At 38.0% G+C, this 72089-nt stretch overlaps 2 protein-coding genes across 6 annotated transcripts; one reads left to right on the plus strand and one right to left on the minus strand.

The window, feature by feature from the left end:
- Positions 1–3635: 3635 nt before the first annotated feature.
- On the plus strand, positions 3636–16780 carry PDK1 (pyruvate dehydrogenase kinase 1). Its single transcript, XM_059853115.1, has 11 exons — positions 3636–3860; positions 7025–7166; positions 8621–8692; positions 9256–9440; positions 9732–9821; positions 10107–10184; positions 10774–10850; positions 11599–11697; positions 12631–12741; positions 13921–14034; positions 14162–16780. Exons 1-11 carry the CDS (start codon positions 3743–3745, stop codon positions 14300–14302), a joined length of 1227 nt encoding a protein of 408 aa, XP_059709098.1. The 5' UTR covers positions 3636–3742; the 3' UTR covers positions 14303–16780.
- A 534-nt stretch (positions 16781–17314) lies between these two features.
- LOC132330571 (neurabin-1-like) lies at positions 17315–58915 on the minus strand. 5 transcript variants are annotated; one of them, XM_059853107.1, is made up of 19 exons: positions 58892–58915; positions 56272–58122; positions 44377–44509; positions 43882–44002; positions 43262–43366; positions 42961–43081; positions 42396–42542; positions 40611–40664; positions 38553–38782; positions 36395–36491; positions 36098–36287; positions 35148–35299; positions 34012–34345; positions 31634–31718; positions 30983–31054; positions 30336–30531; positions 25886–26002; positions 20163–20351; positions 17315–18864 (listed from the first exon to the last, which is right to left on the minus strand). In XM_059853107.1, the coding sequence occupies exons 2-19, from the start codon at positions 57865–57867 to the stop codon at positions 18697–18699; spliced, it is 4107 nt and encodes a 1368-aa protein (XP_059709090.1). In that variant the 5' UTR covers positions 57868–58122; positions 58892–58915; the 3' UTR covers positions 17315–18696. The 5 variants fall into 5 exon arrangements, with proteins under 5 accessions (XP_059709090.1, XP_059709089.1, XP_059709093.1 ...); XM_059853106.1 differs by lacking the exon at positions 58892–58915 and adding an exon at positions 58644–58773; XM_059853110.1 differs by lacking the exon at positions 58892–58915 and adding an exon at positions 58710–58745.
- Positions 58916–72089: the final 13174 nt, after the last annotated feature.

Raw genomic sequence — 72089 nt, forward strand, 5'->3', positions numbered from 1 at the left:
GCATTTAAAGAATTATCCACCACTCTTTTATCCACATTTATTTCTGTGACTGCTCATCCTGCACAACTTTTTCTGAGAAAAGTGCTCTCTCTATACGTGACTGTGTATGGTCCTTACAGTGCACAATGATTTATTTAACCTCTGGCAGCCTTCGCCACATCTCGTGCCTGGGGACTGCTGTCCAAAGATAAGTTTAGGCAGAAGGCCAGTTTTTAAGGCATGTCTGTAAAGCTGAAACACCAAACAACACCACAGAAATATATACATATAAAAGGTGAAGCCAATCCAGAGCCATCATAAGAAATTGCAACAGTTTACAAAGACTCCATGTGCTGCTTGTAGGCACTGCTTTAAACTAGCGCTGGCTCACAGCTGAGAGGCCATCATAAAATGGTTTTGAGCACAGCAATTCTCAAGTACAAGTTCCAAACTATTACAAACTTGAGCAGCATGAGCTACTCCTTGGTGTTCCAGGAGTGGCCTACAAGCAGCAATGAGCAAAACCTGCTGACAGGCTGTATTTGTAGAAGTCTTGCAGAGACAGACAAGCTGTTTGCCCAATTAGCCACCACTCCCTGGCCAGAGCAGAACAAGCCATTCAGTTTGCAGCATAAAGATTAAGGTGTAGTTGGATTACAAACCAGATGAAAAAAGCAGTCTAATCCTGCTTCATTCTCACATACTATTGGTACAGTTCAGGAAACTGCTTCTGGAGCCTGATTGAATCAAATGTTTTCTGTATTTCAATGCAACATTAACCAGAAATAACACAACCTTAAATGGGGGGAATCCAACAAAGCAGGGATTAATTGTGATTGCTGGATCAGAACTGCTCTAGTGGATGCCATAGGATATCCGCCCCCACTATCATGTCATAGACAAGTCACAGGTACCAGGATTGTTTACAGGAAACCAAACAATATTGAAAAGTTGATTTAATAAATTTATGGAGTGAATACTAATATCCACAATAGAAAAAGCAAACGTATGCAGGGCATCATCCACTGTTGATATTGTTGTTCTTTCTTTTCAGGAATGGCACTGGGAATGATCACAGAACATCTCTGGAGATCAGGCTAGCCATCAAAAGATTGCTTATCCTTCTTACAGGAGCAACCACTGCCAGCATGAACCAAATTTGATTCACACATCAGCAAGTTCCCACAGGCTGGAGACCCTCACTTCTTCATTTTAATCAATATGGTAACTATAGCACATTCCATACTATATATGTTTCTTCACTGTGGGTAAAATCTACTGTTAACAGTAATTATAAGGGAAGGTCATGAGGGCACCTTGCCCACTGAAATGCAAAAGGTAAATTGGAATAATGCTTCTTATTGAACAGTATTTCAGTATGGTGTAGTGTGGAGAATAACTTTATGGATGGCACTGTAGAAGAGGCCTTCCTGATACATATTATTAACATTTAACAAAACCATAATAATTAGGCAACCAAAATTTCTCTCCAATTGCAATTGGAACATAGCATTAACCTGTATATAGGCAGAGAAGCAAGAGGCGACCACACTGTCACTCTGTGGAGCACCTGAACTGACTTCAGACATGGGGGAACTGTGATGGTGCATTCCATCCCACACCTCCTCAGGCCTGCTCTAGGATTTCAGGAGTTACCTCCCTCGGCTGCAGTGCTAATGAAACTGCACCATTGTTACTGGACTTTTCTCCCCCAGAATTTCCACTACTTTAAAACTTGGCTAGGATGGAAATATATTTTTGACTAAAGCCAAGCATCTTCTGACCCAATAAAGAGCAGTACCAAGAGAGGCCCTTTGAACTCTCCCACACCCCAGCAGGCTGTGACCAGCACCTCTCCAGGTGGGACACCACCTGGAGCTCATGAACCCTCAAGCCTGCCATACAGGAAAGACCATCCCCCTACAGCCCTCGAGGAGCAACTCCTGCCTGCTGAGAAATGTAAATGGATTTGATGCATTCCACTGAACTCAAGGGGAACTTTCCTAGTAACTGCATGCAGGTATAGATGTACACACCTCTGTGCCTGAGTGTGAATTATGGCCTATGCAGTAACTAACAGAGTGAATCTTGCCTTCAAACTCTGCTAGGGCACGAGGTTAAACTCGTATCAAATACTAAATTATTAAATCAGATATGTTTACCAAAACAAAGGTACAATTACTGAAAAATTCATATTATTTGAAAGTAGCTAAGTGCTTGCTTGGCATAAATAGCTAGAATTGTTATAGCAAGCTGAGTTATATGGCTTAATTGCTTTAGTCAAAGATGGATCACAGTGAAACCTGGAACTAACAGCCTAAACATTATTAATAGTTAGAATAGACAAAACTGTAATTTAAATATTACTCAAAAATAAATAGCTGGAGCAACCACATTATAATATGGACTACAGAACTGACTGAAATTACCACAGAAACAGACCTAAGAGGATGTGAAGATGACCACCTGGCAAACACTTGGTAACAAAACAGCAAAGCAATGAAAGTCAAGAAGGGCCCAGACTCTATTATGCTATTGATCCACACTGTTGTGTGCAGAGTTTAGACTGTAATAATAATTGCCCAGGAGTTTCTTCGTCTGGGGGGTCCCTCTTTTGAGGCACCTAGCTCAAGCTACCAGGTATCAAAATTTATCTGTGCTGATAAATCTATCTGATGGAGATGAGAGCCTAGTGTCAAAGATGTGTTCAACATCTATACTGCAGTAAGTTTATCAGAAATACTTATAATCACTATTGATGGCCTTTTTTTTGTTAGTATTCTAGCTATTTCTACCAGAACAGGATAATAAACCAATCAATACACAGTTTGGTACCTCACATGTTGCATTTTAACAGGCAGTAAAGTGATTCACTGTGACACACAGCCCAAGTGCTTTTCTACCAATAGACACATACTGTGCTCCCTGCTGACCGATCAGGAGTGCATCTGTAAAGTCAGAAGCCCTATTCTTCCTCTGTGATTTTTGTTTGATTATATTTTTTCTTGTAACCGAAAGGAACCCCAGCCCACCCCGCAGCTGGGCAGACACAGGTGCCATAGCGAGAAGACACACAGCTGTTTAAGCCCGGCCGATGGCCCCGAGTGAGGCTCTGCCCCCCCGCCGGCCCTTCAGTGAGTTTCTACAGTTCCCGTTCCGGCCCGCGGCTCACCCACACCAGGAGCCGAGTCCCCGCCGCCCGCCACGGCTCCATCCCAGGGCGAGGGGGAGCCCCCGGTGCGCTGAGCCCACATGGCCGAGCCCCCGGGCACCGCAATGCCAAGCGAGAGCCGCTGGTGCACGGGCATCTCTCGGCCTCGCCGCGGCCCCGGCGGTCGCGGTCCCGGCCCCCACACCCACAGCCCTCACGGCTCCCCGCCTGTGGGCAGGACGCACCCGCAGCCCTTCGCCGGGCTGGCGGCGGCACCGGCACCCGTAACGTCGCGTACCTGTGCGTGGTCGGGCTCCTCCACGGAACGAGCGTCGCCTCCTCCCGTCGGGCCCTCAAGGCGCCGGGGACAGCTGCGCGTCCGCCTGAAGCGCCGCCGCACAGCTCGGGGCACCCCCGCCCCGCTCCCTCAGAGCCGCCCTCTCCTCCGCCCCGCGCCGCGGCGGGCCGGGCCGGGCGGAGACACCCACCTCCCTCGGGCACCTCCTCCCGGCGGCGCGACGGAGGCGGCCGCGGCCTGGGCAGGGGCCGGGGGAGCGGCGCGGCGGGAAATGGCGGCCGGGCCGGGCTGAGCTGAGGGGACGGACCGGCACCATGAGGCTGCTGCGCGCCCTTCTGCGCGGCGCTGCCCCGGGCAACATCCCGCAGCAGGTGGACTTCTACTCACGCTTCTCCCCCTCGCCGCTCTCCATGAAGCAATTTCTGGACTTCGGTGAGTCCCCGGCGAGCCGCCCTCGACCGCTGCCCCTCCTCCCACAGGTGCCTGTGAGGAGCGGGACGGCCACGACCCCTCACGCCGTCAGCGCTGCCCAGCTGTTGCTTATCTGTTAATGCTGTGCTTTATGGCAGAAAAGGGCTCTGCTTCCTTCTGGGACAAGGGAGCCCAGTTGGCTCATTCCCGGAGACCGCGACTAGGGCAAGGTTGAAACATAGCTGAAAACTCCAGTTTTTGGCACCACCGGGCTAGTTGGGTGTTTTCCTGCAGAACCCGCAGTGTTGGGGAGAGGATGGGAACAGCTGTGACAACTGGTAGCGTTAGAGCAGTGACTCAAACAGGTGAGACTGGTTAAGCCTTTTGCTGAGCAGCATGCAGCCTTTTAAAGGCATCTTCCAAACACGTGAAGCGTTTAGCCTCAGCTGGCACCGAGGGGCTGGAACAGTCATCAGTGCTCAGTCACTTAGCCTGTGCCCTACAGAAACAGCCTAGCCAAATGTTGCCGTTTTAAAAGGTGTGGGTGAAAAAGAACAGGATGCAGACTGGAGCCATCCTGGAGGGTTTGGAATCTAGTCTTGAAACTGAGTAAATCAGTAACAAGATACTCAATCTTACACTCAGTGCCAAAACCACTTCTAATGCTTCCAGGTTTGACTGTCAGCTCGGAAACAAAAGGGATCACAGGAATTGTTCTATTCTGCTTCAAAGCAAAGACCACATAGAGAAGGGTTGTGTAAGTCACACTGAGACACCTTTTCAAAGCCTGAGGTTGGAGCCATTCTACAGTATGTTTTGTTTCTGTACCCAAGGCACTTTGGTGTGCATACATGTTTACGTGTTATATATTTAACTAGTTAATAGTTTCATGGCTTTTTGTAGCTTTGCAAGTAAAACCTAAGTGGGAACTAATCCTAGAACCCCAAACTGTGTATAAGCAGGAAGACTTACAAAGAAGATTTTCTCACAATTATCTGCTATCACTTCATCCATCTAGTCAGCGTTTCACTTGTGGCAGTGAAATATATCTGACATTTAAAACTCCAGATTCCTGCAGGAACTCCACCATATGTTCTGTTGCTGCTTTACTTTTAAGCAAAGAAGCTTGCAATTCAGAGTTTGCTTTGACCTGTATTATTTTACCACTACTGATAAAATGCTTACCATAAAATCAATATTTATTTTCAAGTCACACTATTTTCTTGTGTCAAAAGATAGGCTACTTTTTTGATCTTAGTACCTGAACATAAGGTAAAAAATAATCTTGAAACTTCTACAATATTTTTTTCCTCTCTTTTGCTTAAGGATTTAATCCTTACAGATTTAATCTTTACAGATCCTTTACAGAGAGTAAAAACTAAAGATGGAAATAAAAAAGACTGCAAGACAGAGACAGTATTTCTCTGTAAGACATTCTGTAGCCATTATAATCATTATAATGGTGTTTTCATTAAGGATATTTTTTTCTCCTTTTGAAAGAGAGAACAGTCAAAGAGGAAATAATAAAATCTGGTAAAGCTAACTTGAAATATTCTGTAAGCAAATTCAAGTCTGGTCTTGGCTTATAAGACCACAGTATTTTCTGTAGGAGTTTTACCCATTCTTTGCCTAGATACAGACTGTAGCTGCACATGGGAAGAGTCATTTGCCAGTTCAATTTGCCTGCTCTATACTGCCTTCCATATTTGACCCAAGATTGCAAAGATAAGGCCTTCAGATACAAAAGCTATTTTGTGAAATGTAATTTTTTTGAGTATATGAGGCATTTAACGATTGTATTTACAGTTTAATACCTCCAATCTGATTTGTTCTTGGAATTTTACCCAAGAAAAGGGAAAGGCCAGTAACAGTCATGCCTGTGCAATCTGACTAGGGAGAAGAATGAAAGGTTTCTTAGGCAGAGGTCATATGTAGACAGTGCATAATGCTGGTAAGTGCCATTGTGGAGGAATTTCTTGTAAATTATTCACTTTTTTTATTAACTGACATTCTTTCATCAGTGTAGTTTATTATGTGTCTGAGTTTGCATGCTTTAAAGTAAACTGCTCTATTTCAATGTGGTGAAGATTTTTCATGTTTAAGGCAGTCCCAGCTTCCTTTTTTCTTTCCTCATCCCTTCCTTTAATCTTCTTCCTCAATTTGCCAAATGGAAGAAGTGAACTGAGCAGTAATCCAGGAGTTAATTTGTAGGAGATACATGTTGTGAAACACCAGACCTGAAGTATACACTTCACTGCAGCAGATGGGCAGGTTAGGAAGTTCAGCTGCTGTTCATGTGACAGTCTTTAAGTCTAGAAAGAAGTCTGGCTGGGAATGAAGTACAGCATTTCTTAGTCTCTTCCCCACGCTGCACCCTCTTTTCTCACCTAAGAAAACAAGCTCTGTGGGAGTGCAGGCAGGTCTTGATTTTAATAACCACATTTAATTGCCGCCCCCACAGATGACACTTGTTCTTACAAAAGGACAGGTTGGTTATCAAAAGAGGCAGTATTTTCACTTCTAGCTTTTAAAAATGTAAAAATTTAAATGTATTAGTATCCTAATGGCTAAACAGAGTAGCTGTCCTAGTTTCATTTCTTTCTCACTATTCATGTGAATTCGTTCACCTGACTTCTGTTCCTGTAAGACTGAATTTAAACTATAACAGATTTAGTTGAAAATGAGATTTCTATTACTGAATTTATATTCTGAAAGTGTTCGAGGATGGGTTATGATAATTCACTAAGATCAGTGATGAAAAGCAGGGTGTATGGGACTATGATACTTTCTCAAGCATCCTTCTCATAAATAGATTCTTGTTCTGGTTTTATTTGCTTCTCTGACATGCTCAGAATGACATTGTTTGATCAGTGCTGGTTAGAGTTTGCTGCAAATAAAATGAACAATATACTTGGATAGAAGCCTTATTTCAAGTTGAACAGTATAGGTCTGTAACTGTTGCATTAGCTTCTGTTCATATTTTGAAGATTCTCATTACTGCAACAGGAAGGTTTCAGTATGCCATAAATTTTGAAATACAAGTGGGCTGCTGCCATGAAAGAAACACTGGCTTACCAGCCTGGTGGAGTCTGCTTTGAAATCAAGGTATAGGCCTCTTATGCAAGAAATTTTGTGCAGTTCTCTGCCATAGTATTGACTTCATTCTGATGTCATTTTGGTCTTAGGATCTGAAAATGCTTGTGAAAAGACTTCATTTATGTTTCTGCGACAAGAGTTGCCTGTGAGATTGGCAAACATAATGAAGGAAATCAGCTTGCTTCCAGACAACCTCCTAAGAACACCTTCAGTTCAGCTGGTGCAGAGCTGGTAAGAACAGTGACATTCCATCCCTTGAAGGGTGACCTCCTGCATATACACAGGTTGGAGGAAGTCACTTTCTTCTACTGAAAGGACATTCATAGGTTTGTTATGTGAACATCATGTATTAATACTGAGATGCTAAATATACCAGTGTGATCAGAAACTAAACTTACAGATGTGGGGAAAAAAGCATTTAGGAGCAATTAGAGAACCACAAGGGAATTAAAAAATCATTAAGTATTTCACACACTCATGTATGAGGAATCAATTTTTTTTTAAAACAAAAATCCATCAGAATGGTGTTTAATAGGGAACTTACCTAGTGAAGAAACTAGTTGAAGAAAACAGAAGGAAACTAAGGCACAAAATGTTTGCAAAACATGCAGAAACCATTTACAGGACAGGTTATTGCAGACTGAGAGTAAAGGTATAGAAAATATGAAGAAAAAGCAATAGGAAATTCCCAAAGCCAAAACATAAAACAACAGAGAGAACGTGAAGGTATTAAAGTAAAAAAGACATTATTTGAAAAGTAAAGTTTGCTTCCAAGTAAGGAACTTAGGCATAAACTTTTTAAAGATGAAAGCCAAACAAAGAGATTGCTTGGCAACTGCTAAAGGCACAAGGATTTCTGTAAAGGCTTTTAAAGTCATCTGCCAAAATCTGCCAGGAAGTGGGATTGACTAGATGACTGAATATGAAAAGAGCTATCAATGAAGATAGCTTAATGAATTCTTACTGAAACACAAATGCTTACCTTCTCATGATAAAAGATGACACTGATCAAATGGGAAATTAATTCCATTTGGGCAAATGCAAAGTAGAACATAGGGAAGAACCTCCTCTCCTGTGTGCTTGCTTCCTTACAATGGGAAGAGAAATGTTGATGCTACTGGGAATATTTTTCTGCATATGTCAGTTGATGGCAAGAAGGAAAATAGTATTAGGAACTAAATAACCAATGGGTAGGAATATAATTGTACCGCTGTGTTAGCCCATTATTCCCCTGAATTGCATGCAGCTCCATCCTGAACAGAAAAGACCAAGAGGGATAATCAAAGGGTTGGAACAATTTCTACGTGAGGAGAAACCAAATAGAATTCTTCAGCTTGGAAAATACGTATCTAAGGAAAGGAATGGCAGAAATACTTTAATAATGCACAAATGGAAAGATTTTTCTACTAACAGGAACATGCAGGGGCTGCAAATAAGTGATCACCTACTGGGTTTAAAACACAAAGATGATATTTTATGCATTCTTATTAAATTGTTGAATGCATTGCTCTGGAAATTTTGGAAGAAAACATCATAAATGGATTCAAAGGAGTCTAACAAAATTCACAGGGACACAGGTAGAATGATTTGGAAACACGCAACATTGGAAGACCACAAATTGCTAAGCAGAGAGATCTGGGGAGGCATATTAGAATTGATCTTTATCCTCTTTGTTTCATTGAAAGGTACGTCCAAAGTCTTCAGGAGATCCTTGACTTTAAGGACAAAAGCTCAGAAGATTCAGGGGCTATTCAAAGGTAAGGCTTTGCTGTCACGTATATCTTGTTAATATTGTATTGGAGAACTGGCAAAAAAGCAATAGCTGAAAAAAAAATTCCTATCTCAAATCTTTACAGAAGAATTGCAGCAATGTCATCCCCTGTCCCTAAAAGGAGGGTACATTAAAACAGGAAATTAAGCACGTCAGCATAATGTCATTCTGTAGAATACTCTGGTCTGTGCTGGCTGACCAGAAGTGCCATTTGACAGGCATGGGTTGTTCTGCATGAAAACAGTTGGCAGAGTTTTCTCTTTCTCTTGGCAGATATCAAGATCATTCTATCTTGATATCTTTATTTAAAATATTGATTCTTGGCAATCAAGATAATAAATAAATAATAATTTTATAAACAGTCAAAATAGTGGATTACTGATTGTTTCAATGCTAGTCACCTGAAACGTGCTGTAAAGACTGACTTGCCTTCTTCCTGCAGTAGGCAGAGGTGATATTTTTGTAAGTCTTCATTTTTGTAGACAGGCACTGTTTGCTGGAGGATTAAATTCCCTTGAAAGTGAAATAGTAACGAAGTATTCGTTTTAGTTTTACAGATACTGTGATAAAAATCCGGAATCGCCACAATGATGTAATTCCTACGATGGCTCAAGGAGTCATAGAATACAAGGAAAGCTTTGGCATTGATCCAGTGACCTCACAGAACGTGCAGTATTTTTTAGACCGCTTCTACATGAGTCGCATTTCAATCAGAATGCTCCTTAATCAACACTGTAGGTGTCGAAAGGAGGGGAAGTGATATCTGTACCATGTCAACTGTATTTTCCTTTAATATTTAAGTGCTTAATATGTACAAAGGTGCCACTTAGAAGTATACTATTTGCCTTGCCATTTATAACTCATTCTTCATACGATTCTTAAAATATTTATTAATAGTAGGCTTTTCAGTATGGTGAGGATTGAAATTATAGATTGCCTATACATTTTTATTTAGCAAAATGGAAGACACAGACTAAAATGATAAAGTTACGCTGGATATTAAATGATGTTTTCTTTTTTGGCAGCTTTACTGTTTGGTGGGAAAATTAATCCAGCTCATCCAAAACATATTGGAAGCATTGATCCTAACTGCAACGTTGTTGAGGTCATTAGAGGTAAATTCAGATTATAAGAATCCTGAAAACTTACACGAGTGTCTATACTAAGAGTAAATACACATCCTGATATGCATATATTGTTTCGTTCTTGCCTACCAGGAACAGAAGTTTTATTTGTCATGAAATACAATTTTGTTTCTTTTCCCTATAAATGCAGTTTTTCTGAAAAGTACAAATCTCACTGACAGTGCACAGTACTTTCAAAATTTTTTTTATCAGATCCTAAAGGAGAAAAAAAAAAGTGGGATGGGGAAATGTAACTTCCTGTGTTTTTTATTATAGATGGCTATGAAAATGCTAAGAGACTTTGTGATTTATATTACATGAGCTCTCCAGAACTTATCCTTGAAGAGTTGAATTGTAAGTGAATGTGGACAAGGCATGCTCTTGGACATCATGTTGACTTCTAAATGTTCTGCTTTTCACATAGTTCATGTGTTTTCTATATCTACTGGGTTTTTTTTAAATCTGGCAGAATGCTTTCCCCATTCCTCCCTTTAATCAGAAAACTGACATGAGTAGAAGTTTTTGATTCTACAGCTGTTGATATAATAAATTTTAGCAGGCTCCTTCCCTCACTAAGATTTCATGTTTCTCCACCTGACATTATTGCATCTCACCCTCTCTGCATTTCTTGTGACATGTCAAAGATTTATACAAGACTTTCTGTTCCATCTTTGCGATACCTATGAGGAGGTTATTTGAAAGCAACTGTGATATGCCCTAGTCAGTGATCCCATCGTGGGTTTTAAGATTAATTTCTAAAGCAGCAAGCAAAATTTGAAAATCTTGATTATGACTTTTGATTAACATACAGTTTTTCAAAAGATTTCTGTTCAAATTTTCCTTCTTTAAATTTAACAATACAAATTCACATTTTGAATTACTGTGGGAATGAATAAAAGACATCTCATTTGCTATTTAGTTATTTAGACTCTCTTCTCTCCAGCTAAATCACCAGGACAGCCTATGCAAGTGGTGTACGTGCCATCACATCTCTATCACATGGTTTTTGAACTTTTCAAGGTCTGTGCACTTACCATTAATGACACAATTCTTTCATACATCTTTGTTTACTGAGATTGTATTGCTTTGACTTTTCAAACTGATTCTAGATCACGGTGTGTTTTTGCAAGTGCAAACTTCTTGCCATTTGACTGCAGCTACACAGCTACCCTGTACTATTAGAGAAACAATAACTGCATAGAAAATGAACAGCTTTGGAAGATGTATCTCTAACACAGCCACTGAATACCTTCTGAATAGACAGCTTAAATGTTAAAATGTATGAAGACATTAGTTAATAAAGCAAGTAAGATATCCCATAAATTGTGTATTTTCAAATACACATATCCCATAAAGATATCCCATAAATTGTGTATTTTCGAATCTGGTAAAATGCGTAACACGTCCTACAGACCTTTTCTCTGGCAGTTTAGTCCTAGACTTTTCTTGGACTTTGGGTCATATTGCATGTACTATGTCCATTATAAACAATTCTAGAACACAAATTAAACAATTCTAGAACACAATTCTAGAACACACACATTAAACTATTCTTGTTTTCTTTAGAAAAAATTAAACATTTGAAGTCTCAGTATTCTAATAAACAAAATATATACTGATACTGAATAAACTAGGAATATAAAAACCCCCTTCTAAACCAATATACATTTGTTCTGATTCTTTAATACATGACAAAAATAACTACTAAATGATATTTTAAGTTAATATACAAAGTGAACAGGATTTAAGTTGTACTTGGAAATTACAGAATGCAATGAGAGCCACCATGGAGCATAATGCTGATCGATGCATTTATCCTGCAATCCATGTACACATCACGTTGGGAAATGAGGATTTAACTGTGAAGGTACTCTTTTTTTTTTTTTACTATTCTGAAAGTTATTTTGATTAGGGTTTTCTTTTCCTGTCATGAGCAGCATATTAGTAACTTGAGCTGGTGATCTGGTTCCATCCATAGATTGTATGTGATGATGTATGTAAGTAAAAAAACCCTTATGGGATTTCACATACTGCCTCATGAAGAGGCTGGTCACACTGAGGGCTCTGCAACAGCATCCTGTATTTGCCTGTGTCTTGCCTAGCTTAGAAGCAGCTATGGCTGAAAATGAAGTAGCACCTTTACACAATTGTTACACCAACATTTTCTAAGTGACAATGACAGAGCTATACAGGTGTGAAACAACTGAAGAAAGGGAAATATATATTGTATATTCCATACAAAACAAACCTCCTGAAGTACAGTTTGCAACTTGTTCTTTTTTCTGTACAATATCCATCTTTGATTTCAAAGATCAGCTGCAAGCACTGCATTTTTCATGGGTCTAACTAAACTGTAGTAAAACAACTCCTTTGACTTACTCCTTTAAGTAATAGGTTTTAGTAAATTATATTTAAATGGCAGTATTTTTGAGGAATAAAGATAAAATACACAGAGAACCTAGCATTTGCTAAAAGGTACAGATAGTGACTTCAGACAAAAGTGTGTGATAAACAAGGTAAAAGCAATGCACAATTCAAGCAGAATTTCCTTTTCTCCAAGAGATTATGAATGCTTCTTATGGCAGTATTTTATTTAATGGTTTGGATAAAGGATGTAAGGGAAAGATTCATCTCTCTTTGGTCATTGTTGAAGGTGAGAATTAAAAAAAATCTGTAACTTACTAGGGATACCTTCAAATAATACTTTACCATAATTTTTTCTGGCTTATTGTTTGAGAGAAGCTGTCTTTTATAAAAATGTATTCAGGGATATAAAGCTAAATGCTCCTTCTTGTTCCAGATGAGTGACCGTGGTGGTGGTGTTCCTATGAGGAAAATTGACAGACTGTTCAATTATATGTATTCAACAGCACCACGTCCTCGTGTTGAGACATCACGAGCTACACCTTTGGTATGCAAGACTTTTATACCATGGTATCCTGGATAGGTCTAATTGTCACAAAAACCACTTAGCTAAAGCTATGAAATGCTGATTTTAGAAATATTACATTGAGTAATATTTGAATTTTACTTAATTCAAGCTTAATTAAAGTATTTTTCAAAAAATAACTGAAAGACGGTATAAAATACCAAAATTATTTAAAGTTGTTCAAGATTCTCTTTTTCTCTACTAAATCTAAAGATCAGCCACCTCAAGCAGAATATGTAGCTATGCTGCACATACTGCAGTGAGAGCAGGATTCAGAATTATATTTGTAGCCACTGAAAGAAAGGAAGAATAATTATAGCAGTGACTTTAGATTAAGGCCATAGTTCATTTGTATTGCGTAGTCAATTGTACTTATCCCCAGCAAGGATGAAGATACACAGATGTGAGAGGGCATATGGAGGATCCACTTTAGACTCATGTGAATGTAATAAATGCACAAGAAATAAAGCCTAAGCTCTCAGAAATTAGAATCTCTGAACAGCTTTCCTGTATTTATTCTCCCACATTGCATCATTTAAAAATATATGTAGTTCTGCATGTAGATGACTCTGCAACTTACTAAACATGAGATCTTTACAGAGGAGTGTTGTGTATGCTCACTGAGAGATTACCTCTAAAATGTAAACAAAAATGAGTATTTAAACAAAAAAATCACACTTAACACTTCAGGGCTCTGTCCCACTACCGCAGCCAGGGCTTGGTAGAATTTCAGTATAAGCTGCAAAGTCACAGACGTTGTGTTTTGAACCTTTTTTATGTATATGATGATGATGATGTGTATTTGACATAAGAACTCTGAGTACTTAAGATTAGTAGCTCCATGAGCATGATGCAGACACACAGCAGAGTTTTCTCCAATGGCACCTCCTCAAAAAGCTACCATAATGCAAGAAGTGTTACCTACCAGCCCTGCCTGACAAAGGAATCAAAACAGTTTTCTCATAATCACAATCATTCATGCATTCTTCTGGTTTTGGGGTATGTAATACCCCAAGCTTGGGGGAGGGCATAATAGTTAACACCTGAATTCCTGTTACTGTCAAACATCATGCTTAGTTTGTCTATTTTGCCTATTAAGTTTAAACAGAAAATGCCACTGATTAATGCAATTAATGGAAGTATATGTTTTCTCCTGATCAGGCTGGATTTGGTTATGGCTTACCCATATCACGTCTGTATGCACAGTACTTCCAAGGAGACCTGAAACTGTATTCCTTAGAAGGCTATGGTACAGATGCAGTTATTTACATCAAGGTATGATGTAACACTCTAATTTTACATTTATCAGCAGCTCTAATCTGAACTGCTAATGGAGCTCCTTGTTGTGTTATGGCAACTTCAATTAAAAAGAATCATCAGCTAGAGCCTTTTCTCCTTACAGGCCTTATCAACAGAATCAATTGAAAGACTCCCTGTATACAACAAAGCAGCCTGGAAACATTATAAAGCAAACCATGAAGCCGATGATTGGTGTGTGCCAAGCAGTGAGCCAAAGGACATGACCACTTTTCGGAGTATGTAGCTTTTTCCTCAGCAGCTCCTATGTAGGTTTGTCTGTAAAGGGAATTTAGAAGACCTGATTTATGATTTTGAGCCACTTCCGATATGTAAAAGTAATTTTAAATTTGAGTGTAACGAGGCTTTTCTGAAATTAAAAAACCAACAGCCACCAAAACCCCCAAACATGCACTTATAAAAAAATGTCATACTTCATTTGTTTCACTTTCTATTTATGACTGCTTTCAGAGCTAAGTCAAAGGAACAATAATTTGGTTTTTATACGGATCAATGCCACAGCTATCACATATGGTATTAATTTGTATTATTAAAAACAATTTTATTAGAAAAGCTATTAAAAAATCTCCCTGGAACATTCTTCCATTATACAATTCGACAGATTAATGAAAAAACTCGTGTAAGAAATATCGAGCTCATTGCTATACATTTGCAAGTGTATGGCACTTTCTTTTATCCTAAGCATGCTGAAGCTTAATTTTGCAAAGTTAGATATGTTGCCTATATACACTGCCTACATCAAGGTGATATTTTCAGCTGTATAAATCACACCTCTGTAGGGTTAAAAATTTTTAAAAAGTGTTTTTAACTGCTACTACTGGTATAACGTATCTCAGGTATGTGGCATCAGTTCTATTTCTTTGGTTGTAATGTGAATATATAATAGATGTGGAAAACTTACCTTGCCCTGATCATTGTGAATTAAAAAATAGCATTGGCTTGTGTACAGTAGAGAAATGTTAGTTGTGCATTTGCCTGTATTTCTATAGGTCATACCAAAACACAGTATGAACATTCTAGCCTTTGTAAGATCTCAGACTTGGGTATGTCAGATACAGCTGTAAATGAAACTATTTTAATAAACAGATTCTTAAAATTTGTCTGTAATAGGGCATCTCTATTACTTTGACAGTATAAACTGCCTTCTCAGGAGTAAGTAAGAATAAGTGGAATTAACGGTTTTTGAAAATACCTTTGCATTTGTGATACGCTTCTGGCCTCGTTTTTGTAGTTAACTGGAAGTCACACTATAACATAAACATGATAACTAGAATATGTTAATCAAAGACAAATCAGACAGGGGAAGATAGAGAGAGGAACAAATCTTACATTTCAGATACAGAGTCCTTCCAATTAGGAATTCAACTTAATGCCTACTGTATGAGCTTTCTTCAAATCATAGACATCTGTGTTGCACCTCGATCCCTGTCATTCCTGAGCATTTTTGGAGTGATGCAGTTAAAGCCATTGGGAACCAATTCTTTTCTCAGTTAATTAAACTGCTTGTAATTCTGTGGGTTTTGTTCTGCAGCAGACATGCATAATCCACCTCAGAAACAATAAGCCTAGCTTTTGCTAGTTTACTATCTCTGTGCAGAGCAGAAGGTGAGATACCACAAGTGAAGGGGATAGGTAGGATGTTGGAAATTGAAGTCATGCTACTCTAGTTGTAGCTGAGCAAGATTCCCCTGTTACCTCCCTAGCCAAGTTCTGCAAAACAAAATGGTTTCATAACCTGTTTAAGCTAATGTAGATAATTTAATAGAAGTGCATTAGACTGGGCTGTATACAGTTAAACTGACAGTCTGAGGGAGGATTATTGTGTCTTAATTGTGTTAGATCAGTAGGGTTACCTATTCCACTCAAGCTTCTGGGCACCTTGAGGCCCCTGTACTTCCTTACAAGGATGAGGGTTGATAACTGGCACACCTTTCAATCTGCAGGGCGACAAGTGAGGAGAACTGAGAGCTGTTCTCTTCTTTGCCCCTGCAACAGGATGTGAGAAATGCCACATAGTGTAAAATGGGGCTTGTACAAATGTTGGAAGGGAGACACTTGCAGCTATTGCTTTGCTATTGCTAAACTACAGCTGAAAGTTACAGCAAGGGCTTTTAAAAAATCAGGTGTGAAGCTGAGCATTCTAGCCTTTACATCTTTTAACTAACTCAGCTGATTTTATTAACATCAGACAACTACAAGTGGTATTTCTGAAGAAAAGCTAACAGTTTGTTTTCTACAAAGTCTATTAAGTATTTTACATATTACTGTAATAAAGTCTCTTTCATGATCTCAGCTAACTACCAACAGAATCCTGATTACCAGAGCAACTTGCTGTATAATATTTGTAGTTATCTCTTCGCCTGCAACCCCAAAGGATTGTGGTGAAAACACAAATGCACTGTGGTTTGATTTACAATATTTAATCATAGTTAAAAATTTGATCTTTGATAACTTTCGCTTTTAATAGAAGTGCACAAGACAACTTTTGTGTTTGGTATTTTCATTACTATACTGAAGTCATTGCGAGCACATTGGTTAAGTTGAAGTGAATCACTACAGAAAAGTAGTACACTATCAAAATGCTGAGATTAATAGTTTTGTATGCAAATTAGCTCAGTCTTGCACTGTAAAGTTAATCTTGGTTTGTGTTAATTTTTTGAAAGAATTGCTGCATTTATTCATTAAAACTATTGTGAAAATGAAACTTTGTTGGGTGACTGTGTAGCTTGGTACTGAGCTCGTTCAGTGCATCCAGCCCTCTCATTCAGCATTGCCAGATGTTAAATGCTGTGGGCTGTGATAATCAGTGTTCTCGTGCTCACGTGCCAGAGGACTTTATCATCCCTGCCGTGGCCCCTCCTTACCTGTAACAGCTCTGCACATAGGGAAACCTCTGAAACCATCATTTCCACTAGTCCCCTTCAGGAGAAAACTCTTCCCAGGGTGCAACAGTATGCTTAAAGAAAAATGGTAATATGGGGTTCTAGCAATATTCTGTGTTCTAGCTGGGAAAACACTCAACATTCTTGACTGAATTAATTAAATGGTGGTTTTACGTGGGAGATTCTGAGCATTTGTTGATTCCATACTTCTAATTCCTAATTCCTTTCTCTTTCATCAGTAGAGCAGCATTCCTCTTTGGTTCAAGGTCTGGAAGTTTGGCATACAACTCAAAGCTACTGTAAACAAAGTAAATAAGTTAAATCTTGACAAAAGAATGCATAAAACTGAAATATAATCACTTTTAAAAAGTATTTATTACCAAGATTTTCAAACCTTATTTTGGAAATGCTTAGTGTGCAGAAGCATTTCCACACAGTCCTTTTGCTGAAATTCTTAAGACATTTATACAAAAAAAAAAAAAAAAAAAAAGTGAAACACCAACAGTGAAGTTCATTCATTTAATTAAAATGAAAAACAGTCCATAGATTTAAAGGAGAACTTGGTCCACATAAACGAACTATGTAAATTTTGTTCTAGTCCATTCTAGGGTGGAACTGATATTTAATCTAGTCTATGTTTCTGGAATAATCTAAATTAGGAAGTGCTCTTGTAGTATGTCTAGAAAATAGTATGTAAATATACAAAACACCAAGTCATGTTCTAAGCTATTTCAAGAATCAAATCCTCCTTTAAAGAGAAATAATCTGTAGTCTACAACTGAACATTTAAATACAAGGCAGAAACCCAGGGCGTCAGTGATAATTTTTCCTACAATTCTTCCCTCAGTATTTTAAGTCTGAAAAACAGTATTGTTTAAAATTAGCAAATATATAAATTTGGTCCGCAAAAAATCTTGTCGCATGTAGAAAAGAGAAATACATGTATTGCAAATTGATCTTATTCATAGCATAAATCTATAAAACTATGTATTATTAGGAAAAATAGGTTAAAAAGGATCTTATTTATAGGCTTAAACCTTGTCCCAACACCCTACGGGTAGTGTACAGAAAACTTACTATAATGCTTAGGATATGTAGTTTGTGAAAACTACTTGGTATTTCTTGTTATTTTCTCAGTAAATTGCAACACATAGAATTCAAAAATTATGTGCTACTAAAGTGAACTCTGAATGAAGTTCTGGAAGTAAAAGAATTAAAATAATCCTAAATTTGAAATACATGCTTTCTTTTTAAATTAATTTGACATTACCATTTCTTAAACTTAATTTTAACTATACATCTTTAGTGGCAACAGATAAACAGACTGTCACAGACTGAATTTGTTGGCAGGATTTTTCTATTGTCCCTCTATCACCTTCAACTCTATCAAATGCTAGTTGACTAATACTGGAATGATTTTTAATACAGTATTCTACTTTTCACAAACATCAATTTAATGAAAAGGGCATATGACACCTTAGAAGCAGAAATATTACTTAAGGCAGAAAGTTAAATTATTGTCCATTAGTACAGGCAGAGTCAACTAGAAATAAAAATACTGAAAACATTATTTCATTTTATTGGGCTGTAATGGGGAGGGACCACAATTAAAAAGTAAAAAACCACCTACCACGTTGAACTGTTGCACTTTCCCTCCTCCCTCAATTGTACAATTATATACAAATCTGCTGAACTTCCTCAAGATTAGGCAAGTCTGCACTAAAATAAAATGGTCATTTTAGCAGCTTGATTCAAGAGTGGCCACAACTCTGCCAGTCTTGCGAACTTCTTTCTCCTTCTTTTGAACCTTTTCCTTCTGCTTTTCCAGTTTTTCCTGTGTTTTTCTAATATCCTTAATTTTTTTCTTTATTGTTGATCGGTCATTTTGACTGGAAACTCCCAAAGCCTTTGGAGGAGGAAAACAAAACAAAAACTCATCAGTAATTTTTTTCAACAGCACTGTTAACAGTGCTTGTGCATTAACAATATAAGAAAGTGTTATTTTTCGACAAGATAGTCTGTTTATTTGAAAAATAAAGATTTAGGGCCACAAAAACACTGCAAATAATCATCTGGGTAACAAGGTAGGTAAGAAAACCAAGGCTAGCTCTTCAGTTGTGAAATAACAATTTTGCATTGCAAGCCACAAACACGTAAACCCCTGAGAATTCCCAGAAAATAACATAATTGGTATTAGTGTCTAGATATTTTTCTAGCTCTTTTTATACACGAGGAATTTTTACTCGGTAATAACTCTTTAATTTGAAGGATTTTAAGGTGCCATATTAAGAAGCGGCTCAGGAAGTGGACGGCACACTTCCACTTGCGAGCGGCAGGTGGCAGCAGGCGATTCCGTCAGCCCGAGCGGCACCAGGCGCGCCCGAGGCTCCACAGCTGGAGACAGTCATTGACAGGCCAGTCACTGGTACTTTCTCTGTGCCCACGAAATTTTATAAAATACAGGACATTTAGTGTTGCATGTCTATTTAAAATGCAGGCATATTTTGGAGACTGAAGTTAGAACACCTTTTTTCCCCCCTAAGCCCCTCATAATTTGCCTTACGCCAGAGCAGACCAATGAACCTCTTCTAGCTGCACATCTTGCCTGTCCATAATGTAGTCTCACAATCTAACAAGAAAGAAAAACTGCAGGAATTTACCAGAACTATAAGGGATATATATATACTACAGCTTCCAGGTGCAAAATGGCAAGAAAAGGCTCAAAAGATTCAGAATATGCATTTTCAGCAGGAGTAAAAACTTGAAACATTTAAAATGTCACCAGATAGGATTTCAGCCTTCCCATTTGAAGAGGAAATGTTGAAGAAACGGATTTCTAAAACTGGATCCTGCAATTCTATTTCAATTGGCCAGAACTTGTTTTGGTATGACCTTAGCTGAGATTGGTGACAGCTGTATCAAGACTCCTTGGACAACTATGCTTCCTTTCATTTCCTCAAGGAAGAAATATTTGTTATTTTTCTGGCTAAAAACAGCCTTTAATTCTACAATCAATTACTAATTACCACCTAACTATACAGTCTCCAAGTATTTCAAAAGCAACTCAAAATAAAATAACAATAGCAAATAACTATCCCTTAAAAAGCCATAGAACCAGGAAATCGGACTTTGCAGGTTATAAATGTGTCTAAATAAACAGTGAAACCTATGCAGTTACAAATCAATCCCAGGATGTACACACACCTTCAACTTCTCACTGTCGAGCTGCATCAACTGCTGTCCATCTACATTCATAGCTGTGAACTCTGTGATGTACTGCTCCATGTTCATTCCCATTAACCAGTGGCATACTTGTTGGGTGGTCCATTCAGAAATAGGTCTACTGTGCCATTGATTTTGCTTTCCTGTTGTTGTAAATTCATCATCCAATGCCTAACCAATTGAGAAAAGTCACCATAAGCAACATTTTACTTGACTGTATGCTGAATTTCAGTTGTCAGTTGAGTTTGATTAACAAAGTGCATTTTTACACATGCTCTACTCCAAAAGTAAAGTTCTTGAGATCAGTTTGCCTAATTTACTATAAACAAGACACTTCAACATATAACACAAAGTCAGAAACAGAGAACATAAATGGTAAATTGGACCTATCCAAACAATGAATACACTTCCTCAGTTAGTTGGTTAAGGTAGCTCTATCTTACACAGCACGAAGAATTATCAAGCACTTCAACTCTATTTATTGTTAAGTGATGGAAATCCAGAATAAAAACAATTCTAGTAGCCAGTAAATCTGGTGAGTGTTCTAGGTACAGTTTTATTATATTTTGTACATTTGTCAAGAGAAGACTATTTGTTCTTTGAACTAATGCTATGACGTTGACATTTTATAAGGACTGCCCAAATAGAAGATGACCATTTCAGAAACAGAGCAGCTTGTAGACTTCCACTGAAAAGACACTTTGCCAACAGAGCTTTTGAGGAACCCTGCTTCAATTTCATTTTGCTTCTGAGGGGAAAAGGTACTGCTGTTTGTCCTGAAGCACTGTTACTTCATCACAAAAGAAAAGCTACACAACAGAGCTCAGTGTCTGCAGAGAAGAAATTCCAGTGTGGTACTAACAACAATCCACTGAAGTTACTATTAACTATCCAGAATCATCTCTCACCAGCTCATGACTGAGTACAGGCTGCATTAGACTTGCAGACTTCTCATCCAAGATATTTGCAAACAGCAGAAAATATGCTCCCCTTTTCCAGCAAGTCTTATACACATTTGTAAACAGAATACATGGAAAAAAGGAGTTTTCTAGTTACAGATTTGAGAGATGACCATGTTAAGTCACAGGTGAACAACTACAGCTGCCAGCCAAAGGGATCTCATAAAATCCAGCTTATTTAATGGAATATTTGGGAGAGTTGATTGATGTTACAAAATGATTGTGGTGATTACAAGTCAAAGACAGTGAGATGTAGGGCTGTCACATGATCTGATCATACAACACAATGGATCTGAGCATGCAATGTGGAAGACACATATGAGGGGAAACACAGAATTTTCAAATTTCCAATGCAGTGAAGGACTCTACACGTAATTAAAAATGGTTTTGCTTTCCCTGCTCTGTGAAAAAAGGGACAGTGGCTACATTAAGAGGCAATGCATAAAAAGAGGAATGGGTTTGTAGAGCTAAACAGTTTGTAGTGAGGTCTGAAAATCCACACTATAAGCATTTCAAAGGATTTTCACTTCCAAATAGCCTGAGTCTGATCACAGACTCAATGGCCACTAGCAGCTGGAATGTAGCAGGACCACTGTTGGAGCACATCTGATTTGATTTCTGAGATAAATCAAAGTAAGGCAAGTGGGAACAATCAGAATATTTATTTCAACAATGAACCCCTTACCCAAATCAAAATGCTTATGTAGATGTAACAAGTGTGAACGCATCCGCCTTACTGATGTGCAGAAGGAGAGGAGCAATTTGCATAAAATAACAGCAAAGGGCTCTAGAAGAGGATTGGCTTGAAGCTCTATACAGCATCTGTATCAAGACAACTGAGTTTTCTATCCAAGTTATCAAGCTTGAGATGCTTCGTACAGAGAAGATTAGTTGGATAAATTACCAGGGGATTTTAAAAATGCACATTTGTTTTAAATAATTTTACATAACAGTACTCCCCAACCTGATATTGCGATAAAAAAATATATTGGCAGCTTTGTCTCATACTAACAAGTGTTCACGAATAGCACATAAAAAAGGGGAAACACTTTGCATTTTAAGTTGGACCTGTATGTCAGGTGTGGTCTAACAGCCACAAGAAATACTAAAATATATTGCTGTCACATACATATTTTTTAATATATCTATGTACTTTTATCATTTGAGGTGGGGGTGTGTATCTATCTATATATCTCCTTTACATGAAAAAATGTGTGAAGTGTTTAATTCCAGTTAGAACTCACTCTAGATTTGCTGAATCTTTGCAAGCCATGCCGAGAACTTCCCTTCTGTAATTTCAGGGTTAAAGTACCTGAAGATGTATTCTTGTCCAAAAAAGAAAGAGACTCTGATTCTTTCATTTTGTCAGAGAACTGCTGTCCTCTGACAGAATCTCGAAGGCTCTCTAAACCAATTTGTCCCAGCAGCACAGATTAGAGCATCTAACAGACTGCACTATGGAGGAGTCTCCAGGCTCAGCTATGAATTGCAGCTTCAGCATCATCAACTGCTAACAAACTCCTTTTACTTCATACTGGTAAAGACAGAACCCTAAAACCAGAAGTTGCAGCAACATCTGAATCTGTGTTAAAACACAGACATCATCTCCTCACAGATATTTAATACTATAAAATTTGAATTTTTCACTATTATACTAGGGAAAGCACCTGTGGCTATTTTTCAGAATACAGGAAAATGAAAACTGTAGAATAAGATGAAGAACACCAATTTTTGAATAAGGCTTATTGGTCATTAAATAATACCTCTGCATCTTTTTTTTTTCCTCAAATGTCCATTTAGAGGCAGAAGGAACATGCCAAGCTGTGTTTGTACACTGAAGTTAAGAGTCCCCAAAACAGCCACTACACACACAAGAAAGAGATCAGCTGCAAATTCAGAAAGCAGAACTAAAACTACTAAGGTATGGAAGCATGAGAAAGCCATGTGCTCCTGCATAAAAATGCATGTGACTCAGAAAGCAAATAAAGGCTCTGGAGATAAAAATATAAAGCCCAAGAAAACACCACTGCCATCACACCATTTAACATATTAGGAACATTAGAAGGATTACCCAGCTAGCTTGCTAACCATCTGTGAGTGAAGTGCCTCTGCTCTAACTAGCTGGCTGAACTCTCACCAGGCAGTCATGTGCCCAAACTGCCTGTGAGCACCTGGCCAGCAGAGGCAGACTCCTCAGTGCTGTCCCTAGCTAGGTCTCAAAGAGGTGTTTCCATCTCCAGTTTCCCAAAAACTCCAGGACTTATAAGGCAGTGTGCAACAGTCCACTCCTCTGAAAGCGGGAGTTACACTGGCTAGCACAACTCCTGCTGCATACTTATGAACCCATCTGGACAACAACTATCAGGCAGAAATTAGTAAGAGCTTAAGTTAAGGATCCTGTTCAGTATTTTTATTAATAGTGATTTGAATGAAGGGATTGAGTGTACCCTCAGTAAATTTGTGGACAACACAAAGTTAGGTGTGAATGTCGATCTGTTGGAGGGTAGGAAAGCCCTGCAGAGGGACCTGGACAGGCTGGATGGATGGGCCAGACCAAGAGCATGAGGTTCAACATGACCAAGTGCTGGGTCCTACAAATGGGCCACAACAGCCTCCTGCAGTGCTACAGGCTGGGGGCAGAGTGGCTGGAAAGTGGCCCAGAGGAAAGGGCTTGGGGTGTTGGTAGACAGCAGCTGAACATGAGCCAGTGCATGCCCAGGTGGCCAAGAAAGCCAATGGCATCCTGGCCTGTATCAGGAATAGTGTGACAGCAGGACCAGGACAGTGATTGTCACATACTCGGCACTGGTGAAGTCACATCTCTAGTGCTGTGTCCAGTTCTGGGCCTCTCAGTTCAGAAAGGGCATTGAGGTGCTGGAACAGGTCCAGAGAAGGGCACTGAAGCTGGTGAAGGCTGTGGAGCACAAAGCCCATGAGGAGCAGCTGAGTGATCTGTGAGTGTTTAGCCTGGAGGATACTCAAGGGGATCTTATCACTCTCTACAACTCAATGGAAGGAGGGTGTAGCCAGGTGGGGGGCCAGCCTCCTCTCCCAGGCACCCAGTGACAAGAGGACATAGTCTTCAGCTAGCCAGGTAAGATTCAGGTTGAACATCAGGAAGACTTTCTTCATGGCAAGGGTGATTAAACATTGGAATGGACGACCCAGGGAGGTGGTGGAGTCACTGTCCCTGGAGGTGTTTAAGGAAAGACTGAACATGGCACTCAGTGCCATGGGTCTAGTTGACAAAGTGGTGTTCAAGTCCAGTCCTAGGCTGGACTTGATGATCTCAGAGGTCTTTTCCAACCTCATCAATTCTGTGATTTGAAATACCCTAAACTGCTCTAAGACTGATTACTTTTCCCAGACCTAGACTATAAACTTTAAAAAACCTCAAAGAACAAAACTGTGTATTTTTCTTCACACACACTGCTTCCGAATGAGGAAACAGTTCAGAGTTTGTTCCTTGTTTTTCTCAGAGTAGACCCTTGATATTCAATGTAATTACTGAAAAGATACAAACAGCTTTCACTGGTCAAGCAAAACCAGGACAATAAGAGACATGAACTAGACAGAACACTGGAACTCATCTATAATAAAAAGAGGCTTGAATCATCACGTTACACATGGACAATTAGTCATAAACTGCTTTCATTTTAGTTTTAGAATCCAAAGTTTACTGAAAGTTTGTAATACTGATCAAAGAACAATATTCAAGAAGACATCTTTAATAAAGCCTTACAATTTATATTCCTTGAAAGTTTTTAGAAACACACATTCCATTCATTAAGTATTCCATTCAAAAAACTGCAGGGAGTACTTGCAAAGATAGATTATTAACTGCAGTTCCTCTGGTATTCATTAGAACTAAGACAATTATCTCAAAAAAAAAAAAAAAACCTGCAAAAACTTAATCCACTACTGCAACCTGTAAATATGATTTTTGACACCTCAGATTTTTATGTCAGTGAATTTATAACATTGTTTGTAAGACTGTGCTGACTTTCTCCATATTACTGGGATATTAATAGTTTTTCACCAATAACAGACTTAAGACAGCTAATAAAAATCCCACCACATTAATGAACCACCCGTCTGGCAAGCCCTCTCATTCATTTTACCTAAGATAATGATGCTCTGTTTTTAATGCTTTTAGTTTTCCTAAACTAAAGGATTTAATTTATTAAGATATCCATCAGTCAAACACCAAAAGAGACAGTCTCTCAGAACACTACCAAAGTGTGGACTTGGGGTTTCACCTGTAGCCACAGGAATTAGTTCTCCAGGAGAATGAACACACTTTCAGGTGTCTAATTTCTACCCATATATCAGAACCCCCATATTTTCTGACTTTTTACCTTTGTTTTTATTGATATGAAATTTTATCGTAAAACAAACCTGCAGAAGATGTGAAGGCGAGGTCAAAAATGTTGCAGTTTTCATTCACCCAGGCAGTGGCTTTAAATTAGTGGAACAGAACAGCATTATATTTAAAACTAAAATCTTCTATTTGATCAGTGAGTTCATTCCAATTTTTATGATGTAACTAGGCTCAGAGCACACAGGCTGATCTGTCATCCACTAGTGCATGTCCTCAGTTCATTTAACAGCTTCTTTATAGGGCTCTTCAACATTCAAATATGGAACAGCCATCTAGTTTCACATTACACACATCTGTTTCTATTAAACATGCTGTAGTGTGAACAACAACATCAACAACACACATATACACACTTTGAAACTCACCTCATTTGAAGAGAAGGTTAAAGTGTGTGAACGACCTGACAGATTTGGTTCTGTCACTAACCCTGAAAGTTCACAACTTGGCTTGCTATGGTATGTATCATCTATGACAATTCTACTCTGCAAACAAGTGGAAATAATGTTTTATTAACTCACTTCTTGGAAAAGCAGGTCGTTAGGTGACATTCTAATAATTCTGATTTTTGGTTAAAAAAAATAGTTTGACTCAGTTACCTTTAGAACACATATGAAATGTACTAACTATATCAAGCATGTGACATGTTTTTTGTTAAACTTCTGAATTCAGAAACGCAGTAACAAATTTAAAGCAATATCCCCAATAAGAGCAACTTGTGCAGAGAATCAGTCATAACCTGAAATGTTAGAATACACAAGGACGTGCATCAGTTACTTTTTCAGCAGGCATACCACACTGTGGGAGAAGCAATTTAAAATGCATTTGTTGGACTTATGAATGATGAACTTTCATTAAACTGAAACCTCCACAAACACTATGGATGTGTTTCAGAAGGTAGGGCTCTGTGGATTCCCTCTATTTCCAACTCAGATTTTGACCTTGAAAATATTTTCCGTTAGTGAGTGAAAAATAATTCTGCCAAAAACATGCCTCTTTTGCCTTTCTAAAAATTTATGTCCCAGCACTGCTCTTTGCTGCCTACAAACAGTAAGTAATTATTTACCAGTATTTTTTTTCTCTAATGTTCTCTAAGTCTCTAATCAACTAATTACACTTTGTAAGGATGCCATACCACATCCCTATGTGCATAAATAACCTGAGATGTTAAATGAAGCTGATCTAAAGGATATTTTTCTTCAGTTAGTTATGCTTGTGTAAGAGAACTACTTTTTTGCAGTTACCTTCATTAAGCACTTCTGTATTTTTGTTCTGATTTCAATTTCACCTGAACTCTCAGTTTCTTGGATTATCCTATTTTTGTTTTGTAAGTGCACTCCCTTATACTCTAAATTATTGATACACATTTTCAGCCTGAAAAACACCACACCAAAGCTCAAGAAAAAAGCCATCATCACCACCACAACACAACAAACATAAAACCCCCACAACTTGAGTTTTCCTGCTACCTCTGTGTAGTACTTTTCTTGACTGAGAAATGGTGTTCCATTTACCATGTAGATTATTTTATTAATTACATTAAATTTTAGGTCTTCTTTAGTCTTTTAGATGTAAAAATTATTACCAGAAACAACTGAATACTTTTTCATCAACTTATTCTCAATTTAACTTCGACCCAAACTGAAAATCTATTTAATAACTTTTCTTTTAGCTGCCCTCAGTTCACTCTTTCTACTTTTAGAGAGAAAATCAAGAAAAACTCAGATTAAACGAGACTAAAAGATACAATAATAAAAACATAGCCAAAAGTAAAGCATCTGAGCACCAGTTGTAATGTTTTCTCCTCCCCCTGTTCCTAATGAGTTTATAGGAATAATTTTCTTCTAAGCATTTAGCGACAGTTGCAAAGATATTTGACTCTTGAGGAGTACAGAATTTGGACAGAAGAGGTTTTATAGCTATGCTTCCTATCATTTAAGGTATTAGGATATAGTTTATACCACTCTGTTCTTCCTTGCACTGGAAATGAAAGACTGCACACAGGCTTACAGAAGCTAAGGAGTATTCTGGAAAAACAATGAGTATGAACACTATGTATGTGTGTGTATTGTATCAGAGAATGGGACAGATTTACATCAAGGGACTAATTTAAGACTGTCTGGAAGCACACAGGTTTTTAGTTCCTGTGTTTTTGTTTTCACAAGGATCAAGAAGTTGACTCACTATTTTGTCAACCTGTAAGTTTAAAACTAAATTCTGAACAAACCATTTTAAGAAAGTAAAAACATTTCAAGTGTAGTAACTTTCAGAGGCAAATTCTGCAAAACCAGAAACCAGGTAATAAGGAATGTAATTATGTTGCTTGCATCATCAATGCTAAAACACAACTACAAAAATTACACACAATGCAAAGGACTCAGTTCCACAGAGATTTTTTACATGACAAAGTTCTTATTTTAGACTTTCTACTTTTACCTCCTGTTTAAGAAATGCTGGCACATGATCACATAGGATACTACAAACATAAAAGGAATAAATGCTATTGCTAGATTTATAATATATTGCTTTATTTATAAGTTTTGAGTTCATATCAACAAAAAGGAGTATTCTTCCCTTGAATTCTGGGAAGATGACTTTGTCCCTTGCTTTTAGATTGTTTTAGTAACAAGACTCACTTCTGAGTGGTCAAGCCCATTTCTTTGTCAGTTTTAATGTCTTTTCACAGCAAAACAAGCCAAAGCCTTGCTACTGTACAAATGTAATTATCAACCCTAAGTTCAGATCTACAACAATTAGTCATTCATTTGAAGAAGAAACCACTGTCACATTACCATGTTTACAAAAGACCCCAAACATTGCAAAGTGAAAACAGCCTGACTTTGGAGGGGAGAAGTATGATTTTATGATTAATGAATGTATGAGAATCTGTTCTTCAACAGGATCAGCTTTCTACCATTTTACAAAGCACAAATATAGCTGGAGACTTGCATAATCTTCCAGCTGCTAGTTTGTAACTGGAACTAAGGAAGAGAGCAGCAAACAACAATTACATACTGGAGCATGAGAAGGAAACAAAAAACCTCAAACCAGTAGGCAAGAAACCAGCTGGAAGGTTGAAACAGCAATCATCTTGGGAAGTATAGTTCAGTAAGAAGAAAAGACTATTACTTCAGAACAATGTGGAAAGGAAGAGAGCATTCAATCTGGTAACATATGTAACTTTTTGATTGCCAAAAGTAGGTGTGTATGGTAGGTATATGAAAATTTTGGAGCTGCTTAAGCACATTCTGGGTGCTTACAGTAGAAATGCAGCAGTGGGACTTTTACTATGCTTACAAAAATTATTCAAAACAGATAGAAAGGAGCAATGAAGAGGGGACCAATGGATTCCTCTGAATCAATGACTTTGAAAGATAAACCCAGTGATTGCTCATCTATACAGGAAACACCTCCTCATGGCTTTGCTACAGCCTATTAGGAGACCAACTGCAGCCTATCAAGAGACCAGTCCATTAAGAGACCATTCCTATTTAATCAAAAATTGTACCCAAGTATATTCATATACCTTCCAAATTCTTGGGTTATTTACAGAAACATCTTTTGGCCAATGCAGGCTCCAAGAGAAGCAACCAATGCAGGAGCTGTAAATACACAAGACTGATGCACACTGGGAAGCATTTTGTGAAGTACTGTTCTACTTCAGAGATTAAAAAAATTCCTACTAAGTCCCTGTGTTATAATAAGGATTGTATAGTTCTAAAACCACTTTCTGTACTTTTAAAAAATTATGGATGCAGACAATTTACTACCATCACAGGGACTAGATTTACACTAGTGAAACAAAGTATTTAAAAAAAGGTATTACAACAGCGTTTTAGTGCAATCACCGTCTGGAAACATGGAAAGCAAACTTGTTATCTGCAATCTCTGCAAAATATCAGTGACTTCATGGACTACAACCTGGCAAGTTTCTCTTCCATATATACAACTCATTTCTTTCTAACAGCACAGAAGAAAACCAATACATGAAAGGGTATTTTAGCCATCCAAAGTGAAGAAAAAGTGTGAAACCCAAGAATAATAATAAATTTGACAAAATCCAAAGGAAATGAGAACACAGTCTGTAAAATTGCTGGGAACAGTGTTAAATTGAAAAAAGTTTTACCAAATATTCAGACAGCACACATATGACACCTTTTAGTTTCTAAAGCTGTTTCTTTCAAATAGTTTAAACTGTTAAGATGGTAACTATGGTTAAAGACTGAACTGTGTAGCCTCAGCCTCAAGATCTGGTTAAAAGGCTCTAAATTATTAGATTATTAGCTACTCCAAAGCCTGGGAGACAGTGTTCTATAGATGTGTTTCTTGGCTTTTAATACTGTATGTGTTAATGAAAAGTAGGATACTATCTTCCTCCACCAGTCTGGTGCTCCAATCCTACATTCCAGTACAGTAAGAACTGGCTGGCCAACTGTTTGGACAGCTGACCTCTATTTATGCACAATTCCTCCATGAACTAGTCTGGAAAACAGATTAGACCTCTAAAAGTATGCTTTCCTGAAACTAGCATTACTTTTAGAATTACCAACCAGCGAAAAAACATGCCCTGTGATTCCTCCTTAGATGCTACTTCAGCCTGAACAGCCTCTACTGATGCTTCAAGTGAAAGAGGAAACAGGAACACTCACACAATTCCTGCTTGTAAGAGCTGTAGTATCTCAAACTTCTCCAGCAATGTTTGTAGAGGTGATGTGGTAAAGGATTAAGTCATTAGGCTTCCACACACTAACCACTGATATTTTTACTTTATCAAAATGCAACACTTAAACATTCAAAGCATAAATTAGTCATCTTTACCTTGCTTCTGTTCTTGTCTTGACCGTGCTCACAACCATCCTGCCCACTCTGAGTAACCTGCAGACTGCTACTTGAAACCTGAGGCTCTTTGTGGCTGTCTCCAAACCAAGAGAAAGGCATGCAAGTAGGAACAGGGGAATCTGAATCTGATGCAAATAGATTGTTGCCAGAGTCATCCAAAAGTTCTCGGGAACCTCTGAGATAAGCAAATGAAATTTTGTTTAAATAACAGCAGCAAAACACTGCATCCCACCTCTCAAACACACAAACATCCTGTTAAAAACAAGAACAAACTCAAACTACACCACATTTTTACCAGTTTCATAGCACAATTGATACTTGCCTTTAAATATCCATGCAAAATTATGAGTTATATAACAACCCAAATTTTTGCAGTATTTCACACAATTTAATAATTTCAAGTAATTGCTAACTTAATTTACTCAACATTCATCTTCCTAAGCAAAATACAGTTTTAAGGTTGTCTCCTCTACTCTTCTGTGAGATTAGAAGTTCATCTCTGTATCATTAAATCTTCACAGAATTTTGCCACTGTTATACAAGAATGTACTTTAAGTTTTCAAGAAGTCCTTAGGTTACAAATTTTAGGCATGCAGCATATACATATAAACTAACAAAAGAACTACCTGCTATCCAGAGAACCTCGCAGATTTTCTTTTTCTTGCTTCTTACCCTTGCCCCCAGATTTCCGCAATCCACTGAAGTGAAAAAACACAAATTTCATAAAGCACTCACATTTACATTTCTTTAAATCAGACAGTTAGTTTTCATCTTGACTTCAACAGTTACAAAAAACCACATTTATACTGTTACACAAAGCATAATTTTTCAGATTATGCATGCAATTTAAGAAGTTCTGGCACCCATATTCTCTTTAAAAATCATGAGAGTACCCTTTCAGAGCCACAGCTAACCAAAACAAATACAGAAAATGCCTAAAGAAGCCTAGCATATAGTGGATATAACAAGGAGGAAAACCACAGTTTTACTGCTACATTAATGCTCCTAAGCAATGCACAGCAACTTGGGCAAAGCCACTAGCTGTATTACCAGTGTGTGAAATCAGCTAATTTTTATGTTATACACTATGATGCATTTATTGCAGTACCAGTCTGTCTTTAATGTCAGCTGGCTTCAACAAGCTTTACCCCATCTTCAAAAGTGTTATGAAGTAGCATTACTAGACTCTTCAACACTGTTTTACTTAGAGAACATAATATTCTTAAAAAAAACCCAGAACAAAACTTATTTCCAAAGGAACACATGTAAAATCTCACCCAAAATCTGGAAATCTCCTTTTGGACTTCCCTGATGGAACTACTTCACTTGTTTCTGCCGGCCTGTCTTCATTTTTCCTTTCTTCTGTTTTTATAGAGAGATGAAAAATAAAAATGTTGTTGTGAAAATACCTGCAATTTACAGCTACTGATGATGAAGCTTGTAAGTCAGATACTAAGACCTGGGTGTCAGTGTTAAAAATCCCATTCCTGCACACAGATAATAACTGAAAATACTATAGCCATATCAGCCAGCCTAAGTTATTTCCTGTGGCATCTTCCCATCATTCTGTCTGTACCAGCCATTAAAAAATGGCAACATAACAGTTGCTGACAACTACTCAAAAGTATTCCTTCTGATAAAGAGTAATTCTAAATAGTCTACAGAAAGGTAAAAATTACCACAGTATTTTGCTCTAATGAATTGCATACAAAAGTTACTTTATGTCAGGTTTAGAAAAAAGTACCTCTTTCTTTTGCAAAACATCAACTTCAAAACACAACCACATAACCAGTATAAGATATAACATTTAGTATTTCTTTATTACTCTTGAAGTATTACAGATGCTCCTCTAGTATTATTTTTGGTCAGTAGCTAGTCCAGGCCAGCTGCTGCAAACCTGGGCTACATACACAAGCTGCCAGCTCCAGAAGGTGTGCCTAACCAACATGATGGTCAGTACCTGGAGAGCAGGCAGCTCCTGACCAGCTGAGTTTACTGGAAATGGCATGCAAACTGTGGCTATCCTGAAGAAACAGCTGGGACTTTGAAGCTCCTCTAAGGCTCTTGTAACTGGAATACAATCTCTTAGGACCCATTTTTTTGCCAAAGGAAGCAGTACCAACTTCTCAATTATTATGCAAAATTAGGTGACAAGAACCACACGACTTCCTCTCATTGGACTGTGACAGATTACTGCAAGTCCTAAATGTACTTGCTTTTAAATTCTCAGGCTAATATATTTTTAAAAAATAATTGAAATACACTTTGTGTTACAAATCAGGTGTTTCCTAACTTAGCTACCTGTGAAAGAGATGCAGTTCACATTTTGAGAAACAAAGTAAATTTTAAGCTCTACCTTCAAAACAACTTCTGACATGATATATACAGACTCCTTCAAAGACCATAAAAACCAAAAATCCTGTTTAGTACAAAAAACTGAGGTCAACTACCCATCACTCCATCAGCAGATAACCATTATATATTTCAGGATGGATTACCTCAAAGCTTACATACCTGACAGTCAGGATAGTCAAGAGTTTTCCCCTTTTTTTCTGCATATCTAATCAGTAGTTTCTGATGAACATTAAAACTTTAGCTAATTAGTTAAGCACTCTTTCTAAATATATAACATCCAACAAATGATAACTACAGTTAATATGGTTCTTTTTCCTATCAACTTGAATACAAAATCAGAAGAATTACTTTTAATACTGACATTTGTTTCCACCTCTATTTCCAGAGGCAGTATTTTAAGGAAAGAGAATTTCTTAAACATGGCACAGTAGGTTAAAATACAGACTGATAAATGAATGGATGAAAAGGTAATAGAAAGGATTAATTCAATAAAATAATAGCCAAACATTTAAATACAGTTAGAAAGCAACAAGCTAGCAGAAACAGTATTTAGTGTCATTTTGTTCACAAAAAGCAAGCTTTCAATACCAATCCTCAAGTACTGCATTAATTAGCAATTCCATAGCCAATTTACAAAAACAAAAGTTTACAATACTTCTGCCATCACAAAAAAACTGTAGAAAAGAAAGCAAAATCACAGATGTATTAGGTATGTGTCTTAATAAGTGGGGTTTGTTTCAGACTATTTTTGTTTGAGTCTTTATAGACACATACACAATAAGGACAGTACAAAACAAATCCTGTTTCAGGGTATTAAAAGAATGGTTTTGTCTGAGCTGTAGGGCAAAGACAGCAAGTAATCTGTCTTTATACATTTGTACTAGCCGATTACAGAAAATACAAACATTTGAAAGATTATATTAGATTAATTTTCAATTATTCATAAGAAAAATGCCAACTATTCCTACCAAATAATGACTAGTAGTGACTAGGCTGATTATAATGCCTTTAACCTTCTTCTAGTGACAAATATCCTAAGAGGGCATGATGAGTAATGCGGTAATTCCCACAATTCTCAGAATCTGTATCCTGTTTAAACACTGCATAATGTCTGGAAGCACAAAGCCAACAACGAATTTTTCTGGGAATCAGGAAATCCATCAGACTCACTCCCCAACACATTGCCACTTTTGAGGCTAGTGTTTTGCAAAAATGTATTAGGACCTTTACTGATTGCATCTAAAATTTGTAAAACTTCAATCCTGAAGAATTAAAATAATAATAAACCCATAAGTCTTACCCTTGGCTTCTTTCCCTTTCCCTTTTGCATCTTTTTGCTTAACATTCTTGAGATACCCGGGAGGAGAATTTGGAGTCATCCCTTCAGGAGGAGGTGAACGAGTGGTGGCTGTGCTATTTTCTTTGTTTGGTTTGTGTACTGGAGAGGAGTGGGTGGAAATAGAAGGACTTGACTCTAGAGGACTTTCTGTGCTTTCTCTTTTCTCAGGCTTTTCACTCTTTCGATCTGTGTCATCCAGGCATGGGACAGGTAATTTTTCACTTGTTTCTAAGGTCTTAGTTAGGTACATGGTGAAAGATTCTCTGTTGAGAACATGGTCTTCTGAATCTTCATCCTTCAAAAAATTTGAAAGTTTATTTTAAACTTGATAAACATGACATATACTCATTTATTGGCTGTTCCTTTACCAGGGTGGAAGGATGTGCTAAGCAAATTTCCACAGCTCAGGAACTTTCTAAACTTACATACTTGTGGATACCATCTGAGTCAAACAAATCTGATTTTAGAGGCTGTTACCCACCTCTGTAAATACCTTTCTGCACATCCCAAGTAAACTTTTTCTAGCCAAATCAGAAATGTTCTGGTACACGTTAGTCATTCCAATTCAATGCAGCCAGTTTTCAGTCTCACTGAATTAGTTCAGTGTCTTCCTTTTATGACAGGCTCTCTCATATATTGCCTATCTATACCTCAATTCTTCAGTTGTCTTCCAGAAACATGAGAACACTTTACTGGCACACTTCTTGTGAACTCAAACGATGACTTATGGAATAATGAAGCATTTCAGAACTCTTTAGTTTTTGAAGAAATTTGGTAACTAACTTGTTCCAGATGAAGGCATAACAAATTAGTGTATTTCACAACCTATCACTGTATCAAAATCTTTCAGCAAGCAGAAGTAGCACAGAACAAGCTCACATAGTTCTTTGCTAGCCTCAAATTACCTGTGCCACAAAAACACACCAAAGTTCCCATGTATGCCATGAACCCTAAAAGGTTTTTTCATTTGATGCAGCATGAAACTAGGATGCTTTGGCACAGCCTGAATGAAGCATGGAGGACACTTACAATTGCAAATACAGATAAAACTCAACACATGGTCAGTATCCAGAGCACATGATCATCAGTGTCAGTACCTGCAGACTTGCAGTCTGTTGTCCACCCCCAAGCGATTCTTTCAGCTTTGACCGAGAAGGTGGCTGGCGCTTTACTTTCAAAGCAAGCTGAGCTTTTGCTTTGTGGGCACTGGTGTCTAATCTGGGAGTATCCCCAACAAAAGCATCAAAATCTGCAACAAAAACATACTTTTCAGAAAAGCAAAGAAAAACCCCAGCAAAAACTGGTAGGCAAGTTCAGCAACCCGCTGTCCAGAAAAATAGTCAGAATCTAAGTCAGAATTATTCTACCTATTAACCATTACTGTAAGAAAATACTTTTTATATTATACTACACTATTTTACACATTGCAATATCAATTTCTATTTAATTTGAAATATACTTTTACCCAACTTCTTCAATTAAAAAAGTAATAAAATCCAACAGAATATCATCCCTATGGATTGAAAACTGAATTCTGTTCTCAAATAGATGAAAATTTGTGCCCCAGATGTGCTTTCCTAACATCATTCTTTAGTATAGAAGCTCTTTACGAAGTAAGAATTTACCAAATATTTTAAAAATTTCATTCTCATTTGAATTTCCATCTGGTATTTCATAACATTCTGTGCATAAAGTTACGAGACAAAAAAATCACAGCAAGTTTACTGCAAATTACAACTTGAAATAAATGGGATTTTAACTGACATATCTCAGTGTTTGAGTCCCACTAGAGAATCTGTTGGTGAAGAACAATAAAAATAGTTGTCTCGCCATGTACCTCTTTCCTACAACACTTAAGAAATACATTACAGCTATACTGAAAATGCTGTGGGAACCTAAGTATCCACACTGACTCAGCTAAAACATTTACCCAATTAGTAAGAAACAGCAAACACTTCACGTCCCTTAACAACAAAAAAAACACTATACATATAACTCCTCCTAATTTTCCTTAAGTGCAAATAAAAAAATACTACAATCTATTTACCAGAAATCAGCACATCTAAAGAATTTATTCTTTCTTCTATTGATTTGATTTCTTTTTCATTGTCTTCTTTTATCTTTGACTGTTCATGAGATTGGTCTGGACTCTGACAGCCATCTTCCAATAAACTGCCACCTTCAAACATATAAGGCATTTTCTCATATGCTTTCAATTTATTTTCGAGCTCTGAAATCTACAAGAATTAAAATTCAAAAGTGAGATACAAGAAATAAAGAAGAATTATAGAATTATATTCTCCAAGAATGCAGAAGTTTATTTTAAAATATAATACTGCTTTACTTTTTCCTGATATATTTTCAGTTGTTCTGCATACTTCTGGTCTCTCTCTTCAAGTAGCTTTGAATGATCTTCTTCTTTCTTCATAAATTCTATTTCTCTGGTGAAAGAAATATATACATGTCTATGAAGTAGTAATATACAGAAATGTAGAAAAATATGTTAAATAGAAATATGCACAACTGCATTTACTAAAAAGCATTCCATTAGTGAATGGTGACAAAAATCAGTCTGCAAGGTATAACTGATTCATTAATCTTGAAATGTCAAAAAATGACGTATTTATTTGTATGCTTCTACTGTCTTCAAAAGATAATACAGATGATTGTGACTTACTCTGGACAGAAAAAGGATGCATGGCAACACTTTTTCTGCAAAGTTACAACCATCTCTCATTTTAAAAGAGGCAAGTTGCATATGTATTTAAGCCTGAAATACATGCACAACTCCAATCACTACAGCTTACTCTCTTCCACAAAGATACATGCACACACAGTATATTTTTCTTCCAAAAGCTATGGCAAAATTCTTTGCAGAAAATTAAATTGCATTTCAAGTTTCTACTTGGTTCATCCTAAAGCAACTGCAATGGCTGGGTTTTACAAAAAAGAAACAATAACTACAAGAAGGTAACAAAAATAAAAGCTGTTTTTGCCTGCATCATATGGAATGACATACAAAACCAGAAAATAAGCATAAAACATCTACAACAGATGCAAAAGCTTCAGGGACATTCAAATGAGTAATGGGAATTGGCTGAACAGCGAGGGAATGGAAAGTAGCATGTTAGCAGTCATCTTCACGTACTTTTGAACTTCCATGTGGATAAGCTTGGGAGGAGAGGGGAAAGGAGACCTTTAAAAAGCTCACCAAACAGCACAAAAACGTACTGTGAAAAGTAACACTTCTGGAGGCGGACCACAGAGCAAAAGATCATAATAAATTGCCTTTAAAAGTAAGTAGCAAGTGGAGAAACTGGGAACAAGAGTATTATACGTTTACAGCAACTACCAAAAACAACAGCTTTGCTCTGTGTTATCAGGACACATCTATAAATATTCTGCAATTACCTCCTCTTTAGCTAAGAGGAAAGATCATAGAACAATTAGACACTACCACATAACAGTGATGGAGTCCCCCACAAATGTATCTAATAAATAATAGTACTTCTACTAAAAAACCCAAATCCTTTAACAGATTGAAGATACTCTTTTCATGCTGCCATTTTAGTGATCTAGATACATATCACCTGTGGTGGTGTACACAGGGGTCCCAGGATGAGGGAAGAGATGAGAATCTTGACTCTATGTTTCAGAAGGCTGATTTATCATTTTATGATATATATTAAAAGAAAATTATATATTAAACTATACTAAAGAATAGAAGAAAAGATTTTAACACAAGGCTAGCAAAGAAAAGAATAGAATGATAATAAAATCTTGTGACTGCTCACAGCCTTGACACAAGTGGTTGTCATTGGTCATCAAGTAATAAAAAATTCATATGCTGAGCAAACAATTCTCTAAATCACATTCCAAAGTAGCGAAACCTAGAGAAGCTGAAGTTTCCCATCTTCTCAGGAGAAAAGATCTTAATGAAATGATTTTTCAGAAAATATGTCTGTGACAATCTCCAAACTTTCAATTTCTCTCAAAATTCTTTTTACTCCTCCTACAAGATCTCACTAACTCAGAATAAATCACATGTATCTGGCTATTATGAAATATCCTTTGGTGCCTACTCTGTCTGGAACTTGAAGTCAGCCAAGCTGAGGGTTTTTCACAAAGAGTAGAAGGTATTGCCTAACACTTATCAAATTTCAAGTAGCCCTTCCAAAAAAGGAAGGGCTACTTGAAATGCTAATAGATGCATTACAGCTTTTAAACTAAGTTTTTTTTTAAAAGTTGTCATTGAAATATTAAAGAATTTTTCCTTAGCTATAAATCAAAATCAGCAGCAAGATTTTCAGAGAGCCTTTCCAGAAGTTGGTGATGTAATGGAGTAATTCAGCATTTGTAGCCCACTTCTTCCCTGTACTCTAATAAATGAAAAGAAAGTGTGCTAAACAAATCCTATTCCCCTAGGTACTGCTGACAGCTTTCCCCAAGTTGTACAAAACATACAAGTAATAAATAAAGACCAGGTATTTTGGGGTACTTACTTTTGTTGGTAGTCTTTAAGCAATTTCTTGGCCTTGTTGTATTTCTTTTCAAGGGAATCACATTGTTCTTGAGTCTCTTTAAGACGCTCATTTACTGTTTTGCATAAATTTTGTGCCTCTAACCAGTAGTTCTCTAACTTTTTAATTTTCTCTTTGCTTTCATCCAGGTTTTGCTGTAGCTGGGCTCGATTAAATTTCCATTCGTTTTTTTCTGCTTCAACAACTTTTAACTGAATAGATTAATACTTAATGAATTAATTCAAATAAAAGATGAAATAAAAACCAGTTGTTGATACATGTTTAAGTAGAGAATAGCTAATAATAATTACATACTTATCAGTAATACGAAAACAGGACACAACTTTTAAAGTAATCACATCAACTCTTCCAAGCCTTACCAATCTAACCAAGTTTAGAATTGAAACCCAAGAGTCTTTTACTGCTTCCTCATTGGTATTGCATCCTTCTAGACAGATTAAATGACCAAGATCTATATTATTACCTTACATTGTTCAAGATCTCACCAGATTTTAATATCTCTGGAGAAGCCTACTTTGAACACCTTCAAAGACAACGGCAGATAAAGAATCTTAACCTGTATAAGACAAGCTCCCTGTCCCACTACTTTGTTACCAACAGCTTTTTGAATAAAGATAACAGGACCAGCTGATCTTCCCTGGTAACTTCATATGACACTGGTCTTCCTAATCAATGATGGCATGCACAGAGTTTCTTTTTCTTGAGCAAATGTCCAAAACCACCAAATATTCCCTTAGTAAAGGAAAGGGATGCCACCCCTTCAGCTTGAGAGCACCACACTACACACGACAATGTTAACATGTGAAGCTCTCCAGCCCTTGGAGGAGTGAACAGGCAAGATACAGCTTAGTCTATCCATGCCTCCTTCTTTGGGGACACCACTTCCACTGAGGAAATAAATCACTGCTTTGGAAGCCAGTTAAGATCACCTGCCAATGGAACAAGGATGTTGAAAGGACCAAGAATTTCTTGAATTTAAAAAGAGGGTCGTAAGTTGTACTAACACCAACATTTTTAACAACTTTTGTGCAATCCAGTTGGGCCACATACCAAGAATACTAGAAAGAGGAGGAGCATGGTCAGAAATCAAAAAGTGAACTGTCATAAGTAGCTTTGTCTGCCTTGCCTCAAAAATTACAGAGTGCATGAAATACCTCAACAGATACTGCTACTGAGAATTATTGCAACTACTATGCAATATGCAACTACTATGCCCTCCTCACTCGCTCCCAGCAATGTGCTGCAAGTTGCTATGCCCTCTTCACTTGCTGTTCCCAGCAATGTGCTGCAAGTTGTCCTAGGATATGCATTTCTGAGCAAGGCAAAACAGAAGGGCAATGGAAGAAAAGAAGCTGCTTGCTCAAACACAGTATTTTCAGAAAAAGGCCATGTATAAATCTGCATCAGTGGAAAAACCAGCAAAAAAGAACAAGAAACATTTTCACAGAATAAGCAGAGGCATTGAACCAGTCTTCAGCAAAAACCAAAACTACTGGAAAAAACTCTCTGCCCAGACCAGGTCAGAAATTTGAGGCGAGAAAGCGGAGAACAGAAATAACTTTCTGGTAACAGAAAGACAGCCATAAACAATTGTCTGGCCAAGTCTATTCTCAAATAAGACAAGTTCAATCCACTGATAATGTTCTCATATTTGTTTATGAGCTGTTTCATACAGCTCTCCACAGCATTCAGCTACTCTAAGCAGTAATACTGAAGTGTTCATTTTAAAGTGGAGACTTGAAGGCTTTTTTACTTGTTTTATGTGACTTTTGGGGCTTTACTTGTTTGGTTTCTTTTTTATTATTTTATTTTGAATTTGAGCATAGCTCTTCAGCTTAGAAATGTCTGTCCAGCATAAAGTAGAGAGCGCCTGAGGCATAAACTGATTGCTGCCTTTTGCATTCAGCCCATTCTTGGTAAAATCAGTAGCCATAACAACAAAACAAACCCCCCCCCCCCCCCCAAAACAAACCACCCAACAAAAAACCCTACCAATAATTATATTCTTTGAAAACTTACTTTCTCCTTCAGTTGATTCACTTCAGCTACTGTTACTGCATGTTTTAATTGTAGCTGGAACAGATGAAAAAAACTGCATGAGCACACACAAAATTACATTTGAAAATGTTAGTTTTAAGTATTTCGCCATTATTCCCTTTCTCCCCAAACCACTGTTAAGGTCGCATAAAGTCAACGTAATTATCTGTCAATTACAGGAGAAGTCATCATGAGTTTTATTTCAAAAAAATTAAAAATTACTCAAACTTCAAACAAGTTCCCCAGGACATAATCACCCTAAAATCTCCCATTGTTGTCTGTACATTAAGCTGAAAAGATTACTATAAGGTTTCAATGTGCCAGGGTAATGAAAAGGCAGCAATGCACTTGCGATGACGACTGGGACACAGAATGAAGGAAAAAGTTAACAGTACTAAATATTTTTACAATCAGTACTTAAAAATAAATGTGTTTGCTTTATTTTAAAATTAAGCCATGTATTTTTACACCACAAATCTTCTTTGATTATTAGAAATCAAAAAGACTACACTTAAGCCAAATGTAAAGATTTTTTTTTAACAAGTATTAGTCGTTCCTTGTATCTCTCTTTCCATCTGTAACCCTGCAGGGATTTTCTTTTTTTCAAGGCACATTGCACCAATCCCAAATTAAAACTGGTGAATCCATGACTATTTTTCATTTAGATTATGTTAGTAACAGCACAGTAATGATTCTACATGAGATTATAATTGTATCCCAAGTAAATACAGCACTTAAGAAGCTTCAGCTTGCTGCAACGCTTCTGAACCTAGAAAAATTGTGAAGGTTCTCTAGAGATCAGCAGCCTGCAATTTCTACTTCCTCAATGACATTGGCAATGTTATCAAGAGAACAAACTTAGCAGATCTGCAAGATACCAATCCAATACCAACACAAAAATAAGCTGATCTAGCAGCAAATAGCATCTGATAAAACAGTTTCTTTGCAGTATATTTTTCTCGTCCCAGAGTGAAAATGACAGGCACTTAAATCTACCAGAAAAGCCTGGACTCCTAAATGCCAAAGTCTGTACCATTTAAGTCCCTGACTAAATCCCACAGCCCTGAATAAAGCAAATATGCTCATTTATAAAAACCCTGGGAAAAGAGAGCCGCACTATTTCCAATTATGTTGTGATTCAGTCTGAAATGCCCTATTGGGTTTACAAATCCATTCCTTCCAAAAAACACACTATAAAAATACTCTCCAAGCCAAAAATATGCCTATCTACAGAATCAAGTCTTTTATGTACACAGATATCTCAGAAGACTGCAGAAACTATACCAAGAAATTAGATATGTATTTCTTGTCTTCCTGAAAAACAGCTCACAACGACTTGAGACCATTCAAAGAGGCATATCTGCACAACCCCCTGCTCTCTGCAGCTAAAGCCATTCTACTGGGCAGCAAACACAAGCACCAGCCAATGGGCCACAGGAGAACTAAGAGAAGCATCCTATCAATCTAATGCAATACTCAGACAAGGACAGAGTTGAGACTGGGTTCTATCACCTGTTTCCAAGGACTTTTTAAATTTAATTTAAACAAAAAGATTGTTTAATGTAAATATGCATAGGGAAATTGGATATAAAAAATTACAGAAGACCTACATTTCATTGGACATTTACCAGAGATATTTATGGGTGACATTGGGGAAAAAAAACCCAAAGCAAGAGAGGAAACATGAAGGAGATTATATCCAAATCCTACAAGGTTCAGATGTTTGCCAGTGCATCACAAAGAATATTTAAGAAACTGCTACAACACCTCTTTAAATTTAAGAAGAGACTCTGCTGAATCCATATCCAGTAGTAAACCAAAATCTTCATTTTCAGGAAGATCAAAAACTTCTACAGATTTTCCATGTAAATGTGACTCATATGTATCCTCCTCCTCATCATCATAGTCATCATCCTGACAAAATGAGAAAATCACAACATTCTGTAACACACACACGCTTTTGCATTAAGGTAGTAGCAATAACCAAAGCATACAATCAAGGAATCCAACCAGCTGCAAAACTTTTCTTGACTAGTTACTATTCCTTTTTAATTTCTTATACCTATGGTAAGTGTTAAAGACAACTTGCAAACACCTTCAAAGTTCCACAAAAGAGAGCTAAGAAAGACGTGCACAAAGTTGTCACATACAGATGACAGTTAAAGTGTATTTTGGATTAGTGATAAAGCCATAACCATGTGCCTTAACAACAGCAGCGCATGAAGTGCTTATGCTCCTGTTTTTAACAAGCTGCCTGTGTTATACATTTTTTGCCTCAGTTGGATTAAACCCCACCATTTAGCCCATTAGCAGAGCATGAACAATGTTTTACCTGCTCTGTATCATCACGAACATAGTGCTGCTCATACAGACATCTCTCTTGCTCTAAGGTCTCACTAATGAGACGGGCTACTTCACTCTCAGCCCCCGGCTTCTCTCTCCCAATCAGGAACCTACAGGAAAAAAAACCAAATTATCTTGAAGCAAAAAAATTTAAGACATGCTTAAGAAATGAGTTTGCTACACCATTGCCTTTCACAATATCTTTGTAAAATTTTCATACTGTGGTTTTGTATTTTCCATGACTGAAAAATGACCAAAAACCCCTGTTATTCCAGAGAAAACATACGTACCTAACGGTGCCTTTGGTGTTCTTTAGTACAGTGGCTGCAAAGAACTGAGTAACTCCCACTAGACTTATGCCATCAACCTCAACAATCTGATCATTTACTTGAATTCTGCAAAATAAATAAATGCTTAGCTGTCATTTAAACAATAGTATTTTGGCTTGAAACATTTTCGACATGACAAATATCACTTAAAACTCACTAGTATTTACAATGATAAATTCTGACTCCATTGAAATTCATTGCTTAAAAATAAGTCTCCTCATCCTCTGTTACTATGTAAATCACCAATTCCAATTTACACAGTATCTGACTCGATGTTTTTTATATTATTTACACAGTGACTGGTGTTCTGGAGTGTCAACATGATTTTGTGGTACTTCTACACATGAGCTCATTTTGAACATTTCTCATATATGCTGTAAGTAGATCTACACTCACTTAGCAAAAATGTCCTATAATAAAAAACTCATTTCTTAAAATTTAACATAAAGCAGGAATGTAATAATCACTCAGCTGCATTCAGCTTTTGTACTTTTATTCACAGTATTCAGCATACCTAATGAAATCAACTGGGCTCAGTTGGAAATTTGTAAAAAGCACAATCAATTCAACGAAAAACTCACCGTCCATCCCTCTGAGCAGCTCCACCATCTGTTATTGTTTTTACAAAAATACCTAGTTTTTCCAGTCCCTGATCAGCACCAACTCCCATTCCAATGATACTGATGCCCAGACCCCTGTCACCTAAGGGATTCAAAAATCTAACATTAGCTGCATGACATATGATGGAACAGTTAGCAGAACTGAGTTGTTTCAAAGCATTCCAAGTCTTTCTACACAAAAGACAATAGAAATTCACTTTTAAAAAGAGAGAAAAATACAATATATTTTATATGTAGATACTACTTAAAGCCTTTTTGCCCTGTAGCCTTCCTAACTTCAATTCAGTATGACAATCTGCACTTAATATTCACTAAATTCACTAGACCAGAACTTGCCACAAATCCAACCCTAGACACACATTCAAAAATTCAAGACCTAAATTCCAGGAATATACAGCTATGGTTTTATCTCTTGTTCCCAGACTCTCTTGCAAATGTTCAAGATTTGATTTGCACCTTTTTCAATTTCCACAGGAAACACTTCCATTTTTTCCACCCTTTTCTCAAGTTCATACTCAGCTGAGGCTGCCACAGGGTCAACTTCTTCATTACGTCTATCATAGTCTTCATTTGAGTAAGTACTGAAAACCTAAGAAATGTAACAGAAAACTTTTTTTAATGTCTTCTCACCTCCTTTCAAACATCATATAATTGAAAGACAATCTGTAAGGAAATTAAAGTGGTACTTTCAGAGGTCTCATTTTCTAAACAACCATCAATTTAATAAATACTGCTGCTGTCACACAGTTTCCAGCTTGCACAGAAGTAACATTTTAAGTTTCAATGCACAGAAGTAACATTTTAAGTTTCAAAACAATTACTTTAACGGATTTTATCTTGCAAATGCACCAAATAGTTAAATCAGTCAGCTCCTCTTTGATATCGTGTGACTTTTTCATTAGGACTACATTCCACCAAATCCTTCCTCTCTTCTTCCCTCCCCCCACACCATCTGCCAATTGCAGTGTTTCAAACAGATGTAGTTTTCTGATTTTGCAAGGGAATCACGCAGTTTCCCAGGAAAAGGAAATGCCTTGCTACATACATTACTATTTTTAGTATTCACTCCAGCTGAGTTTCTGAATTGTTAAAAATAAAAGATAAACAAACAACACAAATTAAGACAGAAATCTAGAAAGGAAGCATAAACTATATGAAACAGGGTTAATCTTACATATCGGCATGTTTGTTAATTGCATTTAAATTAAGAAGTTCAGAAAAAAAAGAAAAAAATATCACACCCCGATTTATCCTAAAAAATAAGGTTTATCTGCTAAATGTTTTGCAGGCACTGAGTGTTTTATCCAACATCACGGTAAGGCAAAAAACACACATTGTTGCCACAGCAGCCATCTCCCTAATCAAGAACATGCAGCACTGACACTAAGTTCATTTACACTGGTGCAATATTTTTGCAACTGTTGTATTTTCTGCTGAGACTACCCAACAGGTAATCATGGAAACACCACAGCATTAACTGTAATTAACATTTTCCCTGTGAATTTACACTGACTAGTATATAGCTTTAGCTCTGCAGAGCAGTAGCTTCAGACACCAAACAATGGTCACTGAAACAGATTATCAAAACGCAACCAATATAATTCAGTACTTCCCGCGAGGAGCCTACTGCATCACCTTCAGACTACAACTTGAGATCAGTTTCACAAGCTTCCCAAACCCTGCAAAACACCTACTCCAGAAATGTGGCATGGCCACATACAGTCAGTCCAGTAAGCAAGCAAGATTAGATCCACTTGACTGAAAGGGGAGGAAGAAACCCACTCTCAGGAATCTTATGTCTTCCACAATGAAAGGACCTTCCTTAGAAGCTGTTATTCCTAAGTCTTGCATTAAGGTCAATACAAAAACTCCTTGTGACTTTCATACAGATACCAATAGGCAACAACTGGACACAGAAAGACAACAGGGTCACACTTACAGTATGTCTTCCATGAACTTTAGAGAAAAAATCTGCAAAACAGATAAAGAAAACCATCTAAATGGTCTTATTCTACCACTATCAGAAAAAAAGGTGGCCAAGTTCTTTAAATTAATCACCCTCCTCAGCTCCCAAATCACTAAATAGGATACATTATTCACCCTTTGGAACAAGACTGGCCTAGTTTGTTTATTTTTCATCCCAACAGAAAAAGCAGCATCTCCAAAAATATAGTCAAATTATGATAAGACAAATTTGAAACTATTAATAAAAAGGAAGTTCATGTGTGGACAAATGATAACTTGTTATTGAGAATAACTGAGTTCTTGAGGGCAAATCAAATACCAGGGCATGAAAAGAAGTATAAATTCATGTACATATTATCTAGTATTAACAGATTACTAGAATATTAAAAAGATATCAACTCTCAAATGGTTGAGCAAAATGTGGAGAATGGCAGCAGTTCATTTTGGATACAGTGACACTGTATTTTCTTAGTTCTTTACAACTCAGTGGTCTAACAGAGCACTTGATGATGCAAGTAGTTACCATCTACTGAAGAATGACATTCTTCAGGGAAGAATGAACCACAGGGATGACTGTGGTTCTTGCACAACACTATAAAGTGCTAGAAATTTGGGGAAGCAAAATTGCGCCGTAACAACAGCATTATCTACACTGCCAGCCTTGGGCACCAGCATTAAAATATCTCTGGAACTTCTAAAAATGATTTGTTATTTTTCCAACTTAAAAGTAACAGAATTGTATTTTAGACTCTCATGGAATTTGCTCATTTTTGTACAAAATTGATTATAGGAATTGTTCATCTACCAGGAATGAATAATACAATTGAAAACTAGCGGTCACTTAAATTCCAGTGATGTTTATAATTGCTATTAATGAAATAATGTCATAAACATATCTATGTAAATGAAGAATCCTAATATTTATGCATACTGCCTTTCTATGAAAAGCCTATTTGAAATCAATTCTGAGTAATTCACCAAGAGAAAAAATTCATGCTTTTGCCCTAAAGTGACAGTTGACAACTGTATGAGAACACTTGGGTAATACTCTAAAAAACATAACCTCACAATTAAAAGAAGGTAGCCCTATTTCCAAATAGTAAGAGCAACAAACTTCAGAAAAAATAATTTTGAGGAAAAACATTAATTTACAAAGAACAGAAGAAAAGTAAAATTTATGACCAGTAGCCAAATACTGCAAAAACAGAAAGAAAAGCAAAAGCACACTACAAAAACTATGACTGAAGAGTCAAGAGTAGAATACAGAAATTTTTATTGTGTCCATGTAATCATAACATTGTGTTTATCTTTTATGAGAAAGAAAAAAATGTTGATATTAATACAGAAAATACAGAATTGGTCAGCAAGTTGTTCCTGCCAAGAAGCAAAAGTAACATTTAAACATGGATAATAAATAATGTAAGTTCACAGTTTAGAAGACTGATGAGAAAGCTAAACATGTTCATCCCTGCACTGTGTCTGGCAGGGTTTAGTCACTGAATCAAATGCATTACAGACAAAAGAAATTCTAATCTTACTATTCAGAAACCGCTGCTAGCTAGAGATTTAAAAATTATTAGTACCACAACTGGTATTTTTAAAAGATATACTTTAGCAAACACAAGTTATTGGCTCAACACAGGGGAAACAGATGAATTTTACTGCAGAAACCATGTGAATTTCACAAGCCTTTTACCATAGCTTTGTTATATATCCAGGAGGTTACCCTAAAATTAATAACTTTTGGACACTGTCAAGCTAACAAATGGCAAAATGCTTTCAGAAAAGGTATTATTTTTTCACTTAAAACCTTTTTCCTTCAGAATGAATACAATTAATTGGATTTTTAAAAAGTTCTGATAGAAGGCTGAATTTTTAAGAATTATTTGAATTAAATTGTTAAGACAATGGTAAATTTTCAAACCTACTTAATGCTCAAACAGCATATATATTTATCTGGAGAGAAAACTAGCTACACTCTTCACATCAGAAAAATTAATCACTTTCTGAATTCAAAACTTGGTTTCGTATCTTTTATGAAGATGCTTATCTAGACATCCTCAAGACAAGACCAGCACTCAAAAAACACCCACACACCTGTCTAAAAGATCCTACTGTTCAATTCCTGTAACTATTACAGAACTGAAAAGTTCTTGTATCATCTTAGTGCTAACAAACTCTTCACAGCACAGAAGAATGTCTACTTAAATATGTTACTTTTAGAAGAATATTAATTCGTTAGAGGGCAAACATTAATTTACCATATGCTTGCATGAAAGTGCTGCAGACTAAAAAAACACCGTCCAAAGACCTCCACTCCAACATTCATTTCTAGTATATAGATTTGTTTGTGCCTAATGAAAAGCAAAACGTTAGAAAAGTAATTAAACAGTAAGATAAGGAAATCAGGAACTGCCCGGAAGGGCTTCCAACTAATTAGAATGGAAGCAACATCCACATCTCTTTAAAGTTCTCATATAATCCTGCAGTATTTCCTCCCAACACCTGCACAGGCAGTTACAGCAACACTGAATATCTGAGAGAGGCCCTGGAGCACACCCAGCCAGGACCACAGCCCTCGGTTCACCTGCCCTCACTCTGAATGTGCCTGTTTACCGACACTCCATAAAGCCAAACATTCAAAACACAAGTTAAAGCTCAGGGAAAATGATCCAATAGCAAACAGTTTCAGCTTTCCATTCGAGGCCTTTGTGATGCCTGGCAAAATGTGAAGTGCCCATGAATAATCATTTGAAATAGCAGCACTGGAGGAGGACTGAAGCCTAAGGTACACTTTACAGTTTATTCTCACTATCTCCCTCTTCTCTTCAAGTAGACATCTTGCTATTGCTATCCTACTCTTCCCTCTGCTTCCAAAAGCTACATGGTTTGCATTTTATTTGCACTACTTTGTATATTTCAAGTAAAAATTGCCTATATCCGATCTAACTCAATTCAGGCTATATAATCATAGAAGCAGCAAAGAGAAATACTGTGTTTAATCTGACTTTTTAAATACTCACACCTTTACTCTTCAAAAAGTTTTCAGAATGGCTGGCAACTGTTAAAGGTTGATATTATAAACAATTACACTCAAGACAGCAATTTCTGTTACTAACCAGGTAGACAGGCTCTACACACTTTTGTCCTTGGTACTGCAGCTTCGTATGACTTAATCAAAAATCCCAACCAAGTCAGTTTACATAAAGACAAAAGTACAGTCTTGCTTCACATCTACAATACAAACAATTTCATATGGACAATGTCATCATAAATAAACCAGTTTTTTACCAGTCTCATTTTCTACTTAATTCTCAATAAAACCAGTAAAAGTTATTCTTTAGTTCTGTTTTTCACTGCAGGAGCTTAAACACTGTAGCCTGCTGAAGAATAAGACAAACAATATGGTATGTACTTCAGTCAGGCTATACTAACTACTTGAGAAGGAGAAACATTCACTTTCAGGTATTAAATTTTTAAATTATGGTGGAAGAAATGTGGAAGACAAAGAAAAGCATCCATTCAGATTCAGAGCACTGATTTTATTTCATTTCAGGTATTCAGAGAAGTTCAGAGACAATCCATGATCTCCATCTGCAGAAGAGCTCTGCTGTGACCTGGCTGTACTCCTCCAACAACTCAAGTTGAGGTGGCAATGCTCTCTGACAAAGAGACTGAAAGGCTCCAAAATTAGTAGCAAGTGACCAGATGAAGAAAAACTACTCAAAATATCAAATAAAAGGGAGCACAAAAAAAATTAGCTTCTGAAAGCTATATATGTGTATAAAGAGAGTGATTCAATTATGAACCTGTAAACTTCACCGGTGTCTTGGTACCAACAGTTTACCCCTGGTGATCCACATAGATACACATGTATCTATTCAGTATTCAGCAAAACAAAAATCTTGGCCTGAACAAATCTAAACAGCAAGCAAATCACTATGGGGAACTTCAAAAGAATAACAGTGAACACAAAAATAGTCCACCTGTATTCTAAAGACCTTGAGAAGAAACAACAAAATAACCCTGTCATCAGGGGGTACCAGATCAACTCAATTAACTAATCTGCGTTAATACAGTCATTAGCAATGATCAATATCCCAGGTCTAAAAAGAAGGGTCAATTCACTATGCCAAGCCACTTTAGAGGGTGATGAAAGAAAATGTCTGAAAAATGAGATATTTGACATATTGTATAATACTGTCCTACTAAATAAAAATGTAAGAACCCTGTAAAAACCTCTGCACAATCCTCATGATCTGAAGATTACAAAATATGTACTCAGATAACGCAGGCAAACCTCTTTTTACTGATGTCCTTCTTACTGTTCACTTTTCTTTTTGTTAGAATTATATGGAAAGGGGATAATTTATTTTTCCATCTCTCTAGAGGTAAACTGCAAAAAAGTTTTAGCTACTTCTGGTGCATTTTTTATCTGGCTAGGGTATGTATTCTCACATACTGACAACACTAATCATCATCAAAAGACACTGATTCTTTCAGCACTTCAACTGTTGAGCTACTGAACTTGTCTCCTATAAATTTGCTTATCTTTGCTGACCCCCACCACTTCCTCAGTGTTTCTTCTAATCATCTCCCACAAAACCCTTAAGTGCCTCATATTCCCCTCCTTTTCTCCGTCCTGCTCCCCACAGCTGTTCTGACAAAGTAAAAGACAGCGCAGGCTGGGAATGCTCAGGCTGGGAATACGTAGTGATCAGCCAGCATTAAGCCAAAAAGAACAAGTAACTTTAACTAAAGCTGCAGCTGCAGTCATCAGTGAGGCCATGAATACACACCTCTGATACAAGTGCTAATTTTCCACAAACCAATCAGTATTTTAAAAGTACCTTTTAAAACCCCTCTCTCCTTCCTAATAAATCCAGCTGAAGTTGCTAGAAGTTCGAGGCTGGAGGGACTGAAAAGGAGAGTGAGGACAAGCAGGTGATAACCTCACCCGATCTCCATGACCTCAACATTCTCTTATTTTTCTATTGTTTTCTAGCATAATCAAATACACTAAGCAGGTCAGTTGGTATGTTGTCTAATTGCATCTGCAGAATAATTCAGTTACAAATACACTGAGATACTAATGTAAAGCGTCAAGCTGCTCCAGCAGTGAGCCAGGATATAAAAAAGAAATTCTTTATTTTTTCTGTTCCAATTCAGATTTCTGATCTACAGCCTCATGTCCTAGCAGAGGACTCTCATAGAAAGACTCCTGAAATGCCAAATCAACCTACTATTGTAAAACTTACATTTCAAACATTTACTAAAAATCAAACCAGAAGCTGTATGATTAAAAAAAAAAGCCAAAGACAGCTTGAGTTGAAAGAGCTTTTTTCCAGACAGCTGAACAACCATCATAGCATCAAAAAACAAGGATGATAAAGGCACCAGAAAGGTTCAACACAGAACTCTGTAACACAGGTAAACCCAAAAGGAGAATTAAATGCATTTAGGCTTAATAAACATTTAACTTAAGAAACATTTTACATGTATGAAAACTGAATTTTCAATAAAGGTTTAAAGATTATATTTTCTCAAAAAAAAAAACCCAAAACAACAAGAAATTTCAAATGTGTGTGAAAATATGTACTTTCTTCCTCCAGTTATTATCCATATTTTTAATCTCTCACACTGTTAAGTTGCAGGAATGCCATACTCTCAGATGCAGACAGAAGAAAACAGAATTACTTTTGTGAAAAGTTACCCAAAAGCACCGTGGAGAGACTGAGATGAAAATATGAAGAGAAGTTGTATTAATGTTACATTACAAATGTCATAATGTTGATGAACAGAGCTTCAAAACAATTAAAATCTAGGACTTTAAAGAAGCAAATTATCATTGGAAAAGATCCTAAACAAAGTAATATGGAAAAACACATTATTTCTGTCAAGAAAAAAAAAAACTAATTCCCACATATAAGTCAATTCTGTTTAAATCTACTCTCAAATCAAATCTCTATTTTCCTTCATCAACCCTCACCCACATCACATATTTATTTCTTAATGCCACAGAAGTACTTTACAGAAGTGCTTGAGCAATGGCTGACAAATGACCAGCCACAAATTCTCCAATGCCTGAAGAAACTCCAGGGTTTGGGTACCTTCAACCAGGCAGTGTATTTCGTACCCCTTGTTGTGTATGACACTGTCAGTACACAAGCGAATGGTTCAAAAATCAGATGCTGTATGAAGCTGAAGCACTATGCTACAACATTGTGTTAAAACACAAGAGTCTACACATTCACCTAGAAAATTTGTACATCTCCTAAAAGTGCATCTTCTAAAAGCATTTGCAGGTATGCTGCCAAAATCTAATTAAAGGGTTATCTTCATTTAGTTCTTCATTAACTTCCACAATAAGCAGTTTTGTATGAAAAACGTTGAAGAACAGGAAAGGCTGAACAGCACCACCATTTGTGCCCAGCTACACATACAACAGCTTTTGTGATGTGCAAGACAAATGGCAATACTATGAAGGATTCCCATATTCTCTCAGAAGCAGTTGAAACTAGACTGGTTAGGATAACACACAAACTGTGAAACTGCTTTCAGTTTCCTTATGAAACAAAGTTATGATCAGCTGCGACAAGTATAAAAGTAATGCCATTATGAAGGTTTGGGGTTTGTTCTGTTTACTTTTTTCAACTGTTTTCTTGACTAAATCAGCTCAAAATATATTACTATTCACAAAAAGCTGGGAACAGACACTCCCATGCAGCATAAACTAGATAACACTGATAAGTAAACAGAAGCAAACAGCAGTAGCAGCTGTACTATCTTTTCAGCTTGCCTGAGCTACAGAATTTCTAAGGATCATAAATCACTGCAGAAGTTAGTCACTGTGCTATTAAAGGTTTGGAGGACAAAGTTTGACACAGAGGTGAAAACATCTCAAGAAATCAATTTGAAAACAAGCATTTGTTTTCCAAACAGAAAGCTTCAAAACTACAAACATCAAACAGCACTCAGTCATTACATTCATGTTAATTAAAGCCTTTCAAGGTAATCTCATAACTGACAGCAAGTTAACGTCTACATTACAAAGGCAAAATGAAATATAAAGGGATGACAGAAGAATTACCTGATGTTATTTGCCTTGTGTGTAATGCTGATTGTTTACACAGTTTACTCAGAAAACTTCAAGACAAAGGCAAATTCAGTTCCCTAGCAAATACCTTGGACTGCAGAGTGTGCTTTATATTCCTTACTGGTCTCATATGTGGCAACAAGAGACTAAAAATTGCTCATGTACCATAACACAAACCCAAGCTGCAACGTTCTGCTAATAACTGTATTGTATCACTCTCTAAACTACTCCAGGAAAACAAGAACCAAGATAAAATGTTCCCCAGGGTCTGGAAAGATCAAACAGCGGCAAGACTTAGAGAATCTGGTGTCACCCACAGCAAGTAAAAAATCCCATATGTCGTTTATCAACAACTTCTATGGAATTTAAACACTTCTTTTAAAGTCTCATCTGTGCTTGTTTTCACAGGCACAGGGCAACACAAAATAACAGAGTATTTGTGTAATTATGTTCCATCTTTCCTGAAATTATCAAATCAAATTATGTTCTCAAGCCCTGCTACAGATGTCAACAATTACAGACCTCCACCACAGGTCAGATGCAGTGCTAACAGTGTTAGCTACCCTGGGAGCTCCACAGTCTCCTTCTATTACCCAAAGACTTGCCAATATTACAACTGACTAGAAGCTTTAAAACAGAAATATTAATCAAGTTCTCTTAGGTGCAGCAGTACAAATGCTATTTTAAGGTGCCTTAAGCTCTATCCATTACCGACAGACATATCCAACCTCCCTTTTGCGTATTTCAAATACAAGGGTCAAAGCTCCCTCACTGCAGAATGCTGCAGATCTGAGAATGTGCTTTTTCTTGCCCAATACATTCTGAACATTTTGAATTCTTCAACTCTACCAGATACCTGCTAAACAGCAACTGCAAGAGACACAGCTGGTTTCTTTGTCATCACTAGAGATTCAGAATGAAAGCAAAAAGAATGCAAGGACAGCCTGGCCTCTCTCAGGAACATCTGTGCAAAGAAGAATCACAGACCTTCCCTAGTGGCTATGAATGTCTGAAAACGGCACTCACATTTTAGTCACACTTATTAGTGTAAATAAAGCTGAAAAAAGAAGCTACTAGGATACATTTCTCACTATGGCACTGCTCTAAGCTGTGGTAGGGACCAGGAATAATTTAGCTACCACTGAGATTTTTTTCTCTTCCAATTTAGGATGCACCAAAAATCTATGAAGAAAGATGGAGAGATTTCCTTTTGTGAGCTAAAACTGGGATTTTCTAAAAGGTTATTGAGATATTAAAAATACAGAACTAAAGAAAGTTCTGGGTAGGCATAAAAAAGTTGGAATTCTTTATTTCATAGAATACAAATCCCAAAAACCATATAACCAGGACTTATTCCCACTAATTACCATAGAAAACATGAAGCAAAAAAGCAGACATGGGCACAGAAGACATTGCTCAAGAAAAAGGAACAAAGAGGGAAAACCTATTGAAAATTACATGCAGAAAGAGATCTCTATACCCAATGTAGGAAAGATACAGTCAGGTTTCACTGAAAGGGGATAAAGGAAGGCAAGTATCACAAGCTTCCATTTAAGTGCCTTAAAAAGTACCTCAATAACCCTATTGCTATTAAATACAGTTTATTCTGCCAATCCAAGTGGGGCATTATGGCAAGAATTACATTATTTTTCATAGGAAACTGCTACCAATTGCTTCTAACCATTCATCTCTTGATTGTGTAAATGATAACCTGAGACAGGTTGCTTCCTGTAGCTTTCAGAGAAGCAGCTATAATTGAACAGTGCTTGTTACCAAAACCTGAGTTTTGTCTACACAAGAGCTACCATTACAGTTGGCACTGAGATTTCTACTAGGGCTTTCAACTATGTCTGGCATAGACACAGCAAAGAAGGCAAAAGTCTGTTAAGGGCCACTACTCCAGTAGGATATCAGCAGTGATCAGTAAAACCCTGCCTACAGCAGGAAGTCACTTAACACATTTACAGTAGACTCTACACGGCACTTTGCTCAGATACTGAGTGCACAAATGCATGTAGAAATGGACTGATGCCCCTCTGGCTCTCTCCCAGCCCTAACTAGACTCATTATGCAGTTTTCAATAGCAGCACTCTACCCTTCCCTGCTCCAGGTCACCACTAAAGCAACATCAACTAGAAGAAAGCCATATAAAGTCAGCTTGTCTATGGAGAGACTATAAAAAACCCACACGCAACAAAACTCACATTTTGCCAAATTTTTTTGCCACAATCAAAACATCTTCTGAGGTACAGCACTGGTGTGTGTTAGCAAACTGGGAAATTAAAGCTCTCTGCTGTGGGAAGTTCAAGAGTCAACAGAATTTTTACATCCCTCTGATCAGTAAAATGAGTCCTGACTCTCTACTAAAAAAGTGTAAAAGCTGTTTATTAAAAATTATTTCTTTCAATCATGTGATAGTAGAAGAGAAGCATGCTGAGGAAAGTCTGCACAGTCTCCCATTCCATCCCTGTCCATGTCTCCCAATTCTCCTTCCAAAGTTTAACAAAGTCTAGAATCATTCAAGTCTGCAAGAGACTACAGGTAAACATAGTTTAAGTTGTGGAGCAACTTATTTTGTGGGTATTTTTGGTGGGGCAAGATCAGACACATAAATCTTTTTAATTTGTTAAAGTTAGAACTTACACTACTCCTCATTAGCCAGTCTGCCCTCTAACTTTGACTTCTGCAACTCCAAAATAATCATGCTAACACTCCCATGACTTATTCACCCATCTGTACTAGAACTAAACAACATATATATGGTTATTATTGGAGAGAATTCTAGAATCTTAAAATACAAGAACCAGTCATTTGATATTTTCTTGTAGTTAATTCCATAAACAAGTCTGAAGTTGAATATGAAAGTTTTCTGGGGGGAGGTTGTTTGGATTTTTTTTTTTAAACTTTTGTGCCAAAAGGAAAACTGAAAATAATCATTCCAAATGCAATGCCTCAATTAAAAAAAAATTAAAGTATTAAAGGTCAAGGTGTTTGTATCTGCTCCTAAAAGATATCTGCTCCTGATAAAGTCCAGCAAGTAAAATCTCATGTGCTTCACTACACTATCTTAGGAAGCAGCTGAAATTAAGAAATCACTTGTGAATAAATACTCTATTTTCTGAATTGGTAATTTTTCTTATACTTAGCGTTGAAAAAAAGCTATGAACTTACAATTCTTAAATGCTTTTTAGAACTTTAAAAAAAAACACAAAACCCACAAAATTTATTTCCTGAGTATTTTTGACTGCAAGACAATTTAAAAAGAAAAAAGAAAACTCAAATGTACTTACTTTGATAGGAGCTGTTGAGAACTTGACTTTTCGGTCTGGCGCTGGATCTTCCTCTTCAGAAAGTCCAGGAAACTCCTCATATTCGCTGTCATACATATAGTCCTCCTCTACCTCCAAAATTTCTTTGCCTTCAGGCTCTTGGTTTTCTGGCTCTGTGTCCCTGTCATCATCAAAACCTGCATTCTCTATTCCAAAATCACTGAAGTCCTCACTTTGCTTTTCTAACGCTTGCTCCTCTTCTTCAGTATTCTCTTCCTGCTCTAGAACATCCTGTACTTGTGGAACTGCACCATCTCTTACAGACATCCTATCTCTTTCTTCCCAACTCGTCTTGCTGCCATCTGTAAACTCTTCTACCACTTCCAAGGCATAGTCACTTCTCTCCCCTTCCTGTACATCACATACGAGCTTCTGATTCTCTTGATCGTGATCTTCCTCCAAACCTTTTTTTCCATGCCCTGAGGTTTCATCTTGTGCAACCAGCTCTGTGCAAGTCACTTCTGTGGGAGAAACCCAGGAGCAAACGCTATCTGATATCTGCTGAGCTTCCTGAGCAGGCATACTGCCCACATTCCCCGGGCTTCTCTCAAGTACCAATTGCCCTCTTTTGTCTTTACCCAGTGCCTTGCCCGGCTCATCTCTGCAGATCTCAGGCACTTTGGAGAATGCACCTTTCTCCAGACATCCTTCAGCAACACCAGACGAATTCAAAGTCTGCTGGCCTCTCAAAGGGTCCTGATTTGGATAACTATCATTTTTGGAAGTTTCTTTGGATTCTTCAGTATCACTGTCACCCAGAAAGCTTTCCAGCCTCCTAGAAATGGGCCCTGCATTCAGGAAGGAAGATTTGGAACCACTATTAGCATGTTGCTGCTTCATCTCCTCATTACTTTGATTTTCAACTTTCTCTAGTGTAACTGGAGGACTTGCTTCTGTATTAAAACTGAAGTGGTCCACCACATTGCTGCAATCAGAAGCTGAACCATGTCTCCTCTTATCTTCACTTCTTTCACATTTGCTTGGGGAATATCTGTCCACTGAGCTCCGCTGTTTTATATTTCTCTCGAAGAGCTTCCTGGTCTCTGAAAATTTTTCTGCCAGGGCTACTTTGTCCAAGTCTGCCTCATCGCTGCTACGGATGACTTTGTCAGCAGCAGAAGACACGGACAATGAATCCACAGGGCTGCCACTGGGGCTGGTACTTGTATTAAGAAGATTGTTTTTTTGGACAATGAGAAAAGATGGACTACCTGGAGAAGAGCCATACTCCGCTGCCGTGGCCCGGCTGATCAGTTTAGTCTCAGCAGGTGGATTGCTTTCACAAGAGGAAGAGCTTCCCATTTGCAGAAACATATTTTTGATCTTGTGTACTCTGTTGCCGTAAGTGGCAGCTCTGCCTCGACTGTGTGGGTCACTTCCCCCTCCATTGGAAGAGCTGCTCAGCTTCTGATGCAAGCCTATTTTGTTGGAAGCGTTGTCAGGATTGTTTACACCATCAAAAGAGCATTTGATAGCATGGAAATCAGATTTGTAAGCATTTCGGTGTGGAGAAGCACTTCTTAAAGTCCTCTCCCCCTTGCCTTCGGTTTTCATCATTGTTGAAGAGAAAGCTCCCTCCGCTCCTTAAGAAGAATGGGAAGAACGATTCCGTAGCACAAAGCTTCCACTCTCCAACACCAGGCAGTGTATATCCCACGGAAGATCCCAAAAGCAGCCTTTCACTCAGTCAGCCTCCCTGCTCGCATTGAAATGGAACGCAGGGGACGCTACGTGGAGAGAAAGAAATCAAAGCGCGTGAATGGCCACATCGGGAGTTATCCCCAGCGCGGATCGCGGTATCCGGAAAGCCATCTGCAGAGAGACAGAGAGTTTCCATTAACTCGGGGCCTCGCCGGCGTGTGACACGAATCCGAAACTCGGGGTGGGAATCGCAGCCCAAGACCTCTCTGCGGGAAAAAGCCCATTGTGTCGGCCGGGACGTGCGGACCCAGCTGCTCCCTGGGCACCGACCTGACGGCTCTGGCGGGGGATGCGGCGGCGGGCGGCCCCCCCGCAACCTCCGGCTGCCGCCCCTCCGCTAAGGGCCGTCCCGGGCTGGGCCAGGCCAGGCCGGGTCGGGCGGCGGCGGGGGAGGGCAGCGCCAGCCCTTCCTGCCGCCCGGGGGAGGCCGGGCCCGGGCCGGACCGCGCACGCACCGCGGCGGGGCAGGACGGAGGGGCCCGGGCTCCCCGCGCCGCCCGGAACGGGGAAAGCCACAAGTTTCGGCCCCAAGTTGGGGCTTCCCCCTGGTGGCGCTTCTGCGCCGCGGGGCCTGCGGGGCGCCCGGCGGAGCCGCCGCGGTACCTCGCCCCAAACTTTCCGAGCCAGCCTACCTGGGGGCGGGGGTCCTGCCGCCTCCTTCCCCTCAGCGTTCCCAGCCGCCCAGCGGCCGCACTCACCACGCCATCATTATCCGCCGCCACTGCCGCCCGCCTTTCCTCTCTCTCTCCCTCCCACCCCCCCCGCCCTGCTGCCGCCGCCGCCGCCGCCGCCGCCCCGCGCTCCTCACTCCACCTTCCTCCCGCCCCCGCGGCGCGCTCAGAACCGCCGCCTGCCCGCCCGCGCCGCTCCCCGGCCTCACGCTGCTCCGCGCCCTCCTCCGCGCTGTGTCTCGGGCCCGCCCGCGCGCGCTCCCTGCCTCGCTCGCACACAAAGAGAGGGAGCGGCGGGCGCGCCCCTGCTCCTCTCCCAGCGCCACGGAAGAGACGGGCTGGGGGCGGCGGGCGCGACCGGCCCGAGGGAAGCGCCTCCCGCGCCGGGATATACCACGCCATAGAGGGATACGCGTTTCGGGTGATACCATGTCGGCGAGGCGAGCCGGCGCGGGACAGCGTCGGTGGGTGCGGAGCGCTCTCCGGTGCCTCCGCCGGGGGAGCTGGAGCCGGCGGGGCGAGGGACGCTGGAGAAACGCGAGTGCCAAGCTGCTGTGATGCTGCGCGCTACTTTCAAATCCCCGGGCGGCCAGCGCGGCGCGGAGAGCGCCAGCCCCGGCTTCGGCGCAAAGCAGCGAGGTTCCCGGGAGGGAAAAGTGGCGACAGCTGCCGCGACCGATACTCGGACAGCTGAAGTAACAACAGCGCCAAACATATATTTTTCTCCCTCTTCTTTTCAAAAATCAAGTTGGTATTAGCCGCTCCCGAGCAGGTAGGTATCAGAGCACAGGAGGATCCACAGCCGAAGCGCCACCCGTCCCCCCGCGCACCGGCTGCCCGCGCCCCGGCGTGGGGACCCGCGGCGCCCTGCGCGCTCCTGGACACCCTGACAGTCCGCGCAGGAACGGGGCTGAGCCCGCTGCGTTCCCTCGCACGCTCCCCGGGCGGGAAGTCACTGCAGCTCCCCAAGACTGGGAAAATCTTGCTCATCATTGGTAGCCCCAGGCAGTAGTAACGGCAGTTTAGAAAGCACTTCTTAAAGTGCTTTCCGTACGTTCCGTTCTCTCGTTTGTTAGTCCAAATAAAAGCATTGGCTTCAACCTATTTATCAGTCAAAGACAGGATTTGGAGTACTATTTTCTATTGCAGTTCCTTCCATATGTATAAAGCTCACACAAATATAATAGAAGAGCACGGAAGAGTACTGGTAGTTACCAATTACCTGGCAACTGTTGTTGACACCTGGCAGCAAATTGTGTAACAGTTATTTAGAAGTCTAAATACTTAGCTCCTTGAAAAAAAAAAAAAAAAAAAGCTGCACTGGTTTATTACTCAAGTCTATGATGAAATTTATACATTCTCCCAGACATCCCAATTCACTCTGGCTTAACTTGGAGTCACAAGCTTGATCTAACATCTATGTTATGATATTTCACAGCTTGATCTAAAATCTATAATACAGTTTCAAATCAGCCTTAATCATGATGTTACAATAAAATAAAATCTTATTCTTGATATAACAGTCTTTCTAGAACAGAGACAACATTCTTCTGTCTTTTCAAACATTGCAGGGGCAGTGGAATTTCACCAAGGTCTGCCATTAGAAGTCTTACATACACTTGGTAACACCATTTTGAGTAAAATTTTAATGCAGTTTCACTGTAAGAGCAACAAATGTTTCATATTTTGAATATGTAGGCCTTATCAAGAACATGTAGAGGTGATCTCCTGCATGCTATGGAGGTGGTCTTTCATATACCATTTGTAGGTTAGGCTAAAATTGCAAGGCTTAATCACTATCTTTCAATAAACAGTCTACAAGAAGCTACTAAGCAAATGTTTTTTTCACAAACCAAAGGTATGTGCAAGGTTGCTCAGCAGTTTAAGCACTGTGGGCAGAGAACATTCTGCATTCTGATCAGGGAACCTGGCAGTATATAGGAGACTGTTCAAAGAAAAAATGGCAAGAGTTCAGGAGCAACATAAAAACCAAGCCCAAAGCAGCTCTAAGCCACAATCAGGAAAGCTCGTGGCCTTTGAACTGGGTGCTGGCTTAAAGAGGCTGGAGCAGGAAGATACTCTTGTGTTTTGAACTCTCCCATAAATGAGAAAGCAGAAATTGTAATTAGAGATCCTGAAAACAGATTTAATTGCATCAAAGGATTCCTATTTCTTAATGATATCCCATCCTAAATAAGAAAACATACAGGTTATTTTGCCTAGCTGTTCTGCTTAGGAAGGACAATATTTATCTAGGTCAGTTTTCTGGATTTTCTTGTGAGAAAGACTGAATTGCATTCAAGATGAGTGCTATGTGAATGTGAAAGAAATAACAGATTTCTTTACTGAAACAATTATGAAAAAGATGGGAAGGATTCAAGATAAAGACCTCTGGATTTTGAGCAATAAGTCTGGGAAGGTGACGTAGTTTATGATTTCATCATACTGAATAACTGCAATAAAACCTGGGAAGAGTATCTTACACATTCAGTCTGTGGCGCTTTCCTTGAAAGATGATGAAATAATGGTGAGTAAGCAAATGGTTTGCACTGAGAAAGAAGCATCTACATTGTGTTACCTAAGCTTAGGAAAAAAAGGAGTTTCAAGACCTTGGCAGCACGAAGTCTTCTTGGGGGAAAAAGTCTTGCTGTATATGAAGTTGTGAATCTAATGAAGACAGATAAAGAGGAAAAAAAAATTTCAAGAAAAAAAAATTCAATTGAGGTCACTTCTATAAACCCAGTTCTTAAAACCACCACTGAGGTACAGTGTTTATTTCAGATGTACAAAAGGAATCTGTTTCAGTGATCATCACAAAGTGTTTAAGTATCTTCTGAACAAACTACTCTTGTCTACTGTGACTACTCTTGTCTTGGTTTAACTTTTAAAATTCCTCTTCTATTGTACATACATGGCTGTGCTTATGGTTTGGGGGCAATGTTAACAGAGAAACAGCAGACACTCCCTATGAGTGTATCAAAAGAGTGTCTAAACCAGAACTGCCAATGAAAAAGACTCTCAGGAGGTCTAGATGAGGGAGATGTTCTGCTGTTGGTATGAAATTATCTCATAAGAAAGCTCCAATAAATGTGTAAGTACATGAGACTAGAGAAACTGTTATTTCTTAAATGGTTTATATGCTTTTGGCTCGTAAGGACAGCCATTCCTTTATACTTTTATAAATAATGTAGCTAAATGTAGCTAAAACGGGCCACATATGTTGTGGTCTGGGTTAGTATTTATTGACACTGGTGGATTCAATTGCTGCTGTTCATTTAAGGTGAGCACTAGAAACCACTAAGCATATGTTCCATGCCAAACAAGTTTGAAACCGGTCTCATCAACCATTAGCATACTCTCAACAACTCAGAAAAATTTTGCTATTAAATCCTTTTAGAAACCAGAAGACTTGAGCCAGCAATGCTTTGGCTGGGGACTGGCTGGTGAAGCTCTCTCTCTTCATTGTTGCTTTACTGTTTTTGCCCTGACTGGGCAGGACACAGCAGAGAAGGAATAAGTGCCTCCCAGGGCAAGGAGGGCTCAACAGCTGATGTTAACAGTTCAACAGTCTTAAAGCTGCTGATCAGCTGAGCTGAAAGTGCCAGTGTGAGACAAACCCAGGTCTCCAGCATTCATTGCAAAATTTAATTCTCTGAACTTTTTAAAAGTTATCTGCTTTATCAAAATTTTAGCTTTATTATGTAATTTGAAATACAGTCTCACTACATTTGTATTTGATCTGTTTAATGTGAGTTACATCAGCAGTTTTAAGTAGAACAAGTTAGTGATTTTTTTATATTTTTGCCAAAAGTCAGGAATAGAAGGAATAATTAGGCACTCAGAGTTCCACAACTATTTCTGTAGATTTTTAAAGTTGTATTTTAAGAAAATATTTTTCTATCATTTAGGAGCAATTAAAATGTTCTGGAAGTATTTCAGTCATATTCAGTATCATTCGAACAGCAATTTTGAAATAGAGCACCTTCTGAAGTCTGGCAGGTAATTTTGTGATTTCAATTATTAGAATTAAGAAAGCAAGCTGTAATTGTAGAAGACTACATATGTTAAATATAAAACTAAAATAATTTGGAAGCATTTAACATTCATAGCCCTTCTTCACTAAAATAAAGTAGAACTAAAAAAAAAATTGTATTTAAGATCAATAGCATTTGACCAATGAAGGAGGAGCAAAAAGTTTCAGAGCAGATGAAGAGAGACAAGTCATTTGGTATAGGCAAGGCAGCAATGACTGCAGACAGATATGGAACAAAAATCTGCAGGAAAAAAGCTCAACGTCTAAATATGGTGAACTCCATTAAAGACATTTCCCAGGCTTAAGGGCTGGACCAGCCAGGCTTTCATACAGTACCACACGAAAAAGGATACAAAGATACCCTAGAAGAAAGTGACAAAAACCAGAGCACCAGTATGGAAAGAGTTACAGTATGTGATGGTAAACTTGGGCAGATTTCAGGATGGGATTCTCCTTGCATTTTGTGTACAGCATTACAATTGTGCAGCAGGATCCTAAAGACTACAAGTGTTGTGGGTGAAGAAATGCTCTAAAGATGAGCTAATTAAATTTGACTCAGATTCATTCAAATTGTGCTGGCTAATGTGGCAACTACTGCATGCCAGCAGTGCCATGAAGAAAGCCTGAGACATCCTTGTGTTGCTCTTCACAATTGTGCATGATGACATACATGTTTAATATTTATTTTCATTTCTCAAATTGAAGGCACAGTGGTTTGGGTGAGTTAGTGCCTCCTCCAGGTTTTGATTCTCTTTCCTCAAACTGCTCCCCAGCACCTTCAAGAAGCAACAGGTAAAATAAATACAGTGGTCAAGTTGAAATAACTAACAGCTAATCTTATAGTTTTATTTTTGTTTTCTCCTGTTATTGTGACCCCTGAGACTCTCCCATTCTGTGGTCATCTGAGCCAAGTTATATAGAAAAAACCCTTTGGATAGAGCTGTGCTTACTGGTGGATGCTTTATTTTATAGACCAACTATCTAATACATATCCTATAACTAGCACTCTGATCTAGGAAAAAAATCACTATCAGTGCAAACCTTAGTAAGATTTATTTTTAGTGCAAGTAACTATCACAGTGAGCAGTGTTATTAACAAGGTATCAATACTCAGGACTCAAGTCATCAGCTTGCCTGGTTCTCTCTCATTACAGTAGTATATATGTCACAGCAAACTTTAAACATAGGATATGAAATGGAATTTTAGACAGGAGACAAGGGCTGCCCTCTCTCATTCCCCAACATACCTGTCATGCACAGCTCCAGGGAGGGGCCATTCTGGTGAATTATATATCAGTGTCTACCTTGCTGGATTAAATTTAATACATCAGTATTTTCTCTGCTGCTTGTTCCCTCTCTCATAGGTCCTCTCTGTAGAAAGGTGAATTTAATAATTAGTTCTGTTACATCCTCCTACAGCCCACCCAAGATGCTGTTCCCCAGAAATGTTCTGAATTAATACCCTGACCACATCTTCTGGCCACAGAACCACGAATGTTAAACGAAGGTTGGTGGAACACCACTGAGACCTGCATTGAGCACAGCTGGCCTGCCAGCACATGTTACTAATGGTCTTTGCAAACTGAGGAAAACTCCCTATGTTACAGCTCCAAGACATGTTGAAGATAAACGCAGATGAATTTCTTAAGTCTCAAGAATCTCCTGAGCCTCAAAGAAAAGTATTGGCAGTTGAATTTCAAAGTTGCATTTAAAAAAAAGAAAGGCAGTTATTTATTGCCAGGAAGGCTGAACAGAATGAGTTTCCTCCCCTTTCAAGCCCCATTCCTGAAGTGTCCAAACCATCAGGCTCATTTGCTACATTGTCAAATTCATGAGAGAAAAAGAAAAAGGGAGGAAAGAAATAAGCACACTGTAGAATTGTCTGAAATGGTGGTTCAAGACCATTCTGGGTTTCTCAAGCACGAAAAACAGACATCAGCCTGACAAGGAGGCAGGAGTCTCAATAACAGCACCCCACTGAAAGCTGGTGGAAAACAAAACTCTGTGAGTGCATTTTTCAGCTTCATGACTGCAGTTCTGTTGGCATAGCTTTTACAGGATTTACAGGATTTTAAGAAAAAAAATTTGTGGTTATGGTTGATTTAACTGATTTCCAGTGCAAGAAACATGCTGTTGTACAGTCTCTGTTTGCATCTGAGTGTCTCCTACTCTGCAAAGACTTGTGAAAATGGGCCAACTGGTTCAACCAGATTTGACACAGGCTGAGAGTTTTCAACAAAAGTTACACTCCTAGTGGCTTCTTAAAAATAGGGAGCCGGAGGGAGAGAGGAGAAAGAAAGACCTTGCAAGATCAGTCAAAGGAAAGGCTACAGCAAGAGATCACCCCTCATAAGCCTCCAGATAATCTTGTATAAGCCACACAGGACTGAAACCTGATGAATATATTAGTCACAAGAAAAGCCTTATGTTGAAGTTGTATCTTTCTTAAAGCCAAAGTCAGTCAGCCAAGAGACACACTTTGGGAGGTTCACTGGCTACTTTAATACTAGAGTTCACAGCACAATTTTTTAGTCTGATAACACCAGTTTCTGTCTGACCAAGCAGTTCTATACAAAACCTCAAGTGCTTGTTATGCCTCTCTATATATGCATAACATACCTAAAGTATTTTTTCTGAAAAAGAGATGACCTTAAATCCTTTGAAACTAAGTCCAAATAAGGTATCTTATTTGCAATATTCAGATTTTCTAGTATTTCTTAAATCATAGCTATGTATTAGCAAAGAGAAGTTTACAGAGCCTAGAGTTTCGACTGCCAACTACAACTAAACCAATGCAGTTTAAAAGCAAATCAGAAGCATTCTAACTCTGTAGCTTTCATATTGAAATATTAGTTATATTAGAAAAAGCAAAAAGGAGAAGCATGATCTTACACATAAGTGAGCTCTTTCCTTCAATTATTAATATTTTCAAATAAATAAGGCAGTATTTTGAAATTCCGTCAGTGCAAATATTGCTTGACACCATCTAGATTTAGAATATACATTAAAAAAAAAGTAATAAAACATTAAAAATTAAAAAATTACATGAAACAAACTGAGCTTCAAGAATTCACTTATTTTTGTATAGGTAAGTCTGAATGAGAATCATATCAAATAAAGTGAAAACAAAAGATGAGATAAAATAAAACACAGAATTTAGATATAGGGCATAAATTACACCACAAAGAGAAAACACTTTTTAGCCAAATTTAGAGCTTATTTTGATATTTCCAAATCAAAACATTCAGTTTTTATTTTGAAAATAAATTTCTCATTTAAAAAAATTTTACAGGACAAAATATGCATAAAGAGAAACATTTAGACTAAAGAAAACGTTTTGCATTAACAGGAACTAATTTTATTTTTTTTTTAAATACAAAAATTTGCATTTCATTTAGACTGAATGTCACCCCTCTCCCCCCTCATTTTTAATTTAGGTTTTGAATTCAATTGTCCAAATGTACAAAGAAATAGCAAACTTATGACTGAAGTCTTTCCTGCTGTAAGGCCTAAAGCAAGTGGGAAAAAGAAACTTGAATTCCCCCAATCCAAGCAAACAAATGATCTATCAGAAGCAATCAGAATGCTATTCTAAGATGACTAAAAGAATAGAACCTGATGAATAGAAAGCTTTAACTGCATCTGCACTGGAGAAAAACCTGACAACCACCAGCTGAAAAATCTGATCTAATTTGAAAATTGCTATCAGACATTTGCCTTGACTCTTCTAAAACAGTTTTAAAAACATCATTAGCAACTGATGGGTTGTCACTGTTTTGGCAGCTACCACTAAAGGATTCACTTTGACAGAATATTGATGCAATTAGACATATTGAAGATGCATATCAGTACTCCCTGGGAAGATAGACAAATCTTTTATTCTTTTCATTGGTAGGCTGAAGTGTCTTTTTTCACAGGAGTTGGAACCAGACTGGCTGATTTCCTAGGTGTCACAGCTAGAGCTATTCCAGAATTTGGTTTCCTGCAAAGCTTGTTTTGTATTTTTGAAACAGAAGGATGAAGGCTATTCACAGGGACTTTTAATGCAGGAAATACCATTTCCTGCATTACTAAAATTACTAAACTGAGGGGCTTTTAACTAAACATCCTTTGGTGTAGGGGGATACAGTATGGGTAAATGAAGGTGGTATAGAAGGTAATCTTATCCCCCAATGAGTTGCAGCTGGACCAGTTACTAAAGATTAGAAGCAGGCCTGATCTTAACAGGCCACACCTGTAGCCAATTAGAACAGTGGTATAAAAGAGTGGATTGGTGGGATCTGGAGTCAGATGTTTGCTGCAAGGACCAGGAGCAGTCAGTGCTTAGAGGAGCTGCTGGTGAGAAACATGGAGGAAGTATGACGCTCTGGTGATGTGAAATGCTTGCACTATAATGATTTTGGAACTTATGCTATCTAAGACAACACTTTAGGAACAAACTGTTAAAAAGATAATTCCTATATAATTCTTAATGTTATTCTCAGCAAAAGTTACTGAGGATGTACTAATTTAAGGGACAAAACACTTATTTCTGTGTCTTCATTTAAATAGTCATGTAGTACAACTAGTGGTCAGAAGTCAACTTACTGATTTCAAAAGATTCTGTGTCTGCCCTTAGTACCTCCTTACACCAGGAGTCTTAATATTTTCAGTAAGACTTTAAACAAGAAGAATGCCCTTGTCAATTAATCTGAAGCGCACTGGGATAGTTATACAGTCAGGTTCCCTCTGAAATTAATGTGCTTTTGATGAGGTTCATGAGCAGAGTCCTTAAAAGCCACTCCACATGCTCACTTGGTGTATTTTTGCCTACAAGTCAGCACTAAGGCAGAGGTTTACCATGACTGTGATACCATCTAAAATGTTGAGCTGGCAAGTCTATAGCCTTCCACCAGAGAGGGCGGGTCTCAAATGTCACAGCATGGGACGCTAAACTGGGTATTTCTCAAGTACAGCTATGCTGAATCATAGGAAATGAAAGAGCTTCACTTTCAGTATAGATTTTCTCTCCATTGAGGTTTAAACCTCTAACAGTAGAGTTAGAGGCTGAGCCTGAAAAGCTGTACTTTAGTATGGTCACAACAACTGCAGTTTAGGTTACAAAAGAGCTGATTACCACAACTGGATTTAAACATGAAAATAAAACCACAGAGCTGCTCATGTGGATGTCTTATGGGGTGAGTAGATGAATACAGAAATACATCACAAGATGTAACAGGAAGGACAATAGAATCAACAGAGTATTTGCCTTAAGGCAGAATTTAGCTCAGAAGTATTTGCTGTCCCTATAGCTCTAGATGGAGATCATAGCCCTGTGGTAAAGTGTGCTGGTAGTGTAAATTATGCTGTTTGTAATCCTTCCAAAGACTGGTGTCCTAATGGGACTTTGGAAGACTTAGGTCTAAGGAGACTTAGACTGTCAGCAAAAACCCAAGTCCTTGTGTGTGCTTATGTGTCCTATTTGCAGTCACACAATAACCTGGCATGCCTTTGGAAGATCTGTTTTGGAAGCATGGATGTGCGCTGGATGATTTTGGCTGCAAACCTTTCCAAAAAGTCATTCCCCAGTGCTTGGGTTGACATTCCAAGCTACTGAGCATTTTTAAGTAGCTGCCCATTTTTTAACATCAGTAATAGAAAATATTTCTTGCACCCTAGCTCCTATGTTTCTTCCCAAAATTATTTTTGAGATGCAGACCAGGTAACATTCAGCTCTGCAGCAACAAATGCTCACTAACTTGTCTATTCGTACTTTAATTGTTCGACTTGTACTGTTATTTTTCAGCATCTGTCTTCCAACCCAAAAGACTCCCCAGTACAGGCTAAAGTAGGAATTTTAAACTTGACTAGGTCATATCTGTGTTGTTTCACTCTTGTTGATTTCATAGCTTTTTCTCTGCTGTGAAAGCTTCACACACATGGTGTAATTGCCCAGATTTTCTGAGAAAATACTAGAATCAGTTCCATAAACAATAAAGTTGTTATTGTGCTTGTTCACAAAGTTTCTTTTGTCCTTAAATACATACACTTAAAAAAAGAGGAATTCTTTTCGCCATCTTCTTTTTAAAATAAGACACTGTGACTTGAAGCTCCTTTAAATTAGTACAAAAATATATATTCATCCATTTGAAGATGAAGTTCATGTGAAAAGACCTATAAATGGCCTTTTCTACGTTTTCTGCACCCTGTAAGTTGTCCACTAACTGCGCCTCTCTGTGAGTTGCCTCTCAAGCCCCAAGCTAGGCACCAGGAAACAATCAAAAATACTTTTCTTCTTACTTCAAAATTAATTGAATTAAAGGTACAAAATGAGAAACTTTCAATTTAGAAATAAACAAATTTTTTGATGATTAACTGTTAATTTTTTCCTTTAAAACTTTTATCATAGAAAAATATCATGTTTCATGCCAGTCATTTCTCTCCATTATTGTGCTGCTTAGGGAAAAACCAGTTTTGGAAAATATCCTTGCAGAGGAAAGCACTTAGAGTAAATTTAAAGTCATTTATAGTTATCTCTGGCTTGTCTTTGCTGGACTTATGGATTGTGGAGGAGATCCAGAGTTTGTGTAGGTAGTAAGTCTGAAAATCCGTTCAAACCTCTCTTTTATCCAACAGGTGCAGCCATCAATGTGGTCTCATCACATCTCAAGAAAAACTATTACTCTATAAGACATACTTAAATTTATGTTCAAATTTATTCTTTACCCAGAAGTTCCACTGTTCATCTTTGCTGAAGACCATATTTTATCTTGCTCTGGAGACTTTCTGTTTTTACAGTCATTTTGTTAGCCTCTCTAGAGCACAGTGTGAGGTCATCATTGTACCATCTGTTAAACCTGTTTGGGTTAGAGTGTCTGCAGATCACTTCAGCTCAAATGTTATTAGAACATGCTCAAAAATGAGGGTAAGTCAGGCCAAGTCATACTTGCCCAGCATAGTACAGGTTCTATGAACTGTTAGTAGTGGATTTACTGTTACAGATAATACTGCTATTATTCTGTCATTGGTTTATTTTAGAAATACTTAGAAGCCATTTCAAGCTAATCTTAAAATATTTTTTTATGAATATCTGAATTTACACTAAAGTCAGCATATTTATGTGGCATGAAATTATTTCACTTATAGCACTGGAAAAAATGTGGGGAAAATGCCTGAAATCTGAAAACACATATCAAAAGAAAATATTAGATTTTAATATTCTGTTTGACATTGTCTAAGGCCTTGCATATAAGGGCACAATCTCAATCACATGATGGGGAAGGAAAGGCATCACTTGGTGGTGTTTTGTGAAGAAGCCAGTGTGACCCCTTCTTCTGTGGCTCTAGTGTTTCAGAGCATAGAGATTCATCAAAGACAAAACTTGCAAACTTGTTTGGTTTGATGTTAACAGAAACAAACCCGACTTCTATTTTGATTTACTCTCCAATGAACTTCCATGCCAGAAGCAATTGTTTACATGCATGTGTTGCAGAAGAAGAAATGTGCCGAGTGAGGATTTCTTTATCCCAGCTTGGAGTGTAACAAGGTGATTAACACCTTGTTCTACAGAGAAATAAAAAACCTTTTGAAGTAAAACCCTTTTTTGGGACAATATTAAAAGAAAAAAAAAGCCATAGCTTTTGTTTCTTCTTTGTTTGGGTTTTTTGATTGTTTGGGGTTTCTTTGCATTGTTCTTTGTAGGACATTTTTAAATCAGTAAAACATGGAGAAATGATGAGTAGCACTGCATACAGCATGTGTCCAATTTCTTATGAAGTTTTTTGAAGTGAACACTTTGCAATCTTTGTTGATAATTATTTCATCTGCTTATTTCCCAAAAATCCTAGGCTTTATTTACTTCCATATTTTTGCTATACAGCTGCATTTAGTTTGGCATCCCTCATATAAACCATATTCTCCTAAATAAAAAAAACCAACAAAACATAGTAAGTTTTTACCTGACTGTTGAAAAAGCTGCATCCAAGCTTGTCTTCAGAAAGGAAAGGAAATTGAAATATTGCTAGATGTTTGCATAGATATGAGTTAGGTCCTCAGGATTTTTTCAGTCTATATTTTCTTAAATATTATAATTTTGTCCCAATATCAAACCATAAAGAATGCCAGTACTCACTGACTCCACTTGGACACCAAGCCACTGACCACAGCTGTTTGAGTGTGACCATCCACCCAATTCCTTATCCACTGAGTACTCCATCCCTCAAACCCACACCTCTGCAGTTTAGAGACAAGGATGTTGTGCAGGACAGTGTCAAGTGCTTTTTGATAGGTAGATGATGTCAGTCTTTCTTACCTCATCCACCACTGCTGTAAATCCATCATAGAAGGTCACCAAATTACTCAGTCATGACTTGCCTTTAGTGAAGCTTCCTTATTTTCAATGTGCTTTTCATGTATTTTCTCAGGAGTGGAAATATACATTTCACCCTGTCCCTGAAATTTTTTTCCTGCTTTTTTTAAAGCAGGTTTTGCATTTGAATTCAGTAGTGCTGCACATCAGCAGATATAGCCTCATTTAAAGATCTGAAAATTTCCAGACTGTAGTAAGTAATCTGTTCATTCCTTTTCAAACAAATCCTGTTCACTTCCAAGTACATTCATCCTCTTAAACTACAGTAATGTTGCTCTGTTGAGAAGGCCAGTATGAACTGATACCATTTTGGGGAGGCTGGGATGTTCAACCAGCAGGAAATTAATGAAATCAAGGGGGAAAAGAAGTTGATTCTGTGCCAGTGCTTGGAATATCAGTTCTGCCAATTGACTGTCATCCACTAGTAACAGATGTGCTATAAAAGCAGATGAAGTTCATTGTTAGCATATTGCTTGGCAGCCAGAGCCAATTACAGAATGGAGAATTGAACCTTTGTAACACAAGAATTTGCATATGGACATTATGTGTACTTACTTACAGTGATAAGTATTTTCAAACTGGTTAAAGGAAGGCCTGACTCAACTCACATTATGTTAGGATGCATTAGCATAGCTCCTTATTTCACACATAATACAGAATATTTTCACTATTATATTTTAATCTGATGCTTCATTTTTGCTGATTGTATTTCTTACTCTTTATAAATGTTTTTCAAGATAGAATATACTTTGATACCTCACAACAAAAGTGCATAATGATTTCCAGGAAGAGAAAAACTTTTTTTTTTTTAAACAGAATGTGAGTTTAAAAAGCAGGGGTTGGTTTAGTTATATCACATTGAAATATCTACATTGAAATTAAGTTCTAATTCATACACTGGAATCTTAAAATATTTTACTGTAAGCCTTGAAATAAATGTTTCAAAACTAACTTATATATTACATATATGCATACGTGTGCACAAACACGTTTCATTTAAAGTTAATTGTATTACTGGCAATATTTA

This window comes from Haemorhous mexicanus, chromosome 8 (genome assembly GCF_027477595.1).
Source record: "Haemorhous mexicanus isolate bHaeMex1 chromosome 8, bHaeMex1.pri, whole genome shotgun sequence".
Taxonomy (NCBI): Eukaryota; Metazoa; Chordata; class Aves; order Passeriformes; family Fringillidae; genus Haemorhous; species Haemorhous mexicanus.

Excerpts from the sequence above, each read along its gene's own strand:
- PDK1 (XM_059853115.1), top strand. The coding sequence starts at position 3,743 with ATGAGGCTGCTGCGCGCCCTTCTGCGCGGCGCTGCCCCGGGCAACATC. Across the intron at positions 8,693-9,255 it reads GATTCAGGGGCTATTCAAAG|TTTTACAGATACTGTGATAA; the intron begins GTAAGGCTTTGC and ends TATTCGTTTTAG. Across the intron at positions 9,441-9,731 it reads AATGCTCCTTAATCAACACT|CTTTACTGTTTGGTGGGAAA; the intron begins GTAGGTGTCGAA and ends CTTTTTTGGCAG.
- LOC132330571 (XM_059853107.1), bottom strand. The coding sequence starts at position 57,867 with ATGATGAAAACCGAAGGCAAGGGGGAGAGGACTTTAAGAAGTGCTTCT. Across the intron at positions 26,003-30,335 it reads AAGACAAGAACAGAAGCAAG|AGTAGAATTGTCATAGATGA; the intron begins GTAAAGATGACT and ends ACTTGTTTGCAG. Across the intron at positions 18,865-20,162 it reads TCGACAGTGAGAAGTTGAAG|GCTTTGGGAGTTTCCAGTCA; the intron begins GTGTGTGTACAT and ends CCTCCTCCAAAG.